Genomic DNA, 72,089 nt, shown 5'->3' on the forward strand with positions numbered 1-72,089 from the left:
TCAAGAACTGCTTTCTTGACTTCCTATTGCAGCAAAGATCCAATCTTCCAACAGGTAGTGGCGGCGGCTAAAGGAGGAGAAGTCCAGGGACGAAGAGGGCAGAACTGTCTCTTCTCTCTAGAGTCTGTGAGAGATCAAATCTCAGATTGCAGGATGTGTTTCTTGCTTACTCAAACCCCCTAGTTCGAAATCTGATATTTCTGCTAGGGTTTTCTCCTCTTTCTTCTTGATTAAGAAACCTCCCAATATTTTGGGAGTTATCCCAATCCAAATCAGTATTTGGATAGAGGTTAATCTTAATCCTATCTACAGATTAAGTTAGTTAACTCCTGATCTTACCAGATTCAAATCTAATTTGAATTTGGTCTCTTAGAGTGGATAAGGTCAATGACCCAATCCTTTTACTAACACTAATCTCAAATTCACCCTATGAACTGGTGATCATATCAGCCCAGTTCGAAATGGGCTTTTGGCCCATTAAGTGTTCAGTGTTTAACTAGTTTCCAACCTGCTGCCCAGTTGAGCTTCTTTGTATGGCGTGGGACTCAAGCATTGATCTACACACCAGCCACATGGGTTCGGCCCAGCCTTTATTACAAGGCCCAGTCGAATTCACTGAAAAACTCAGTGGCCCTCTTGAGCCCATCACATGGACCCTATGGGCCCAACACTTACATTAAGTGGTCCTTGGGCCAAGCCATCTTATAAAAACCCAGGGACTATGGGCAGGTGCAAGATTAGCCCATCAGGTATTATCCTAAATGGTCTTACACTTAACCTCTCAGCCCTTAATGATCAAACACTGCCCGGCAAGAGAAGACCTCTCTCTCGACTGCAAGGAACAGTGCCACACTCTCTACTCACATGGATCCTGTGAATTAAAACATTTTGCAAATCTTTTGAATCCGTACATATACAATATATATAAAAATATATATATATATATATATATATATATATATATATATATATATATATATATATATATATATATATATATATATATATATATATATCTTAATTTTGCAAAACAAAATTCCAACAATTGAAATCAACTGCCGACAGTTTGGTTTCCATCAGAGAGAATGCATTCCCGATCATTACCATTGTCCGACAAAGGGGCTGATCCTGTCACTACCACTCACTCAGATAAATTCTCAGACTGCCCCAACATGTCCAGGTTTTGACCCCCACTAAGGATCTCACTGATTGACACATCAAAGATAGCCCAATCCGACACCTAGTGATGTGTCATAATCGAGTCTAGGGGTCAGGTGTAACTTTCCAGTTTTGCCCATCTGTCTCTAAGGTCTAGGAAAATACTAGAAATCTGGTCCGGTTCAAGGGTTCAAGCAATCCCATACTGCATGTGCCTTGGGTCTTACCCTGATGGCCGAAACAAGCCATCCCAACACTTGGTGGCACACCAGTATCAACCTTGGTAGGATAAATCTCCCTAGACTAATCCAATGGCTGTGAACATTTAAAACTAACACAAGTTTCTATAAGTGTCCAGTTTTAGGGTCTTACACAGAATTATACCAAACAACATGAATCAAACATGCACTTTAATTTATTTCCACTAAATAACAAAAGTACATCAAATCTGATTGAAGCTAAGGGCATAAAAGATTGTCTAACAGCTCCCACTTGCACTTAGGTCCAATCTGATATAAGCCGGAGTCCCATACTTTCCATGTGTTTCTCAAACACCTTTTGTGTCAATGGCTTAGTCAATGGGTTTGCCACATTATCCGTTGATGCTACCTTCTAAATTAGGACGTCCCCTCTACCAACAATCTCCCACAGTACATGGAACTTCCTCTCGATATGCTTTGACTTCGAGTGGGCCCGAGGCTCTTTAGCTTGGGCGATCGCTCCATTGTTGTCACACAACAACGGGATGGGTGATGTGCTGGACGGAATCACTCCCAATTCGTGTATGAATTTGTTCATCCACACGGCTTCCTTGGCAGCTTCACTTGCGGCAATGTACTCGGCCTCGGTTGTGGAGTCTGCAGTGAACCCCTATTTGCTGCTTTTCCAGCAAACAACACATGATCCTATCATGAAAACATACCCAGATGTAGACTTTCTATCATCTGGATCCGATTGGAAATCGGCATCGGTATACCCCAGAACTTGTAGTGAACTACCATCGAATACCAGACAAAACTCTTTTGTCCTTCGAAGGTATTTAAGTATGTTCTTCACAGCAGTCCAATGCTCCTGCCCTGGGTTAGCCCGGAATCTGCTTACCACACTCACCACCTGAGCTATGTCCGGGCGAGTGCACAGCATGGCATACATGATGCTCCCTACGGCTGAGGCATAGGGGACGTCTCTCATGCCCTCAATCTCCTCAGAAGTCTTGGGAGACATCTTCTTGGAGAGAGCTAACCCATGTCTGAAATGAACATTTCCTTTCTTGGAGTTTTCCATGTTGTACCTTTTGACAATTTTGTCAATGTAAGCAGCCTGGGATAATCCAATTATCCGCTTCGATCTATCTCTATAGAGTCGAAGACCCAGTATGTATGAAGCTTCTCCAAAATCTTTCATGGAGAACTGCTGTGACATCCATACCTTGACCGAAGTCAACATTCCTACATCATTCTCAATGAGCAGGATACCGTCCACGTGCAATACTAAAAAAGTAATCTTATCCCCACTGGACTTCCTATAAACACAGGGCTCATCCGGATTCTGCTCAAAGTCAAACGTTTTGACGGTAGAATCAAAACGGATGTTCCAACTCCTATAAGCCTGCTTAAGTCCATATATGGATCTGTTGAGTTTACATACCATGTGTTTCTGACTAGCAGCAATAAAGCCTTGCGGCTGCTGCATGTAGATATCTTCACTAAGATCTCCATTCAGGAACGCGGTTTTGACATCCATTTGCCAAATCTCGTATTTATGGTATGCTGCTACAGCTAGCAGAATCCTAATAGATTTAAGCATGGCCACGGGCGAAAAGGTTTCCTCATAATCGATGCCTTCTTTCTGAGTATACCCTTTCGCCACCAAACGAGCTTTGTAGGTCTCAATCCTGCCATCGGGGCTCTTCTTTCTCTTGTAGATCCATTTGCAACCAATTGCTTTTACCCCGGAGGGCGGATCCACTAGAGTCCAGACTCCATTGGTCTCCATTGAGTCCATCTCAACTCTCATGGCCTCCACCCACTTCTGGGAATCTATATCTAGCATAGCTTCCGCGTAAGTCACGGGATCCTCTTCACTAATCAAGGCTTCCACCAGGTAGGAATCCTGGTCATAACCATATCGGACTGGTGGTTTGGATACCCGGGTGGACCTTCTAGGTTGATCACTACCTGGAACTTGTGGGACATCTCCCACTACTCGTGAGTTCTCATCATCAAGAACTATTTCCTGACGGTGAGTGTCCATGATGTATTCAGATTCTAAGAATTGGGCGTTTCAACTGCAGAACACTTTCTGCTCACTTGGGTCATAGAATAGATAACCCACTGAATCCTTTGGGTAGCCTATAAATAGGCAACAGCTGGTTTTGGATTCCAACTTGTCCACACTTGTTCTTTTAACGTGTGCAGGACAACCCCAAATCTTCAAGTGTCTTACACTTGGCTTCCTTCCAGTCCATAGTTCATATGGAGTTTTCAGAACTGATTTGGTTGGAACCCGATTCAGCATGTAGATAGTAGTCTCTAATGCATATCCCCAAAAGGATGTGGGTACTTCTGAGCGTACGAGGTGACCGGACCATGTCCAACAAGGTCTTATTCCTCCTCTCTGAAACACCGTTGAGTTGTGGTGTAGCAGGAGTAGCTAGTTGTGACACTATCCCATTGTCCTTTAAGTAGTCCCTGAATTCGTCAGAGAGATACTCGCCACCTCGATTCGATCAAAGGGCCTTAACTTCTCTCCCTAACTGTTTCTCGACTTCCTGTCTGAACTCTACTTTTCAAAGGATTCAGACTTGTGTCTCATTAGGTACACGTAATCATATCGTGAAAAATCATCTATAAAGGTGATGAAGTACACGTGTTGATTCCGTGTCCTAACACTCAGGGGACCACATATTAGTTTCTATGACACAAGTTTCGATGTTACCTTTATTAGATTCCAGGTAGGCAGGACAGTTCCTCTTCCAGTGGCCGGTCTGTTTGCAGAAGTGACAAACATCAGATGCCTTGTTTTTCTTCTACTTTTTGGGTTTGGCAGCTTTCTTCTGGGGCTTCTTTGCCTTTCTCTTTTTCTTACTCGATTTGTTAGCTTCAGCAAGCATAGCCACAGGCTCATCCTTCTTTAAAAGATCCTCACCCCTCTACAACATGTTGCTGAGTTCCTGGACGCTGACATTCAGCTTATTCATATTGTAGTTCATAGTGAACGCATTAAAGGAAGAGGGCAAAGAATTCAGGATGGCATCCACTTGCGTGCCAAGATCTAGCCCGAATCCAAGGGCTTCGAGTTCCCATCATCCGAAGACAATGGTCATGAACTTTCTGCCCCTCGGACATCTGCGCGATCATAAACAATTTCAAGACCTTCTGTCGAGTAGAACGGTTCTGCTCTTCATACATTGTTCTTAAACTGTCCAATATGTCATTGGCTAGTTCAATCTGATCGAACTGCCTCTGTATTGAATTGTCTAATGAGGCAATGACAAAGCAGTGGGCTAGGGAGTTCTTATCCTCCCAATCTTGGTAGTCCCTCCTACGGGCCTCAGAAGCCCTATCACCCGGATGTTCCGGGGCAGGATTTTTCACCACTTTATCTAACTTTTCAGAAGTTAGGACCAGCATAAGATTTCTGCACCAGTCAGCATAGTTTGGGGCCTTAAGCTTGTTATCGTCTAGGAGCTTTGCAAATTGACCGTTTGCCATTTTCTGATAAAACAGCAAAAACGTTAGTCCACAACCTTAGTTTGATTCATATTACCTACATAGATATGGCTTTTAATCTATGTTCCATTCCCATTTATTCATCTCTGAGATTTTCCCTCCCTTCTCAGTGACGGAGATGACGGAATGTCTCTGGAAATGTGGGAAATCACATAGGGTGCGTGAAGCCAACTGTTTCAGCTGCATAACCCCACCACCTTTCTGTGACGGATCATATCCACTCATCAGATGAGTTTCCCTTTGGCCTCTGTCAGACAAGGTTCAGAGCCATTTTCAGGTAAACCTTTCTGTCCAGTGAGTGCACACCCATCATATTCAGGTTACGCCAAGGTACCGTGAGAGAGTTCCCATTTTCTGGTGAAGCCCCTCCCACATCGGTCTATGACGCCCCTATCATCTAATGAAACACTCTAACAGATCCAACAGCAAATGGATAGCCCAATTTTATGGTGTGTTTCCTCATTACTGATGGACCCATCATTGTGCTAATGATGGAAGGCCTTTAGAGAGTCCATCAAATAAATCTCCCTATCACACGCACTCATATTTGCTGGAGGGAACAAAATTACGCCCTAGTTCTAATTTAGGTCAAACCAAAGTGGTTCCCACTGACTTTCATAAAGCCAGATTTCTGGTGGGCCTCAATCGGCTAGGGGTTCTGTACGCATCCCTTTTCAGGGTTGTGGGGCCCACCAAGCAAAGAGGGGTCATCCAATGACCTTAAGGGACACCATGGCAATGATGTGCATTCAGCCATGGTGTGCGCAAGAGCCACTAACGAATTAACATGGGCCAAGTGCTTATGGCCCATGGTCGCAACACATCATACATCCAAACATCACATGTAAAGGAAGAATTGATCCAATCAATTAACTGATGTAAAGCCCATCGAATAGCCCATTTAAAAACTTAAAGCAATAACAATTAATGTTTACTAGGTGTATGGGCTGAATAGCAATTAGCAGTTCGACCCATACAGCTTTTCTCACAATAATGGGCTTTTGCAGTTTTAACCCTTTAAAACTGGGCTTTACAGGTGGGCCAAATTAATCCCTGTAATTGAACATCAGATTTGGAATAACCAGTGTGAGAAATATGGATTGAAAAATAGCCCCTTTCGAATCTCAGATTCGGTCCATACAGCTTTGGTCCAATCTAGTCCGAAATTGTTCAAAACTGATTTTCAATTCAAGAATTAATTCATGAGAGATCTGAATTTAATAATTTTTTATTTTAGACAATCACAAATCAAAAATATGGGTTGTTCGTACCACTTGCAAAACAGAGGTTAATCACAAAAGTTATAGTTTCATAAACTGTAAATCGCAGTATGCGATTTCTCCATCTGCAAATCTCCAGCGCCACCATCTTCTTCCTTCTTCTTTAATCAAGAAAATAAATAAAAAACAGAAATCCTATTTCTATTAATTAATTACATTCTTGATCAACCCCTATACATTCAGTCTAGAAAAATTAAAAAATATATATTTACAGACCGAATAATAATAAAAGGAAGAAAAGGGTGTGCAGACTATCTGCGCCAAAATTGCACTGCGATCTCCAGGTTCGAACATTCCATAAATCAAAAATAAATAAAGAACAATTCTAAATAAATTTTTGGATTTAACAAAATTAATTTCAGATCAAACGCCCTTAACAAGAAACCATTTCTTGAAAAAAAAAACAAAGAAAGCAATCTACGTAGATCTTGGCAGAACATTTTCTGTTCATCTGCGCAGGGTCAGATCTGATTTTCTTTTGGTTCAAGATTCGAACATGTGGCTCTGATACCACTGAAAGAATGGTAGGATCCATCTAATGGACGCCAAGAAGGGTGCGAAATGGGGGGCCGAATTTCAAAAAAAAATTCCTACCTTCTTCCAACTGGGTATCATATTCCCTAAATTTCGAATACTTTATTCAAGGATCCTACTTGAACCATAAACAAACCAGATCTGAACCAAAAGGAAACAGGAAGGATTATACCTGATCCGGAGAAATAATATCTCACAAAGTTGGTGTTCACGCTCAAAGAAGTAACTAAGATCTGCTCCTGCTGAAGATGACACAGTTGTGGATGGAACGGAACCAGCAGGGTGCGTCCTACACACTGGATTCTTCACAAGAACCCTCTGAAAACCTTGAATACTGAATCCTTTTGTCTATCTTGCAAGACTATTGTCAAGAACTGCTTTCTTAACTTCCTGTTGCTGCAAAGATCCAATCTTCCAACAGGTAGTGGCGGCGGCTGAAGGAGGAGAAGTCCAGGGACGAAGAGGGCAGAATTGTCTCTTCTCTCTGGAGTCTGTGAGAGATCAAATCTCAGATTGCAGGATGTGTTTCTTGCTTACTCAAACCCCCTAGTTCAAAATCTGATATTTCTGCTAGGGTTTTCTCCTCTTTCTTCTTGATTAAGAAACCTCCCAATATTTTGGGAGTTATCCCAATCCAAATCAATATTTGGATAGAGGTTAATCTTAATCCTATTTGCAGATTAAGTTAGTTAACTCTTGATCTTATCAGGAGGTTACCATATTCAAATCTAATTTGAATTTGGTCTCTTAGAGTGGATAAGGTCAATGACCCAATCCTTTTACTAACACTAATCTCAGATTCGCCCTATGAACTGGTGATCATATCAGCCCAGTTCGAAATGGGCTTTTGGCCCATTAAGTGTTCAGTGTTTAACTAGTTCCCAACCTACTGCCCAGTTGGGCTTCTTTGTATGGCGTGGGATCCAAGCATTGATCTACACACCAGCCACATGGGTTCGGCCCAGCCTTTATTACAAGGCCCAGCCGAATTCACTAAAAGACTCAGTGACCCCCTTGAGCCCATCACATAGACCCTATGGGCCCAACACTTACATTAAGTGGTCCCTAGGCCAAGCCATCTTATAAAAACCCAGGGACTGTGGGCAGGTGCAAGATTAGCCCATCAGGTATTATCCTAAATGGTCTTACACTTAACCTCTCAGCCCTTTAATGATCAAGCACTGCCCGACAAGAGAAGACCTCTCTCTCGGCTGCAAGGAACAGTGTCGCACTCTCTCCACTGCAAGGATCTCACTGATTGACACATCAAAGATAGCCCAATCCGACACCTAGTGATGTGTCATAATCGAGTCTAGGGGTCAGGTGTAACTTTCCAGTTTTGCCCATCTGTCTCCAAGGTCTAGGGCAATACTGGAAATCTGGTCCGGTTCAAGGGTTCAAGCAATCCCATACTGCATGTGCCTTGGGTCTTATCCTGATGGCCGAAACAAACCATCCCAACACTTGGTGGCACACCAGTATCAGCCTTGGTAGGATAAATCTCCCCATACTTATCCAATGGTTGTGAACATTTAAAACTAACACAAGTTTCTATAAGTGTCCAGTTTTAGGGTCTTACACAGAATTATACCAAACAACATGAATCAAACATGCACTTTAATTTATTTCCACTAAATAACAAAAGTACATCAAATCCGATTGAAACTAAGGGCATAAAAGATTGTCTAACACGTCTTTCATCCAAATGTTTTTGCTCCGTTAGACAGAAATTATTCATTACTTTATTATTTTTGTCAAAATAATTAGAAATAATAAAATAATAAAAAAGAAAAATGTAAATGAATCCCAACTCCCAACACGTTTAGGTTTTTTTATTGTTTTTATTTTTAATTATTTTGACAAAGATAATAAAATAATGGATAACTTCCAATGGAGCAAAGACGTTTGGATGAAAGACACATTAACTGGGACATGTTTCACACAATTGTTACGTGCTCACTCATTGTGCTTACCTAACGTGCCTACTACATCCGGACCCCTTAGTTGATAGTAGGCCTAAAATGGGCCTGAACTTTTGTGCTTGATATGGGCCCAAATGGGCCCCTGTTAACATTGGAATGCACTCTTTTTTTTTCTTTTGTTTTTTTTTTTTTTTTTGGAAAGCCCTTAGTTGATACCAGGCCTAAAATGGGCCTGAATTTTTGTGCCTGATATGGGCTCCATTATTAAGCAAAATGGGCCTGAATTTTTTGTTTTTATGTAATGTCAAACTATGCCACTTGTCTAATGTTTCAAAGACCAGGAGAATGGAATTCCAACTAAACAAAAGTTCAGCATAAACTAAACAATAACATATATATTAGAAAACACCCCCTTTTTTATGGAAAGCCCTTAGTTAATACTATGGTTTTAAATATAGATGTGTTCTGAATATAAATGTATTCAAGGGTCAAAACCATCTATAATTAACATAGCTAGATTTTTTTTTTATATATTATTTAAATAATAACTTTAAAATAAATAAAATTAAAACAATAAAAATTTTTAAATATTTTATATATTATTTAAACATTTTAATAAGTAGATATTTTAACTACTGAAATGGTTAACATAGCTAGATTTTTTTTTAAATAGTTAAAATAAAGAAATTATGTAATAAATTAAAAAAAAATTCTTACAACTAGAAAATAATTAAAACATATTATTCAAATTAATAATAATTTAATATTTCACAAAATTAATAACTAAATTATGTTATAATAGTAGCAATTATAATTTTGTGGATTATTAAATTCAATAAATAATTAATATTTTAAAATTTAAATAACTAAATGATATTGTGAATAACTAATTTCACTTATATCAATTAATAATTCTATAAAATAACTTTCAAAAAATTAATGTTTATTAATAATAATTTTAAAATCTTAATTCATATTTATTTTATATTTATATGTACTAAAATTAATATGTGATGTATTTCAAGTAATTATTTATTGCATTTTGTGATTAATATATTTTCAATAATTATGTATAAATATATTTTTATTTTGTTATTTAACAAAAAATTTTATATAATTATTATAGATTAAACTACTATTATTTAAATTTTAAGTTTAATTTATTCTACTTAACGTATTTATTGTATTTTTTTATAATTTATTTATTAATTATTATTAGTGGCTAAACTATTATTTGATATTACACTATTTATTAACTAATTTAATATATTTTTTAGTATTTATTGTACTTTTGTAATTATTGTATCTATTGTATTTTATTGTTAGTCATTATATTTTTATTACCAATATATTATCAATAATTGTGTATTTTTGTATTGGAGATTTAACTTTTTTTATTTATTAGAGATTAGACTATTAATTTAGCTAAAATTAAGAGTATTCATGGGTTGGTTCGATTTGGTTGTAGGTTGTTTGGCCAACCAAATCAACCTAGGTAGGTTTGAGAGTTGGTCAGCTGAAACTAGAGATGCAAACAGATCAGATCGGATTCAAATTAGGACATATCCGAATTTGATACGATATTGGTAATTGCATATCCAATCAGATTTGAATTAGAGCATATCTAAATTCGATCTAATATTGGTAATTGCATATCCGGTTGGATATGATACACATGGATCTAGATTTGAATCCAATGAGGATGTTAGATTTTCTCAATTCTTATCTAATCCAATTTTATTTTAAAAAATAATAATAAATTATTAAAATGAAAATAAAATTTAACACTTTAAATAAAGAAAAACTAAAACTGCAAGTATCATTTCAACTATTTTCATCATATATATACATATTTTTATAAAATAAATAAATAATATAACATATTTACAAAAAATGCAATATAAATAATATATTTATAAATGAATAAACAAGTAATAAATATGTATTATACATATTTATATAAATAAATAAATAACATATATATATCAAATCAAATCTTATTGAATCAGATAGGGGTCGAGTGATCTGAATTTGATCCGATTTCTGATTGGATCCTATTATTTGATCCGATCCAATGATTCGAAATGGAGCTATCTAAATCCAAGAATACAGGATCAAATCATGATCCAATCCATTTGCACCCTACTTGGAACCAGCTAACCATTAGTGAAATCCACCCAACTCGAGTTGTATCAGTTTGAGTTGATTTTCAGTTTGGTTAGTCGATTCAAAAGATTTAAACTCAAAAATAAATTTAAAAATTAAATTCATGATATAAAATATTTTAGACTTAGAAATAAGGAAATTTTCCACTTTCTTGTATTAAAAAATTATATTAAAAATATAAAGTATAAATATAAATATATATATATGGACGATTTGTTAAATTTTGGTCAATTTACAAATAGCCAAAGTGAAACTGATCTAACCTGGTTAGGTTGGGAAATTGTTAAAGCAAAGCCGACTAGAAATGCTAAAACATCGACCAACTCGAGTTGAGTTAGTCGGTTTCATCAACATGGTGGACAATACTAGCTGAAATTAATTATTGTTATTTTCGCATTGTAAAAACAATATTAATAGTATAAGAAAAGATCTATGACAAGGGAAAGATATGGTATGGAAAGAGTTTTGACCAATGAAAATCCACCCATAAGATTTGATAAATAACACGTATTGGTTGCCTCGTTTGTGATAGTAGTTGATTAATCAAAAGTTTTTTAAATATCATATGTTTTCTATATTACTATCCAATTCAAAATATAAATAATTATTAATTATTTAAATTTTAAAATATAATAATATATATTGTTTAGCTTTGGCTTAATAATTCTCAATTACTACCGGAACCAACGTACGATAATGACTTTTAGTCAGGTATCAACGAGTCAGACCGTCTAAACTCAAAAGTCTCACGGGCCCACACCTATTATAATTGACAGCCCCAAAAGCAGGTGGAAATCGGAATTGAGATTTGAGAGGTAAAGCCAGCTAATTATTCTTTTTAAGAGGCCAGTGGGCTTGTCGGAGCATTTATTTGCACATTGATTGTATATTGTTTAGGTAGAGGGTTTTTCTTAAATTCATGGATCGGAGATGTTTGTTATGGCCCACGGGCTTTCAATTTATGCATGAAAATCGAATACCAAGCCAAAGAAAGTGGCTATTTATTAAGAGGTCCATGGTTCTTCAATGACCATGTATACAAGACTGAGCGGATCTAGTTTACACTTAATACTCATCTCATCTTACACCAACTGTCCCACTTCCTTGGTCCTCAATAACTTCCGCCCCGTTGAATTTGAAACCCCATTTTCTACCAAATAACTGTATATGGTTTTTCTCTTTGTGCCCATTTCAATACTGTTCGAACAGAGTTTACAGCCTTCTATCGGAAATGTCTCTGTACCTATCTACTTTATTTCATGGAGAGATATTCCCGGTGCAAGGCCATAAAGTATGTTCGTACGGGTCTTGCACTAATTGAAGCCGAGTTCAATTTCTTCCTTCATCCCCACCCTTCAAAGTAGGACAATGCCGTAATGCCGCGCTGAATAAGGGTGAGCAAATGGTTTATTTGGTTAAAATCCAAATCGAATAAATCAAAATTTTAAATGAAAAACCGAATCAAAACTGAAATAACCGAAATTTTCAGTTATTTCGGTTAAAACCGAATTTCAACATTATATATATTTTAATATATATTGTAGTGTATATTTTAATATATAATCTATATTATATATTAAAAATATATACTATACAATGTATATGATAAATTATATATTTTAATATAATATAATATATTTTATACATATTATATGTTAATATATATATATATTATAGATAATAAAGTTTGGCTAATTCGGTTTTTTTTGTTAACCAAATTTTTAAAACTGAAAATCAAAACCAAAACCGAAATTTTATAAAACCGAAAAAAACTGAATCGAAATAACCAAAAACCGAACAAAAAAATCTGAAACCGAAATTTTTGGTTTTAACCGAATAATGCTCACCCCTAGTGCTGAAATAACAAAATCAAAGTCTGAATAAAATGAACTGACATCGTGGTAGACTTACAATAATAAGGCCCCGTTTGGTTTGTAGGAATATGGCCCTAAATTAAAAGCTTTGATTTTTTTTTTTTTTTTAGCCCTGAGTTAAAGCTCCGTTTGGTTGGCAGGAATGGGGTCTGGAATTGGAACCAGAATGGACTATTCTGCTTCTAACTGTTTGATTGGGTGGAATTAAAATCTCATTCCCATTCTTGTTGGAATGGTATTCCCCCATTTGAGAGAATGGCCATTCTCTGCCCCTCCCTTCAGAATGAAATCTCATTCCTTTTAATTTCAATTCCCATTCTCATTCTTGTCTGAACTAAACAGACTATGAGAATAGACCATTCTAATTCTGATTCCGGTTACAAACCAAACAAACCCTAATGTAGTATGAGATTTTCAGTCTCTCCTAGTCCTATTAATGGGTCTTATTATCCCATGATGGAGATCCAACCACTCCAGAATTCAGCTTGAAACATTTTAGAGTACAAAATGTATAATCAATTATAGGGTTGTATTTAGCAAGTCTGGATTTGTTCCTTAGGTTCAGTTTGGAAGGAGTACAAATACAAATATGCACAGCATAAATACATACAAAATATAAGATTTTGCACTCTATATATTTGCATTTGTACTCCTTTCAAACTCAGCCTTAAACTTAATGAACGCATTTCACACTTACCTCACAGTGCATTGTAGCTGTAGTGGGACATATCCCATACACAGAATGCCCTTCACACCTTCACAGAACATTTCATCCAATACATTACAAACGTCTAACAACTATTAGGAAATAGTCAAGTTAGAACTGTGGCCATGAGTACTGTTTAGATAGTGTAGGGTTGCTAATGGACCAGTTTTCAGTTACACCTGTCCAAATCAAAATCAATTTAGACAAATTGGACAGACCAATAAGACATTGAATTGGTCCAATAAAAATACTTTAGACTTGGTCTATCCCTAATAGATTTATATTGGGTTGGATCAGATTAAACCAATATCTGATCTATTGATAAATTAAAAGATAAGAATACAGATGTCAATGGAACAGGTTTCGGTTTGGACCAATTTAAATTAAAGCGAATTTGAAGGAATTGAACGGTCCAAACATAGAATTAGACTGGTCCAAAATAGTCTAAAGTATTCATTAGATTGGATTAAACTTGGTCCATCTATAATGCACCCATATGGGACTGGATCGGATTGGACCAAACCTGATGTAATTGACACCCCTACAGCTAAGATACCAATTTTTAAAACAGAAATTAAAGAAATAGATCTTTTAACTCGATCCAGGAGATGTTCCACATATGTCAATTGCAATGTGCTGTGAAGGGGGTGTGAGCATCATGTGAGGAGTAAATCTGGATTTATATTTAGTGTCATTATTAATTATTGCGGATTTATCAATCCAAATTTATGATAAAAATGTATTTTTGATTAATTGAAATGTTTTAAAATATTCTTTGCTATACTTTTTCATTACCTGATGTTTTGGATTGATGAATACAAAACAATTGTCAATCCCATGATCCCATTCATGCATTTAATTGAGGTTACTCAAATGTGATGTACAACATATATATCGATATACCCACGTCACCAAAAGCAACTTCGGCTGCATTTGGCATTCCTCATACTTTTTAATGAGTTATCTCCTTTCTCAGTTAAAATGTTTCTATAAATGCCGAGACCCTGTTTGGTTCGGAATCGGAATGAGCTATTTTGATTCCAATTGTTTGGTTAGATGAAATCGAAGAATGGCCATTTTTTGTCCCTTTTTTAGAATGAAATTCCATTCCTATTGATTTTAATTCCCATTCTTATTATTATTGTACAAAACAAATAGAAAATAAACCATTTCAATTCCGATTTTAAAGAATTTTGATTCTGATTCAGATTTCAACTGCAAACCAAAAAAATGCTGAATTTTTAAATGTAAAAAAAAATAAATAAATAAATCCTTAAAATAATAAAGGAGATAGCTTGGCATTTGGCAAAGTCAAGCTTTACTCAACTCCAAAACCTCCTTGACCACAAGGCTTCTAGCTCTATTAATGGTCATGAAGCAGAGGTAAAGGTGCTCCTCTAACTCATCCAACTGTTCACTAAAGCTGAAGTTGTTCTTCCTCAGCTGACGCGCCACTTCCCGGATTGCATGGATCTGATCATCCCGTCGCTCCAGCCAGAACCGCACCATTGCGTGTACGTGCTCCAATTCACCGTCCAGCCGAACCACCAGCCGGCTTATGGTTTCCAAATCCCTATTCAGTATATACGTCCCTTTAGCCGCCGCATCCAGCTGAGCTGACATCCTGGCCAACCTCCTCGTCGACGCCAGCTTCAGCGAAGCCGTTACGAAGCCCGGAACTGCAACCAACATTGCAAAAGCATGTGTCGCTGCGATTATGACTACGGAGGCTGTTAACACCACCAGAAAGATAGCCGAGCCGCGTTTGAGTCCGTTGACGAGCCGGAGCTGGGCGCGGGCCTTCTCGCGTCTCAACTCGAGCCGCTTTAGCAACTCGTTGCAGCTGGCTTGGACGGCTTGAACCCGGCGGGGCGACGAGGCCGACGAGTCAAACGGGTTGAGTGAATTGGAGAACTCGGCCAGCCGATCCAAGAGTACCGGAAAACACTTGGTGGTATCAAGGGACTCGATGGTGGTTTTGAGAGGATGGTATCTGGTACGAGTTTGGTCAATGTCCTTGAGTAGAAGACCGCAGAGGAGAGATGCGTTGGCGGTCTCGGAGAAGTAGTCGGTGAGGAGAGATTGGTTTTCCGAGTGGTTTTGGGGTTGAGACAGGGCGAGGATTTTGGTGACGGCTGGTTGGTCGGGGTCTAAGAGGTGCTCGGCGAAGAGCCGGTAGGAGGGGAGCCTCGCAGCTGCGGTGGTGGATTCCATCGGTATTGACGTGGCAGCATCTCCGTGTGTCAAATCGAGTACACGTGTCCAGAACTCAATGTAGGATTCGGTTCGAAAGGCGTTGGCGTACTCCTCGCGAATGTCAAGGTTGACAGGGAAATTGGGATTATCACGCATGGACTCTGTAAGGCATTGGCCCAAGCCCAACTTTATTTCATAAATCATGATTCCAATCAGACGATGAAAAGATGAACATGAAAATTGCAAATGAATGGAACAACAAACAAGGATTTAGGGTCAATCAGGCAAAATTTTGATTTATATTTATTTGAATGCAGTATAAATGAATTTGGATGCAGTATAAATGAAGTAAAAAATTTGGATGCAAATTTTGATTTATATTTATTTGAATGCAGTATAAATGAAGTAAAATAAGATCTGAAGCGGAATAAAATAAAATCTAAAACAAAATCAAAGTAGAATTTGCATTACTTTCTTGTCCCAAGTAAAACAAACCCATCTTCATGTGCTAGAAGAAAATAGAAAAAAAAAAAAAAGTTGATAATAAATTCCCTCTCAAACCAGAAAAGAAAAAAGAGAACAAAAATATAGGTAGTAAATGAGAAAGGTGACAGTATGAAACTATGAATACCTTTGCCTGAAAGAAACTTTCCAAATCGAAGCAAACTAAGCTTTTGCAAAAACAAAAAACAAAAGAAAGAAAAGACAGCCCAAATAGAAACCGCAGGATTGATTCAAAACACTTTCAAGTTTCAACTGGGGAATTCAAAAATGAGGAATCACAAGGGAGACATTTATTTATAACACCCTAGAAAAAGGTCTTGTCTGTGCTAGTTCTGTGACTTAGATGTATAATATAAGCTTTAAGAGACACACTACTCCTTCCAAACCCTGAAGTCCAAGTGAAGTTTTTAGCTTTCTTGATTTAATAAGAGACGGAAGCCTTCACATTCTTTGAAGAAAAGACATCAGTTTTGCTTTGCAGTTTGCACAAAGAAAAGAAGGCAGAGGTGATAATGTGGATAATGTTGTTTTGTTTGTACTTGGCCCCACCGAATAGCACAATTGAGCCTTGCATTTAGAATTTGTTTCTCCTTTCCACTCTGAATTTCTTGAATACCATGTGGTCTAGACCTGTTCATGGCCGGGCTTGGGTTGAGTTTTGCCAAATTTTGAATGGGCCCAGTCCAAAGCCCAAGCCTGAAACAGTGTAAAACATTCATGGGCCAAACCAAAGCCCGGCCCATAAACAGGTCTATTGCCCTAAGCAACACATGACAAAGCTCATGGTGTTGTGATCTAAAGTCAAACAAGATTCAAAATATGCAACATATCAGTGTATTATAAGATGCACACTGGTTGTTGAACCCATCAAATATTAGGGTTTAAGAAGTTCAGTTGCCAATACCAAGGTTCAAAATATCGATACGCCCAATATGCCGGTAGTGGCATATCGAACGTTTCAATACTTGTTTTTTACTTTTTTTTTTTTTTTCAAAACGGATTCAGAGGAGCCAGTCTATGACCCCTCTATCCCCTGAACCAATCAGACCCCCGATACACCCACTGTAGGGGCCTATCGGAAGGGTCTCAGAACGATACGTATCGGCCGACCGGCCGATACCTAATGATACTTTGAACCTTGGCTAATACCACAACCACAGATGGCCTGAAACCTGAAACAATTTGTAAAGAGGGCTGTCATACTTTGAATCATGAAGTCGATATAGAATAGATAAATATTGGAGAGAAAAACCAAAAATACATATTTCCAGGCAAGGCAAGTAAAAGAGGGAGACAAAGAAACATCCTTTGTGAGTTTGTGCACTACAAAGAAACAAGCCAGACTTTATTTCTATATGATGGCACCTTTTACAACGCATGGTGCATCTATGATTTTTTAAGGCTATCGTCGAATCTTCTTAAAATACATCGGTTTCAACAATGGCAATAGCTTGGCAACACATTTATGCAGCTAAGCTTTTCGATGCAATCTCAAACACGTTCTCTGAAAGCCCATTAGTTGACAATATCATCTCTAGTTGTCCCTGTAAATACAATATGTATCAACGTTACGATGCTCATAGATAAAGCAAAATCAATGTTTTCTTCCATACCAGCAGCTACACAATACACGAGACAGAGAGAGAGAGATAGATTGCGATGGTTAGTTACCTTAGCAAGTTTTTGCCTGATCTCATCATAACGCCTCCATCTTGAGAAAGCAGACACCATCCGGGATGCCACCTGCAAACCATGCAAGTAAGGAGAAAACAAATACATATGGAGTTAATTACAACTACGTTGGATTGGATGTATGTATAGAAAAGAACAATCAGGTTTTCAAGAGGTATTTTTTGCTAAACTCACCTGTGGATTTAGCTTGTCTAGCTGAACCACTACTTCTCCCAAGAATTTGTAGCCAGAACCATCCTTTGCATGAAAATTCACAGGTGATCCACAAAATCCTCCAATGAGCGAGTATACCTAACACAGGACAAGAATAATACTTCAGTTGAAGCTCATACAAATTCAGATTAAACTTTCATCAACAGAGAGAGTATGCAGTCACCTTGTTTGGATTACGCAAGTCAAACGCAGGATGTTTCAAGAGGTTCCTAACATTCTCGACATTACCAGGAATGTCTGACATGGCTTGAAGAGCAAACCATTTGTTCACAACCTGAGTCAAAAAATAATAAGAATGTTGTCAGTGTCCAAGGCAATGACTAGACAGTGCCTAGACCACAAAGATGTATTCTAAATCGAAGATATTGATACAATCACATATATAAGTTAATACATACTGCGGATATGCAACAAAAGAATGATGTAAGGCATTTAGTTTATACTTTGCAAACATAAAGGAAGGTTGGGTAGGCTAATATAGGGAATTGTAGCCTTTGCTTCTCATAAAAAGAGTGCAACTTTGATTGTTTCAGTCTTGTCTCATTTGTAGTAACTCCATACCAACAGATTGCTACTCATTGAAGTATCAAAAAGAACTCCTCAACTGTCTTGATTTCTGCTTTGTTTCTATTGTACACACCATCACCAAACCATGTTTTACCACAAATGCATAAAGTAACTAACACTCATATGGCAAAATAAAGCACTTGTGACATCAATTTTATATGATCAAAAATAAATACAAACAAAATAGAAGTAACTTAGAAATAAATTTGTAAGTTCACTAGTCACCCTAGTCTATGTTTAGTGACCCCAGGCAACCACTATGATAAACAATGAACATCTAGTTGGTGGTGCAGTCAATATGGCCCTCAACTGAATAGAGAATGTTTTGTTAATACTGAAGAGAATGTTTTGTACAAAAGCCTTGCTCTTTTGTTAGCAACAAGTCAACAACCACACCAGACAAACAGGTTAAGGTTAAAATGCGAGAAGAAAATCAGTTTCTCTCTTCAAGTTGAAAGCTAACACCAAATCCATATGACAAGTATATATTCTATGAACTTGGATAAATACTGAAAAGCAAGATCGCTTATTCAACAGTTAATGAGATCAGACCAGTCTATATTGGTTCGTTAACAAACAAATGGCCATGATGTTTACGGTTTCAAGGCATATATGGGTAGTTTCAGATCTTATGAGACAATCAAGAGTAAGAGTATTCCCCATGCACTGCATGAAAAATTAACAGCAGATAAACTTTTTATGCATTCTTGTTAGAGGTGAGAATCGGACTGGGCCTGGCGGGGTCAAGTTGGATCTCACCCACTTATCCCAAGGTGCTGGATCCAAACCCATCCTGACTATGCAGGTTGGCAAGACATAAAAGATTAGCATCACAAAGCCCATAAACACAATAGGACAAAACAAATGGGTCCCATGCAAATACAGGGGCCTATGGGTGTAATGCCTTGTCCTGTTTGTGATTTAAAGGATGCATAATGGTCAAGCCTGGGATGCTAGAATTCACCATAATAAATGTGTGGTATCTTAAAAGAAACCTTACATAGTCAGGTCATTTAGTAAGCTCTCCTAAATTACCTAGGAACCTTCCATATAGTAACCTAGTCTGGGGTTCAAAAGGAGTCTCCATATGCCTCTCCCCAGTTCCCATCCTTCATTGAAAAAAAAATAACTGAAATATCTGAGATCCAACCTTGTTCCATACCCAAATTTAGTGATTTTTTTCAGTAAAAAACTTTCATTAATAACAGAGAAATTAAGATACAATAGATAAAGATTGCAGAGGAATAAACTGCAATCTCCAGCAATCAATTACTATTCTGCCCAATGCAATGAAGATCTATTTGACCCTTGTTTTAGTTGAACTTCCTTGCAAGTGTGTCAATTTCTCTGAAAATAAACTTGAGCTTCCAAGGTACTGATGTGATGTTTTTGGCCCAAGAGATGACCAATAGTAAGTCTCCTTCAATTTCGAAGTCTGTTGTTCCTATCTGCTCAGCCATCTTTAGACCTTGAAGTAGGGCTAGAGATTCAGCCTGTATTGAGTCACCATAACCTATTGGTCCCGAGTTGAGTGCCACCACTACACCCAGATAATTTAGTGATTTTGGATCACCAAAAAGATTGACATTTGGAAATAAACCTGGTCTAAACAACCAGAAAAAAGAAAGAAAGAAAGAGAAACCAAATGTATAAATAGACCAGGTATAGATCCACCCTGTGAGATCTGACCAGGATCCAAACCTGTGGACATGGACATGTATTTGGCTGGATCTGCTCTAGATCTGACTGTCTCATGACCCACTGCTATGTGATCAAAATAGATCCTCCCTTTAAGGACAACTTTTATATTGAGAGAGAGAGAGAGAGAGAGATGCTAATATCACTGGCCGAACAAGTTTGCATCAGACAAGGGCATTGGCATCAGGATCACATGGAGAATAAATTTACTCCAGGCCATGGTTGCAAATTGGAGCCAATTGTCTAACTCTATACCAAACAAATAAATCACAAAAAGTGTTTCACTAGGTGATGTACAGAAGGTATGATCAAAGGCTAGACTAGTAACAATTTTTAAAGAAAACTGAAAAAGATTTGGACTTATAAATTTTAATCCTAGGGTTTGGGTTTGTGGGGCTAGGAAAAAAATTATAGAAGATAGCAAGGATTTATTAGCATTGTGGAACCATGTGACTTCTAGATAGAAAATAGAGCTTTCAATATTTTGATATTTAGGTGGATTTTCTTCAAATTTTTTTGAAGGGTGCTTGGGACAGTATTGTGTGGACTCTCTTAAACAAATGGAGATTTTTTTTATAGTAAAATAAAAATTTATAAAAAAAGAGAGATTACAAGAAAGGTGACCAGAGGTCACCCAGGAGAAGAAAGAAAACAAACCTTCACCCGACCATAACCCAACTCCAATCTCACAGCATCACAACCAAAAAAACACCCCAACCAACAAATTTTCCAAACCAAAATAAAGAATGAAACACCCGACCAGGACAAACAAACAAATAACCATATTACCACAACAGGTTACAAACTCAACCCCCACCCCCCAGCTCAAAAGATAGACTACCAACTGAACCCAACAACAAAAATATCAAACCTCCAATAACTGACAAAAACTTACAACATGTGAACACTAAACTCCAACTTAACACTGCAGAATGGTTTTGCTTGGTTACTCGGCTTCTCCAGTAAACAGAAATCTCTTTTTATTAACTTTCTTTGTTTTCTTCAACATCTTAATGGGCCTGACCCCAAACCTTTGGATCTGAAACCCCATCTACACAATCTTGGATTCTTCTGCAAAAGTTGCTCTTTGGTTCCTGTCATTGGCTTAGAGATAGTCTTTAAGTTGCATGTGTCAATCCTCAATATAGATCATCAGATCTTAAATATCTGCTATAGGCTTATGTAATATAGATCATCAGATCTTAAATATCTGCTATAGGCTTATGTAATATAGATCATCAGATCTTAAATCTCATGGTGTAATTCCCCAAGTTGCATATGTCAACCCCCTGGACCCTCAGGGTGGCGGGTGCTGTCAGAGATCAGCATGGTAATATCCTTCTTAGTTTCACAGGCCCAGCAGGGGAGGGTAATTCTTTAGGCTCAGTTTGGAAAGAGCACAAAAACAAAAATGTACTGTACAAATACATACAAAATAATTCAAAATACAAGGTTTTGTACTCTACAAATTTGTATTTGCATTCCTTCCAAACTGAGCCTTAAGAGCAGAATTGCTTGCGGTAATTCAAGGTTGAGATTATTACAGCAGCAGGGGTGGAGAGATGCAATTGTTGAAGGGGATTCTCCAACTGTAATTTGTTGGATGAAAGCTGAAGATCAATTACCCTGGGAGTTTAGGCAGCTGGTGAGGGGGGGCAGTAGCAACTGGAACATCATTGAATGCCCCATTCAATTGGGTTCCTAGGTCTTCAAATGTGTTGACAGACTCCTTAGCAAGGGCAGGGGTGGGGAAAGAGTTTTTAGTTTGGGGTTGCCCAGGTCCGGCCTGTAATTTGTAAACTTTAATATGCTGGGTGTTGTTTTGTAGTGGTAACCATAATCCTTTGTATTATGTTTTTCGGGCTCTTCTCTTTCTGAGAAGTTGGAGCCTCTTTCAACATATATTCAGTTACTTATCAAAACAAATCCCCAAGAATATTTTCTGCAAAAATTAGCAACACACTGGTGGGGTCTTCTCCTCTAAAGGAACTATCTCCTTCACTCTTTGCACTCACTCATTTTAAAAATGAGCCAATTTCCAAATTCCTTGTTCCTTATACCTCAAACAATGGATTTAATTGGGATTTGGGATTCCAAAGGGGTATAAGAGATTGTGAACTTCAGAATGTACTCACTTTACTTCAAACCTTGGAATAAGTTTACCTTGACCCGTCCAAGTCTGATAGCCAAATTTGGACTTGGTACTCTCTCAAGTTCTTTTTCTTGTGCTTCCTTTTTTGCAGCCTTGTCTCAATCCTCCACAAGTTCTTTGCCTTCTTTTCCAGTTAAGGAGGTATGGGGTAAGGTTATTCCTCCTAGGATTGGAGTTTTTAGTTGGGAAATTGTTCGTGGAAAGATTAATACTTGTGATCTACTTTAGAAAAAGCAGCCAAAATGGTATTTATCTGCTCATTGGTGTATCTGTGCAAGCCCAATGGAAAGAGTTGCTTCCACTTACTAATCTGTTGTCCTTTTACTGCTTTTATTTGGGAATGGTTTTTCTCCTTGTTTGGATGTAACTGGAATCCTCCAGTGGATGCTCAAAGCCTCTTTGCTCCAACTACCTTTGTGTGGCCAAAGAAGAGGGGGAGACTCATGTGGAGATGTACAAGAGCAGCAATAATATGGACAGTTTGAGAAGAAAGGCATTCAAGATTATTCTTGGAGAAGGAGAGAAGTAAAGAGGACATTATTGAAACAATAACAATTAGCGTCAAACATTGGCTAAAATCCTTAGAAACATTTTCAAATGTTTCATTGGATCACTTCATCAGAAATTGGAGGGAAGTGGTAGGTTCTTGCTCAAGTAAGACTACCATCAATTGCTGTTGGTCTCCACCAGGAATAGGGGTCATCAAACTTAACTTTGATGGTAGTAGCAGAGGAAATCCAAGACCCTCAGGTATTAGTGGTGTATTTAGATATGAGGAAGGCAAGATAATGGGACTATGTTCAGGACCAGCTAGGGTGGGGGACGCCCTTAAAGCAGAAGTGTTGGCTATGATGGAGATATATGTTGTTAGAATGATTTGAGGATTGTTTCTGCTGTTATAGTTATTCCTGCTGCCAGTTCTAGAGTGTTGTCAGTTTGCTTATAGCTTTTGTTATTTTTTTATTAGGGTGTGCCACCAGGGGCAAATATGTATTTTCTTACTTTTTAATTTTAATCTCATTTTATGAAAATAGAGTTGGTTGCCGCCAGCAAGACTTTTGGCTCCCGAAACAGTCTTTCTCTCCCCTCCTCTTCTTTCTTCTCTCTTCTTCTCTTCTTCCTTGAAGAAAACATGGTATCAGAGCGACTTCCTGGGCAATAGGAGGATTCTCTGTTCTCAGAACCACATCCCTTCTCATTCAATTTCCTGGACTGTGAAGTGAAAGAACTCAATCAGACTGATCAGAATAGTTTGATTTTGTTTTCTCTGGACTCTTCCTTGGTCGTAACACCAAGGAAACCCTAGCTGGTGAGAGCCAATGCTGTGGAGACTTTGTTTTTGTTATGTTCAACCTCATACAGGTTCTGTACAGGAGTTGTGTGACTCCTTCATGACAGGTATGTGCTGTCCTTTCGCTCGTAGTGTTTCAGCAGTGGTGTTCCATTATAGGAGGCAGATTGGTGTGTGTTTTGTGCCCTACTTGTGTTGGGTGGTAGAAATAGGGTGAAGACATATTTCTGGGTACATCAGTGGTTCTTTTTTGACTTGAAGAACCTGCTTAATATGGCAGCTGAAGATTCAGCTTCATCTAGGGTTACATAACCTGTTGTACAGCTGGTATGGGTGCTGATAATATGTTTTTCCCAATGCCAATCACCCCTTTGAATGGTCTGAACTACCTAGAGTGGGCTAAAGGTGTGAAAGAACCCAAGAGTGGGACAGCTGAACATGATAGGTGGGACCAAGAGAATAGTATGGTGATGTCTTGGCTCCTTGTAGCCTTGGAACCAGGTGTAAAGAAGAATTTATATGGGCAGAGACTACAAATGAAATATGGCAACAAGCCAAAATAACCTATTTTGAGCAAAGATACTATGGTAAGAATTACTAGTTACAGGCCGAGGACCATAGTTTGTCAGCATATTATTCAGCTCTTACCTCTGTTTGGAGGGAGTTGGATCACTACTAAACTGTAGAATGGGAGAATGATGATGATGCCAAGGCTTATAAGAAGTTAGTATCTCAGCAGTGAGTCTTTGCCTTCCTGTTGGGATTGAACCCTGTGTATGAGCCTCTAAGGGTTCAGATTTTGGGAAGTCGTGAGTTGCCCTCAGTTCAAGAGGTGTATGCCTTGGTCCAATATGAGGAAAGTAGACGAAGTATAATGGTTACAAGTGGGGGAGCAGCAGGTTGCATTAGCTGCAACAAGTGGCACTAATGTAGGAAAGAAGAGTGATGCCAAGAAAGTTGATGAAAAGGACAAGTTATGGTGCACTCACTACTGGCATTCAAGACATACTCATGACACATGTTGGGAGCTCTTTGGGAAACCAAAGTGGGCTGTGAAAAAGGAAGAGGAAGGTAAGGTGCAGGGTCAGAAGAAGTACAAATGTACAATGCAGCAAATGTGGCAGCTCAAGATTCTCAGTCTACTGGTAATCCCGGTGCTACATGGGAACAATCCACAGGTTTTGACCCCGAGGTTATCATGAACTCCTATAATCATCTAGAATCATATGGTAGGGCTTTACGTTAGATGGACAACTCAATTACTAGTACCCCTTCTACTTCATTTGCGTCTACATCAGGTAACATAGCCTCTGCTTTCCCTGTTTCCACAATCACTGATTCCCCTTGGTTTATTGACCCAGGGGCCTCTAACCACATGACTAGTAAGCCAAATCTTTTCCAGTCTTACAACCTTTTGCCCAGAAGAGATAAAGTGAGATTTGCAGATGGATCATTCTCGTCCATTACGGGCCAGGGATCAATATCTCTTCCTCATGGCCTCAACCTTAATAATGTATTGCATCTTGCATATACCTAAACTCCCTATCAATTTGCTTTCCATTAGTAGTATCACAAATTCTTTAAATTGTGGTGCAACATTTTTTCCTAGTTCATGCATTTTTCAGGATCTTACTTTTGGGAGGACGTTGGTAGAGGAAGCTAAGTAGATGGTCTCTACACTCTCGACAACAATGTTGGTTTCTCAGTGTCATCTTCAGCTAGGTCATCTCCAAAGTCACACAGTCAGTTGGGCCAGTCCAATAAGAGTAGTTTTCTTGTGGCATAATCGTTTAGGTCATGTGTCCTTTGAAATATTAAAGTTCTTGTTTCCTTTTTTTTATTTAAGTCGTGTTTGGTGTCATACTTTCAGTGTCAAACATGTCAATTGAGTAAACAATATAGAACAACTTTTCATTCAAGTAATAAAAGAGCAAATTTCCCTTTCCGTATTGTGCATTCTGATGTCTGGAGACCTACTACTATAACTTCAGAGGGTAAACACAAGTACCTTATCACACTAATTGATTATTTTTCTCGATATACATGGATATTTCCCATGCGTACCAAAGACGAAGTCCCAAAGATTATAAAGGACTTCCAAAGGATGGTGTTCACACAATTTCATATTGTGATTCGGATTTTTCAATCAAACAATGCAAAAGAATATTTCCATGGTGAGCTTAATGAATTTTTTGCTTCCCATGGACCTCTTCATAGGAGCTCATGTGTGAGAATAGTGCAACAAAATGGTGTTGATGAAAGAAAGAACAAACGCCTTCTTGAAGTAGCATGAGGGATGATGTTGCATATGAATGCGTTGAAACCTTTCTGGTTAGATGTTGTACCTAGTGTTGTGTATGTCATCAATCGCATGCCTTCTAGAGTATTTAACTACAAGTCCCCCCATTAGCTGGTGTTCCTTCAATCTCCTCTATTTTACATTCCTATGAGAGTGTTTGGTTGTTGTGCCTTTGTCCATGATTTGACTCCTCGTGGCAAGTTGGATCATTGATCTATTCCATGTATCTTCCTTGGCTATCCCTCCTCTCAAAAGGGGTATCGGTGTTTTGATTCCATTGGTCTCAAGTACTTTGTCTCTAATAGATGTTTCCTTCTTCGAGTCTGACCCATTCTACCCTGCTTCTCAGGGGAAGAGTAGTATGGAGGAGGAAAAGCAAGTTTGCCGAGTTTCTCCTCTCTACTCCAGATCCAGCTTCGCTTTTTGTTTTTTTACGTACACATCGTAAAGGCCAGTAGTGTTCTAAAGATGTAGAGCTACCAGATACTGAGCAACTGATGTCATCAGATTCCCAAGAGGTAAGTCCAAATGAGCCAAGCACCCTTATCCCTATTGATTCCCCTATTCCCATTTAGGTTGTGGATGATCTTGATATCCCAATTGCTCATAGAAAGGGAGTCAAATCATGTACCACCAAACACCCCATTACCCACTGTGCCATATCATATTTCCCCCTCAGCATGCCTTCTTATCTGTTGTTGATAGTGCTCCCATACCCAAAAATGTGGCAAAGGCTTTGACTTATCCTAAATGGACAAATGCTATGAAGTAAGAGATTAATGCTCTGCATAAGAATCACACACACTTGGGAGTTGGTGGATCTTCCAAAAGGGAAAGACTCTGTGGGGTGTAAGTGGGTGTTTACAGTTAAACACAAGGCGGATGGAACAATAAAAAGATACAAAGCAAGGCTGGTAGCAAAAGGATACACTCAGGTTTATGGTGCTGACTATGATGAGACATTTGCCCCAGTTGCAAAGATGAATTCAATTCGGGTTTTGTTATCATTGGTTGAAAATCTTGACTGGGAATTGCATCAACTTGATGTAAAAAAACGCCTTCTTAAATGGTGATCTAGAGGAGGAGGAGGTTTATATGGTTCAACCACCAGGTTTCTATGCCAAAGGAAGTGAGAATAAGGTGTCCAAGTTGAGAAAGTCTCTATGGCCTAAAACAATCTCCTAGAGCATGGTTTCAGTAGGTTTCATATGGCAGTCCAACAGGTAGGATTCAAACAATGTCAGTCTGATCAAACACTTTTTGTTAAGAGGTGACAAGAACATGTTACAGTGTTGATAGTGTATGTGGATGATATCATCATTAGAGGAAACTAGAACTCTAAAATACAAAAGTTGAAGGAGTTCTTGGCCTCCCAATTTTAGGCAAAGGATCTAGGTCCTCTAAAGTACTTTCTTGAGATTGAGGTTGCCTGCTCGAAAAAGGTATCTTCATCTCTCAACGGAAGTACATCCTAGATCTGTTACAAGACACAAGCACGCTAGATGCAAAGCCAGCGGACACCCCCATGGATGTTGATCACAAATTGGGTGGTTGTGATGATGAACCTCTGAAAGATGTGAAACAATTTCAAAGACCAGTGGGAAGACTGGTTTATTTGTCTATGACACGTCCGGACATAGCTTATCCAGTTGGAGTTCTAAATCAGTTCATGCATTCCCCTAAGACACCACATATGGAGGCTGCAGAAAAAATTCTCAGGTACTTAAAGAAGTATTAGAACTGGCTTGCTTTTCAAAAAGCACAACCATCTAAAAGTGGAAGTCTATACAAATGTTGATTGGGTAGGTGCTATGGATGACAGGAAATCCACAAGTGAATACTACACATTTGTGGGAGGAAATCTAGTGACATGGAAGAGTAAAAACAAAATGTAGTTGCAATGTCTAGTGCTGAAGCTGAGTACAGGGCTATGGCACATGGGGTGGCTGAAGTTCTTTGGTTGAAGAATTTACTAGGGGAGCTTGGGTTCCCAATTAACAGCCCTATGTCTCTCTACTGTTATAACAAGGCAGCCATAAACATTGCTACTAACCCTGTCCTACACTCCTACACGACAGGACAAAACACATTGAAGTGGACAAGAACTTCATAAGAAAGAAATTGGAAAAGGGTGAAATATGCACTCCATATGTCAACTCCAAGGAGCAGCTGGCTGATGTTCTCACAAAGGGACTTCCATACTTGCGACATAATGAGCTATGCAACAAGTTGGGCATGATAGATATATTCAGCCCAACTTGAGGGGGAGTGTTGTTAGAATGATTTGAGGATTGTTTCTACTGTTACAATTATTCCTGCTGTCAATTCTAGAGTGCTGTCATCTTGTTTACAGCTTTTGTTATTGCTTTTTATTAGGGTGTGTCACCAGGGGCAAATATGTAACTTCTTACTTTTTAATTTTAATCTAATTGTTATGAATATAGAGCTGGTTGCCACCAACAAGAGTTTTGGCTTCTGAAACAGTCTGGCTTCTGAAACAGTCTATCTCCCCTCCTCTTCTTTCTTCTCTCTTCTTCCTCTCTTCTCTTCTTCCTAGAAGAAAACAATGTACAAAGGGTGAAAGCAAATGAACATAAGGAAGTTGATTGTTAATGGTGATTCAAAGTTGGTAATGAGTTGACTGCAGATAGAGAGGATGAAGTTCTGGAACTTCAACAATGAAAAGAAGAAATTTAGATGGTTAACAGGAAACATGGAAGTATCTTTCAGCTGGAATAAGAGAAGTGCCAATTCCCTAGCTGATGCTTTATCTAAACAAGGGGTGGGGAGAGAAAATATCTTCTGGGCACAATTGTAAAAGAGAGCATACCTGCTGTGTATTTACAGTCCTTGTACTCTAATTTTTTCTATTTAATGAATCTTTCAAGTTATTGATCAAAAAAAAAAAAAGAAGAAAGAAACAAAAGTTGAGTTTAAACTCCTTTCCAAAGCCCCGTTGTTAGGAAATTCCTCAAACACCTTCATCAAATCACTCTTAATAAAATTCTAGCACCTTTTCTAAAACTCCATTGTTAAACCATCTCATCCCAGTCCCTTATCTCCTTCAATCTTGCTTATTGCTTCTAGAACTATTTAGAAAAATCCATTTCCAGCCAATTTGCTTCCTGAGTTGGCAAATTCCTAAGATTTAACCTATCCAGCCTAGGCCATTGCATCCATCTCTCCTTACATAACTCTTGATAGTTAATTGTCATGCCCCTGATCCTCCTGTCCCCTTAAATCACCTCTAGAGATGCAAACGGATCGGACCGGATTTTAATTGGGGTATATTCAAATCCAATCCGACATTGTTCATGTCAGATCCAATCCGATCCAAAGATCCGATCAGATCTGATAGGACTCAATTTGAATTTGAATCCTACCGGTAAGTTGGATATTCAGATCTGATCCGATCCTACTTGTTTTCTTTAAAAATTAATAAATTATTAAAAGAAAAAATAAAATATACTAATTTAAATAAAGTAAAAACAAAAAATGCAAGTATTTTTTAATTATTTTCGTTATATATATATACATGTTTTTTTATAAAAAAATGAATAATATAACAAATTTATAAAAATATAATACAAAAATATATTTATAAATAAATAAATAACATATATATGTATTATATATTATTTATATTTATAAATATATAATATACATCAGATCGGGTCTTCTCAGATCCGATAGGGGGTGATCCAAATCTGACCTGATTTCTGATCGGATCATATTATCCAATCCGATCCGAAGATCCGAACAGGGGTGATCTGAATTCGACCAAATAGGATTGGATCTCGGATTGAACCGGATCATGATCCGATCCATTTGCACCCCTAATCACCTCCCCATCTTCCTCCAATCTTTTATTATGGTTTTGTCTTCTTCGCCCATTATCCATTCTATGAAAGAAGGATGTATTTATATCTCCCTGTTTCAACCACAAGCACCTTGACCTCTGCCCACACTTGATTTCTTGTTGATAACAAAACTTGTCAAGCTCCATCTTTGTCTTGGTTCTTTTTTGTTTCTCCTCATTTGAAATTTCCCTTCTTCGGCTCTATCCACATTCCCTATTGTTTCCAATTTTTCATTCCTTTTTGCTTCCCTCCTCCAAAGATCAGTTTGCTCCACCTCTTCAGTTCTGACCATAAGAATTAATTTCTGACTAAACACATGACTAGTAGACCCTCCTACATGACATTTTTCCACCATCTCTTTATCTGCTCCATTAAACCCTATTCTTCCAACCACGTGTTCAAACCTAAATGGAGGGTTTTAAATCACTAGTATTCCTCTACAATCCAATAAAATTAGTGAGTGGTCTGATAATGGTCAAGGCAAAGCTTCTTGAGACATATTTGGAAAACTTTCCTCCCAATCCAATGACACTATAAACCTATCCAATTTTTCCAAGACTGGGTCTTCTTGATTATTTGTCCAAGTGTATCAAGCACCCGTTAATGGTAAACTCACCATCTCCCATCTTCTGATGACTTATGAGAACCCTCTTATACACCCACAGCTTCTGTTACAACCCTCTTCTCATGTGTGAATCTAACTATATTGAAATCCTCCCTCAATAACCCATGGAAGCTCCCAGCTCTCCCTAATCCCATTCAGCTCTTCCCAGAAATATACTCTCCTGCTACTTTCATGTGGCTCATAAATTCCTTTCATCACCCAATTTAATTAATCCTCCACCAATTGAAACAGAACCAAGATTGAAAATTGCCCCTTTCTCAACTCCTTGAGTAGTTAAACAACTTGGATCCCAAACAATCACCATACCACCCGTTGTTCCTTCAGCTGCAATATCCTTAGGGCTACAACTTGGGTTGGGTCCCAAAGCCAGCCCAAAAAAGTCAGGTTGGGTTGGGTTAGGTTGAAGTTCAAGTTAGGGTTAGAGCTGAAAAGTATTAACCCAACTTAACTTTGGGTCGGTTAGGGTTCAGGCCTTGGCCAACCCAACTTAACTTCGTATTTGTATGTATAGATATTATATAAACATGTATTTATGTAAGTACTAATACAAACATGTATATAGATAGATAGATAGATAGATAGATCTATGTACGTAGGCATGTGTGTGTAAACAAAATGCATATATGTAACTATGCATCCATAAATGTATATTTATGCATCTAACTTTCTTTCTTTCTACATGTATGCATGTATATGTGTATGTCAACAATTTTCATTTTAAAGGCAATTTTTTCTTAGTATGATAGTTATGTCTTTTTATACATAATAATGCTACAACTGAACTGGCATCAACCCTTGAATCTAAGAAATAAGAACATTTGGCAAAAGGGAGAAATTGGGCCAACCTGAAATACAGGAGGGTGGTCAGGTGGAGAGGGACTTAATATTGGAGCTTAGGGAGAAGGGAGGGGACCTTTGGTTGAACTAGTAGGGGATCTGGGTTTGAAGGTGAAGAGTTGAAGGATGTCAAAGTTTATTCCAAAAGGAAGAGGAGATAAGAAAGCTCAAAGGAAGAAAAAATTGACTGAGGTAAAGAGATTGAAATATGATGTAGCAGAGGATTTAAGTTGGTTAGGGTGGTCTTGATATAAGTTGACATGAAAATAATTAGTTGGAATGTTAGGGGGGTTGGTAATGCTAGGAAGAGGCATGTAGTAAAGGATCTGCTTAGGAAGGAGAATACCAATATAGTGATGATACAGGAAACAAAAGTGGCAAAAATGGATACAAGATTGGTGAGAAGGGTTTGGGGCTCTAGAGTTATAGGTTGGTCCTTTATACCATCATGGGACGCTTCTGTAGGCTTAGTAAATGTGAAGGACTAAGGTTGTGGAGTCATTGGAAGAATTAATAGGTCAATTCTCGCTCTCCCTAAAATTCAAGAATCCGGGTGACGGCTTTACTTGGGTGCTGACAAACATCTATGGTCCCAATAGATATAGAGAGAGGGGTGAAATGTGGGAGGAGCATTTTGATATTAAGGGATTGTGGAATGGGCCTGGTGTTTAGGTGGAGACTTTAATGTTGTTATGTTTACTAATGAGACAAATAATCCCAATCAGGTAGTCTCTACTAGCATGAGGAAGTTTAATGAGTTCATAATGGAGTGCAAGCTAAAGGAGATTCTTACTCAGTAGAGTTTGTTCACTTGGTCCAACATGAAAATTCCACCCACCTGCTCAAAGTTGGATAGATTTATTTTCAATCTAGAATGGGAAGAACATTGGGTAGGCTTGGTGACAAGAGCTTTACCAAAACTAGTTCTGACCATTGCTCAATTAGTATTGGAACTAAAGATTATCTAAGTGGCCCCAAACCCTTCAGGTTTGAAAATATGTGGCTTACACTCCTTGACATCCATAAGGTAAAGGAACGGTGTGGTGGAAAGGTGTAAAGTTTCATAGGAAGTTACAAAGGCTTAAGTGTAAAATCGAAGAGTGAAATAGAGATCATTTTGGAAGAATTGAGGAGAGGAAATTACTTGTAACTTCTAAAATTGAGCAATTGGATGTTAAGGAGAGTCAAGGTTTGGTAAGAGAGGAAGATAAGGCTTTGAGATGGTGTTTGAAAAAAGAATTGGACAAAATTTTACTGAGGGAAAAGATAAGTTGGAGGCAGAAATCAAAGCACCAATGGATCAAAGAGGGGGAATGGTAATACTAAGTTTTTCCATGAACTTGCTAATGGTAGAAGAAGAAAAAACTTTGTGGAGAAATTGGAAGTGAATGGAGAAACTTTGGTTGATCAAGAAGAAATTGCTAATTTTTTTGTGGCTCACTTCAAAACAATTTTTAAAAGGCAAGAGGATGTGGGAGCTACTTTAGAAGGACTGGAATGGCCTTGGCTGAATCCTGATATGGCAAGAGCATTGGAAAGGGATTTTGATTTGGAGGAGATTAGGGGAGCAGTGTTCTTAATGAATAGATCAAAAGCTCCTAGACCGAATGGATTCACTATGGATTTTATTGGGATTGTTGGGAGATTATTAAATCAAACCTTTGGGCAGTCTTTGAGGAGTTTGCCAAGGAACACTTCATTAGTCTAGGGATTAACTCCACTTTCTTAGCCTTGATTCCTAAGAAGGGAAGTGCCATTCAATCAAGAGATTTCAAACCAATTAGCCTAGTGACTAGCATTTATAAAATTTTGGCCAAGTGTTGTCTCTAAGATTACTAGTTCTTCCTGTCTTAATAAGCTACGCCCAAGGGACGTTCATTTAAGGAAGAAAGATCATAGACCAAATCTTGATAGCTAAGGAATGTGTGGATGATTTTAAAAGAAATGGACAGAAGAAAGATTTGATGTGTAAGTTGGACTTGGAGAAAGCCTATGACTTGGTTGATTGGTCTTTCCTATTGGACACTTCGAGAAACTTTAGGTTTGGAGAGAATGGTGTAGCTGGATTGAAGGTGGTTTGAAAATTTGTCATTATTCATTCTTAGTTAATGGAGTGGTTAGAGATTTCTTTCTAACAACCAAGGGTTGAGGCAAGGGGATCCCCTTTCTCCTTTCTTATTTACCTTGGTAGCTGAGATGTTCAGTAGTCTTATCTCAAGAGCTAATAGCTTGGGCCTTTTTAAAGGTTGGAAGATTGGGGGAGAGAGCACGGTTGTTACACAATTGTAATTTTCCGGTGATACAATAATTTTTTGTGAGTGTTGATCCTCAAAAGGCAAGAAATTAGAAGCAAGTGATAAAATGTTTGAATTTGTTTCTAAATTGAAGATCAGTTTTGAAGAAAAAGCTATGTAGTGGGATTGAGCTTTGGGGAGGAGGAGATGGTTGGGATTGCATAGGCCTTAGGTTTTCCTACCACTAGTTGACCGTTGAAATATCTAGGTAAGCCTTTAGGAGCCAACCAACGGGAAGGAAGCTTTTAGAGTCCAAATCTTGAAAGATGTACCAAGAAGTTATCAGCTAGGAAGAGGAATTACGTGTCTTTGGGGGGCCGTATTACTCTGATTTAGTCTACTTTAGCAAACCATCTAGTTTTCTTCCTCTAGATCTTTAAGATGCCACAAAGGGATGTGCTGAACTGGGAATTGGGACAAGGCTCCTTTTGAGTTTAAATATACATGACATCCATATATGCTAGCTCCAAGCAATTATGCTGGGTAAGCTGGACCTTGAGCCAGCATGGCCCAATGTTCACACCTATTTCTCCACCATTTGCCAAGACTAGAAATCGGTAGCATCTTTAAGTTGAGACAACTAAGAAATAAAGGTCCACATATGGGTTTTAAAGAATATTTAGTTATTTACAAAACCACCAAGGTATCAGCAATTTGAATCAGTTTTGCTTTCATGTAGTAAATCTATTTGAGGAATACCCATTCATTCTTTTTTATTTAATAATGAAATTGTTTAGAGATGTTATTTAGGCAATTTAAATTAGCAAAAGTGCCTCAATCGAACACAAACAACTAGGAGATGAAAGAGAAAATCCAAAAAGAGAAAACAACGAAGGCCTCATAAAGGCAGTTTGTTATTGTGATTTTGGAATGAGGGTGGGACTCACCAGATAGTCATGTTCCCACTTGGAATAGAAGTCAACCAAAACATCATCACGAGTTTTACCAGGATTCTGGGCTATGGCTGCCAGAGCTGCAAACTGTTCTGTCATGTTTGTAGCAGATCTGTACTCGTGCAAGGCAAGCTCGGTGAATTCCATATCTTCAAGAGAAGCAAGATAAGCTATACACAAAGCAAAAAGGGAAAAAACGAAAAGAAAAAGGAAAAAGGAAAAAATCAGCAAAAGAGCAGTTAGCTTTGGTATAGGTGATAAGTAGAAATTATGCTCCGTAGAGACTCATACCAAGAGCAACATTTTTCAGAGCACGCCTGGCCATACTAGGATGATTAAACACATAGGCCTCCGAGCTTCTATTGTTTTGGACCTGTTATGTATAGAATTACAAACAAAAGTCCTGCAGAGATTCTAAGATAAAGGAAAAGGAACAAAAAAGAAAAGGAAATTCTCAGATTTTTATAACTCTAATCAATCCCTACCGTTTTGAGAAACTCTGCTTTTAATTCTGCAGCAAGCTGCTTCCTGATGAAAGATCGAACAGCATGAACAGCATCAGGATCTGCAACCTCCATCAGGTCCATGATCTCCCCTTCACCAGGCAGTGTTATTACCTTTGCAATGAATTCCTAGAAAAAGCAAAGGCAAACAAAACAGATTAGGAAATTATGTTGTAATTTCATTGAGATGTCCCATATCCTGACAGAAACTGAGAAAAGCTATAGTTTTTCTTACTTTATCCAAACTTGAGTCAGAAAGTATGCTTTTGATACCAAGCACAAACTTTGGATTCAAAACCAATGGTTTATTTTGCTGGTAATCAGCCACTAAGCTGAGCATCAGTTTCCTTGCCAATACCTGTCCTGCTTCCCAACTGGATGAAAGAATTATATATTATAAATCATAAGATGCCTTCCTATATAGAAATAACTAAATAAGAAAGAAAATGCAGCCTCTCTCTCCATCAAAAACTAGAAAAAGGGATAATATATGGGAAATACCTACCGGTTGAACTCATCTGAATCATGAGCAAGTAGGAAAAATAGATCACTGTCAGTGAGATCCGAATCAAGACGGACAGGAGCACTAAAACCCCTCAAGAGAGATGGTACTGGTCTCTCAGACAAATCAGAGAATACAAATTCTTCTTCTTTCTGCTTAATACCAATATACAAGTTAATCATATAGAATAGGGGATTTTCCATTTTGCATCACTAGATAAGTTACAAGGCACAGGTTCAATAACCATAAAAGAAACTACAAACATATCTAGTTATTTTTATCAGTTGGAAAACAGAAGCAATTTTTCCATATTCTATCATTTTGCTGTTTGATTTATAACAACAAAATTGCACTAACCACATGAAGAAAGATAGAAAGAACAAACCTATTAGCCCAAATGGAAGGAGATAGGTCAAATCATCGCATTCATTCCCATCAAACCAGTGTTTTAAAAGCCATGTGAAACTTGAGGCTCACCTTGAAGCAAGGCTTTAAGGAACGCAACCTGAGGCTCAAGCTTAATGCCGCAAAGATTGAGATGCCTTATGACAAGCACATGTTTTTCATGGACTAATTATACATGACAGCAACAATGCTGTTTCTTTTATCCTGCAGTACTGTTCTCTGCTGCAGGTATCTTCCTTTATGTCATCAATAAAACTTATCTCTGTTGCTTACCAAAATCAAATGCACTGATTAAAGGAGGGATCTCATCATAAAACGGACTAAAAGACAATTTTAAGTTTTCCATGTGATTTGTTTAAATATTTAGTATCTACAAAGCCCACCAAGCATTTGTTTTACATTAAGAGATTCTAACAATGCTAAAGGATTTGTATGAATAGAATTAGTTCTGTTTTTAAAGATCTTAATACTGTATAGTTCTTCAAATAAGATCCTGTGACATTTGAGCCTCATACTCAAAGTTCATGCCACATGCATCACAAGATCTTAGCACATTACCTCACACCTCCACCTTATGTGCTCATGATCTTTTATATCCCCCAAAAGATATCATGCCAACATGACACTATTACATATTCCACTACAAATTTTCGAGGAGACGAAGATCCCCACTTGAAGCAGGCATTACATTGAGAGAGAAATGAATCCATGTTGGACAAGACTAAACCAAACCTGAATTTTTATTTAATTACCAAAAAAAATATTTCATAGAAGCAAGCAATATTGAAAATATTGAAAATCATAAAAGAAGTAGAATGTTGATATGCAACATCCTCTCCAGAGATCAGAAGGTCAACCTAACTGAAACCAAGATCTTACAAAACCCAGGAAACCTAAGCACTTATTTTACACCAGGAAGAAAAACATATTAACTATAATAAGGAGATAAACAGATCACTTAGAGAACCAAAGCTGACCTTTTTTACTTGAAGAACTGTAGTATATATAGGTTCACCATTTTTTTCTATAGATTTCAGCATCCCGTCATGATATACTGAACTGAGAGGTATATCTTTCCCATTTGAGTCAAGAAGACCTAGTGCCACAGGAATGAACATTGGTTCTTTCACTGGCTGCCCTCGGGTTGGTGGCACCTCTTGACTGTAAAGAAGACCATCCACAAAGAAAAAATTAAAAAAAAAAAAAAAACTTATACTGGTATGGTGAGCAAAAGTACAAAGTACATATATTTGCACGAAAGCTTTAAATTTATACCTGAATTTCAAAGAATAACTCCGTGCTTCAGCATTATAAGATGAAGTAACTTTGACAAGGGGTGTCCCCGCTTGAGAGTACCTGAATTTTTTTATTAGTTCATCAGAAACATCAACAGATGAACCATTCATGACAAAGTGAAGGGATGGAGAATAGAAATACCATGATAAGAAATTAGAGAGATTTGCATCATTTGCATCACACATTGCAGTAAAAAAGTCTTCACAGGTCACTGCTTGGCCATCATGCCTCTTAAAATAAAGATCCATGCCCTGAAATGTGAGAAATATTCAGTATCAGATAAAAATTCTCTCCCTCTCCCCCCCCCCACCCCCTCTCTCTCTCTCTCCCTGTGTGTGTGCACCAACCCAAAGAAGAGAGATCCGGCACATGCTAAATAAATTGTAGCCCTGACAGAATACATCCCACGTCATATGTTTCTATCATTTAAACACTACTGTCTATTATAGTAACATCATAAGTCCTCTCTTCTATTATATGCTAACTTGGTTCACACCGTACCCAGGGGAAATCTGTTCATATTTTCTGACCAGAACATACATTATGTAAAGAACTGGATCTCCATACAAGGAGGAAGGCAAATATTGGCTTAGCCAAGTAGACTTGGTTGCTCAAGTTGAGCAGAGCTTATATACTTCAGGCTCAGTAACCTGGCCAGCTCAATGCTCCTTGTATCCTCTTTTTGGTTTGGCCTGGTTGATCACTAAGACTAATAGGTGCCTAAATACAAAAATGACTTTTTCCAAATATTTGAACAAAGGCAAACATAGATTGTCTATCTTACTTTACGGAACCCATGACTCCCCAGCAAGGTTTTATACATCCTGACAACTTCAGCACCCTGTGAAATAGGAGAACAAGAAGTCACCATCCATAGAACCCATAGATAGCTTACAAAATCCAGAGAAGAAAGAAGAAGAAAATTATTATCCAAAGTCCAAACCTTCTCGTAAACCTGCATCAAGAAGCCACCAGCAATAACAAAAATACCATTAGACATTTGCATATGGAGGAAATGAAGGGAAATAATGTTAGAATATAGACAAGAAATCTAAATCTAAAAGAGGAATATATTCATGTTGGTGAGACATACCGTTACTGCAGGTTAGAGTTGATAAAGGCGCCATACAGATTTGAATCACAATCAATCATAAGGTGCAACATCAGGCATAGTTTTCAAACAAGTGAAGAAAAGAAAAGGTTCAACTTATGAAAACTTCTGCATATAACCAGTATCCCCAGATTTAATATCAAGATTTCACAGACTTACCAGTGTAGAAATTGTCCATCTGTCAAAGAAAAAGGAAAATATATCGTTACATGTAACAGTTGATGGTTAGAAAAACTAGGATTTTAAAGGAAGAACTTATTCTTTGGGAGAAAGGGTGTTACAATGACCACGGACCTTGATATATGAATGTGGACGTACAGGATGAGCCATAGGACCAGCATCCTGGAGAATACCACCAAGTGCAAGCATTAATATAGCAAGTTAATTATCATTAATGTAGCAAAACACAAATACATGAAAGGAAAATTAACTATAAAATATTATTCTATTTATGAGGGTAGGCCTTGGCACAACAGTTGGGTTGCTCCATTGCGACCTGGGTGACCAGGGTTAAAATCTTGGAAACAGCCCCTCTGTATGTGCAGGGGAAAGGCTGCGTACATCTGTCCCTCCCCAGACCCCACATTGGTGGGAGCCTTATGCATTGAGCTGTCCTTTATATTATTCTTTTTATTTGGAAGTTAGACCATATAAAACATGGAGGGATCAAATATGTAAACAGGCATTCCTTCTGCAGGAAACAATACTTCAAACTCTTGAAACAAGCTAACACAATTATGACTGAACATATAATAAAATGAAGGAACATAATAAAGATATCATTACTAGAAAACAACGAGCATTAGTACCTGAGGGAACTGGTAGCTGCGGAGCTTTGAAACATCTGCTATACGCTTAACAGTACGGCTACCCATGTCGGATGAAAATTCCTAGCAAACGCAGCATGATTCAGAAGCTCATCTCAAAAAGAATTAGGTGCATATGATGACACTTCTTATAGAGGCTAATAGAAAAACCAACTAGAGCAGAAAATGTCTCAAACCTGATCACGAAAGACAGTCAAACCTTCCTTTAGGCTGAGTTGGAACCAGTCACGACATGTAACTCTGCCACAAGTTTTAGATTTTTAGAATAGCATTGCAGATGCAACAAGATAGTGTCATTTCCAGAAGTGAACATTTTAATTTGAAAATACATTATTAAATACTTATCTATCCACACTTACTAACTTATACAAGCACACGCATGTGCATGCATGTACATGGGTACATCCATACAGACATACACCGAATCTTGCTAGAGGGCATCCAAAAAAATTCTCAATTCAAATTCATAAAAAAAGATGGTTCATAGTATCAGTAAATTATCCTTCATTAAAATGAAACAAGCAGGACCAAAGCAACAAAGGTAAAAAAAGGAACCAATCAATATTAGATTAAATAATATTTTAAGAAATAATGAGTTTTAGTAACTTAGAAGGGAATATTAAAGATATGAGCAAACCTGTTACCAGTCCAATTATGGAAATACTGCAAGAAATAAAAAACATAAAGGACAGGAAGAAATCAGTATGAATTCAATTCATCTAAGATCATATTCCTAAATGGCAAGGATCGAAGAGTAAAAAATCCTAAATGCAATAGAACATACCTCATGGCCAATAACTCCTAAAATTGCAGCATAATCTGCATCTGAAGCAGTCTCAGGAGATGCCAAGACAAGCTTTGAATTGAATATCTGTTGAGAAGCATTCAAAATATAATTTTGAGACGGATAATTGGGAAAAAGAACAGGAAATGAGGTAGGTATTTTGAAGAATTAGCCATACATTTAAACTCTTGTTTTCCATGGCTCCCCTGTAAACAAAAGCAAGAAAAAGATATAGTATCAGTACAAAGGTGGTGATGACTGTGACGGTTATTTCATCCTAGAAAATAAATGAACAGTCCAAACAGGTAGAGATGCAATAGACCCAAGCAAACCTGCCCTGGCACTTACATGTTGAAATCTGGGACAGCCACAATATTGAAGAGATCCAGGTCATACTCAAGACCAAAAACCTGTTCCCAAGTAAAGAAGAATAAAAGGAAACATCATAGTATTGTTTTAGACTCTCATTCAACTAGTTCCCTAGGAAATTGCAGACAAAAACAAGGTAGAAGATGGAAACCAACATCCTCATCCCATTTCATGGCAGCCTTGAGTGAATACATGGCATGAGCTGTCTTTGTCAGATCCTGTGCAGGGGTCCAGATCCTTAAGGACACCTTCCGCCCTGAACAGGTAATAAATGTGTCATCTCTACTCTCCAACTGTCCAGCAACCAAGGCAAACAAATAGCATGGCTTCTTGAAAGGATCCTCCCAAACAGCATAATGTCTTCCACCCTGCAATGGCATGAAATTGTAACCACCAGGAGACAGTAGCATGAAAACTGAATTCACTAATTGCTGCAAAAAAAAGCATCACCTCAAGGTCTCCTTTCTCTATAAGATTCCCATTGGATAATAGTACAGGATACAGTGTTTTATCAGCTTCAATACGGCATGTGTATATTGCCATGATATCAGGACGATCCTAACAGCACAAAAGCATCCATTTAAGGAATTCTCTAAAAAATAATGTTCAATAAAAATCCATATAACCAATTCTTTGTTACTGAACTGACCTGATAAAATGTAATTTTCCGAAAGCCTTCTGCTTCACATTGTGTGCAGAAGTTTCCAGAGGACTTGTAAAGCCCCTGCAGAAAAGGAAGAACTATTATATGAGGACTAATAATAGACATAAGCAGTATAGAAACTCACAGATACTAATAAACATTCACCTCTAAAGATGTATTATTCTGTGGATATATCTCAGTAACAATTTCCAAAGTGAATTTGGTGCTCCTTGGCAGTGACAGGAGTGTCAGGTGGCGTGAGTCCAAATGATATTCTTCTACCTACAAAGAATAAACAAATAAACAAAATAATTATGACAAATAACATAAAATAAGTTAGCAAAGCTCCTTTTTTTTAAGCCTAGCAAAGCTCCGTATTCAAACAAATTACAAGATAAAAGATCATTTCTCCTCTAACTACCTGCCTCATCTCACTATTCCCCACCCCCACCAGGCCCACCTCCCTCCTGGGGCAGACTGGGTAAGGTTGGGGTTGGGAATAAATTGAGCAGGATCAGGGTGAAATTGACTATAACCCGTTGTCATCACAACCCTTAAGTAATATTTGATATTGTGTTTTGGGGGGGATAAATATTTGTTTGAGAGCATTCCCTAATAATGTATATATTGACATTGTCCTGGTATCACGATATAACAAGCCAAAAGGTTTCAGAATCAAGAGTTAAAAAGTAAAAGAAACATCAATATAAAAAATCAAAATATGGAAGAGCTTTTTTAACATTAAACTTCCAAAAAAAATTGAAAATAATGTCAATCACTAGGAAGGATAATATGAATAATTGCATACCTTCAATTCCTTTCCATTAACTTTAATTGATAGTAGCTTTAAATCTTGCCCATCCAAGACTAATGGAGATGCAATACCTGCTGCAGAAAACAAATGAATTGAAAAAAGCAAAGAATAGAAAAGAAGAACCATTTCTATGTGTTATATGGATGAAAAGCATCAAAGATGCAGAAGAAAATAGGTAATGAACACATGGCATATGATAGGCTACAAAGCAGGGCATCAAGTCTCATGATCGATGAGTCACAATGCCATCATCTCTAAATGCATTGATCTCAGCACACATTTGAAAGAATGTTAGGTTATCTATCTAATGAGCTCAAGTTGCACAATTCAAACATGATTTGAGCAAGCTACGTCTACAGACAAGTAAAGGTGCATTGATGGGAATATCTTGTTTTAGGGGTATTTTGCTCACTGTTTAGATCGTTCACATTAGTTACATACTTATGCTAGATGTATGATTGAGATTTTTTTTCAATCCATCACAGAATCTTACTTACAAGATTTTGACCATTTAACTGAAGAAAGCCAAATTAATTTCCATGTTTAGCAACCAAAACCTATTCTGAAGGGTGAAAATGTCTCCTGTATAGATGATGCAATAGAATATCATGACACTTGAAACAAAAAATTATTGCAAATTACCTTCCTCCCTGGGGAAAACAGTTATTTCTGAACAGACAATTGTTTTTTCCTCTCCCAGAGAAAAGTTCAATTTTACCTGAGTTACAAAGCAAATATGAAAGATCAATCTAGTGATAGAACTTGGGCAGGAGTAACTAGAACAGGATGCAGATCAAGAAGTTCTTGTATGATATATATATCACCAAGAAAGGAGACAGAAATGCATAAGAAAATGCCTCCATGAAATACAATTAACCTTTTCTTGCTGTAACTTGTCTTTCACTTATTAAGATATCTTTTCTTGCTGATCAAAAAAATGCCTCCATGAAGTACATAATCTAGGAGGAAATGCAACAACTGACATGCAGAGACAAGTAGAAATATCTAAATAATATGTTAACAAAACTCCAAACAGCCTACATACTGTCTGAAAATAGTAATCGGGCAACTTGTAATCTTTCAGAAATATCTCTTTTGGTGTATCCATTTTGGACTCCTCAGCCTGGTTTGGTGGTGTTTCTGTTGCAACTGAACAAATCAGCCTTCTGCCGGCTTGCTTAGTACTCTGGAACAAAGTTGAGGCATTCACACATTCAATAACGTTAACCACAAAGAGGAATAAATTCAATATATATGAGAAGTACAATAATGGCAGTTCCATGATACTGTGGTTTATTTAAATAATTAGTACTCTACTTATTAGAAACATCTTTATTTACTGGAGGGGCATCTGCAATGTCCTACTTCCTCAGCAAGTCCAATCAACTGATGATGACAAATATCATTTATGAATCAATTTGTCTAAGAACAAAAAGATTTCAAAACCAAAACTTACAGCTGATGAAGGAAATGAAGGTCTATTTCTCCGATGAGAAACCTACAAGCAAAAAAATAATAATAAGATGAGAACCAAATAACAAATTTTGTAATTCAGAAGTCCACTTATTGGACAAGATGCAAATCATAATTGCATTCTAGCAATCCAATGCAGAATTAGTTGCTAACCTCTGGTCTAAAATATTGCCTGGCTCTAGAGAAATTCTTCACTGGCAGCTGAAAAGAACTAGCATGGCGAGTGGCCTTAATCTGCAATAAGGAACTCAAATCATTACAAATGTGAATAAAGTATAATCAATTCCCAGGATTATTTTACATGCATGATGCATGTATTTAAGGGGAACCAGTGTTTCCAACACTTAAAATATGAGCAGGAAATAGATGTATTAAGAAGTGATATGATCCCTGGACTCATTTCAAACCAAAAAGAAAGGGTTGACATTTGTAAATTTTCAGGAAAGTAACAATGATAAGAATGTTTGAGGCAATCATGACTAAAATGTAAGCGAAGTAATAAAAAATAGATCAAAAATCAACAAACACTGAAAGCATGTTTGGATGTTATATGGAATCAAAGGAACTAATTCTGACCCTTTATTGCATCTAAGAGGCACAAGCTAGTTATCTATAATGCAGGTACTTCCAGTTACCAACCGAAAGATACAAAATAAGGTGAATTGAGGACCTCAATAAATAAACAAATCTGTGTTTCCTTGTAACCTATAAAGGCCACCATATGAATGATGGCATTGTGAGTTCAAGTTCCTTGAACGGAAATGAAAATCATTTCATTTTACGTGGCATGTGTAAGTGTTATAAGTAATCACCAAAAGAAGAAGAAAACTAGGCAACGATATTAGTTCTTAACAATCAAACAAGCAAGTACGCATCATCTTAATAGTAGAAGATGGCAAAAGAAATAAGCTGACAATGAGGATGAACCCATAAACAAGTTGTCACCAAAAAATGCAGAGAAGAATGGGCAAATGAGGTTCGGAGAATCACAGGATATGAGGTGATTAAGCCGAATAGACCCATCTTTGCAAAGCTCGAGCCTGTGTACGGCAGAACCAACCGAGCCATTTAATTGATGTTCCTGATTAATCTACTGCCAATCCTATCAGTGCAACATCAAACTATTTCCAACAAAGCCACCCAAGGAACATGAACGAGGAAAACCGACGCAAATTAAAACAACAACCAGATGAGCCAGATCGTAAAAACCTAATGAACCAGTAAGGAAAAAAAATGAACCCAAAAGGCCCAAACCCTCCTATAGGCAAACAAGGAAAATACACCCAGACCAGGGTAAAACACGTCAACCTTGTTCTTAAGACGATACGGATAATTGAAATTATGGACGAGGAAATTCTAAAAAGTAAGTGAAAATGTATCGAAATAATAAGACGACTCCCGTGTAAAAAAATATATATTATAACAAATGAAAGAGTTTCAATAATGATGAAAATGGAAGAAAATCGGGTATTGTTCTTACCTTGCTTTCTGATCGGATGAAGAACAGAAGAGAGAGAACAACAGATGATGCCTGGAAGGCCTAATAATTTTAAAACGGAGAGGGCCCCATCAGATATTTACACAATTTTGTTGGAGGAGAGAAAAAGTTGAGATTCTTCTCTAAAAAAAAAAAATTGTCAAGCGTGAAGATTAACCATTAATTAAAGGGTAAATATTTAAAGTTTTAAATCACCCCTAAGTTGTACGACATTTACTAATTCTACCCCTATTTTTGGTAAAATACGTTAAAGTATTCCTGAATTTTATAACAATTGACTAACTCTACCCTACCGTTAGTGTATCATCCCATTCTGTTCACACACATGACCGTTAATATCTTAAAAGCCCCATTTTGCCCCTTTTTTCTTCACCATCTCTTTCCACTGAAACCTTAGAAGCTCTTTCTCTATGAATATTTGGCTCTCACAAGAAAAACCCAAGTCCTAAACTTAGGCTCAGTTTGGTAAGAGTATGAATACAAATGTATATAGTGCAAATACATACAAAATAATACAAAATATAAGGTTTTGTGCTCTACGTTTTTGTATTTGTATTCTTTCCAAACTAAGCCTGAATTGCAGATAAAATTTGTCTCTCTACGTATAGAAACCCAATTTCCAAACCAAACCCAATTAGTTATGTCTTGTTGAAGAGACAATGGCCTACGAAAATCCAAAACCACAGTTGTTCCTTTTAATCTCTCTCTCTCTCTCACACACACATTTTCCCTCAGTTTTGTAATTAAGGCTCAGTTTGGAAAGAATACAAATACAAATATATACAGTATAAATATATGCAAAATATAAGATTTTACACTCTACAAATATGTATTTATATTCCTTCCAAACTGAGCCTAAAGCAAACTTGAGATGAACTTTTGTTCAAAATGTCTTCTTGCTTAATCATTTAAAGTTTCTTTTTGTAGCCTACATATATTGTGGTAAGATTGCTTTATAAATTGGAGTTGGTTTACATTCCTACAATATTGTACCACCATTAGTAGTGATCAAAACTCATTGAGGTCAACACAAATTTTTCACATAGCACCAAATCTCTTTGTTTGCAGCAACTGACCAGCACAAATCATTTGTCGTTAAGTCCATATTCACGTCATTGGCCGCTTAATCCCCCACCCCCACTGAAATATGAGTTTTTTGAATGGACAAGCCTTTGAAATGAGTAAGGTAGGTGGTGAGGGCAAATGTCATTGTAGATTATAAATACCATTTTGAAATTTTAAAAAAGAATGAAGGGTAAATTAGACATTTCCTTCTTTTTATCATGGCACTTGCCAATTGTTAGAAAATTTAGAGATACTTTAAAGAATTTTGTAGATAATTGATTGACATAATCAATTTTCTAAAACTTAGGATAATTTAAGTATTTTACCATTTTTTGATGCCCTATCATGTTTAAGTCTATTATCTATTACCCTTAATTAAAAGGTAATATATATGACGCAAAAAAGCTATGGTACCTAAAAAACATCTAACAACTCAACATGTATTAGAAAAGTGGCAACAAATCAACTACTATTTATCAAAATTTATGCGAGTTCTAATCAGTTAAAGTTATTCCAATATCATGCTTATCCGGCATGATAGGTATTGCCAAAAAAAAAAAATCAAAGGTTGGCATGGACTTATTATCTAGTCACCCTATTGCCATGTGTTTTCTAGCAAATGCATAAACCTCCCCTGTATTTTGTTTTCACCAAAAAATTCCTCTCCTTTACTTTTTTCTTTTTGATAAGACCCTTTCCTTTTAGGGGTGCAACTTGGGTGGGCCCAATCCGAGCATGAACCTGCACAGCCCGAAATTTTTTACAGGCTGGTCTGGATTTTTGGTCTTTGGGTTGGGTTCGGGCCAAAGAAATCAGGCTTTTCTATTTTTCGAGCTAGCCCCCGGCCCAACTATACACATATGTATGTATGTATGTATGTATATATGTTAATTTTGCATACATGCTTACATATATATACATATATACATGTGTATACATACATATTTTGCATACATATATAGATAAATATATGTATACATATTTTTGTAAATATATATATGTATAATTTTAGAATTAATTTACTGATCAACCCGAGCTCAATCCGAGTTCATCAAATTACAGTTTAGGCTGAGCTCGGGTTGAAAAAATCGAACTTGACCTCGAACTCAAACTTTAAGTCCAAAATTTATGGTTGGGTCCGAATTGATCATAACCCCGGCCCAACCCGCCCAACTTGCACCCCTATTTCCTTTACATTCACCTTTGCTAAAGCCTCTCTTCATGTTTCAAATAAATGTGGAAAATCACCCCTTTCATTAATTAATCATTATGGAGTGATGGAGATGTTAAAATTATTGTTATGTCATCATTATGAAAATACAGAGGGAGCACTGTAACTTTTAGAAAACAATTCAACCCTAACTTGACCTTTGTTGTTCGCTTATAAATATTTTCATAGTCAAAAATGAGATTTAAAAACTTAAAAGCATTGTGTCAATGTTTTCCATCATAAGTTTGTGTAGTAATCAAAATACAAGGGAGCCTAAGTATTTGTCATAAAACACTATATGTTTATTTATGTGAATCCTCGAAGGTGTAGTAAGAAAAAGGAGGTGAATGGGGAGTTGCAATAATAATTCTATCTTATTCTTTAGTGAAACACATTATTGAAATAATATAATTGGTTTTGCAAGAATTTGGATACTTTGATGGATAAGAGCTACTAGAAGAGGAAAATGTGGTTCTCGTGGAACTGTTTCTACTGAGCCAGTGATGGTTGCCGGAGCTGGTGATGAAGTTTTTACCTCTATTCCCATGGAACTGCCTTCGCCCTCCATGGAGCGAAGCAGAGGCGATGCAGTCGTTGAATAAGTTTGGAGGACTGAGGAATCGATTGGAGGGTTCTGCCTCTGTTCTCAAGTGAAGGAGGCCACTAAAACAACTCCGTCGTTCTCAAGAGATAGCAAGCAAAGGTTCTGCCTCTGTTCCCAAACAAGATTCCTTCCATGGTCATCTTGTGAGGATCTCCAACGATTTGGCACGGTTGCAACTGCCAGAAATCAGTCTTGAGTTCCTCCGCGATCGCGGACGTGGTGGCGTTGTCTCCTTCACCAGAAAGCTGGTTTCCATGGATAACATAGGTGGGTTTAGATTTGCCGCAACAGTGACGGAAAGAGAAAAAAAGGGAGAAAGAAGAAGAAGAGAAGAAGAAGTGAGAGAGAGAGAGAGCGCAAGCGAGCGAGAGAGAAGGAAAAGAGAGAGAGACAGAGAGCAAGTGAGCAAGCAAGCAAGAGAGAGATGTAATAAATACATCAAAAATTTCAATGTATTTATTACATAGATTATCGATGTAATTCAACGGTGTCAACCAATCCGTCTTTTAATATATGGTCCTTCGCAAAAACTTGTTAGATTTCATTAAGTCTAATAAAGAAATTATTTATAGATCATTTATCTTATATTTTAAATTTAATGCCCAGAATTAGGGGAGTGATAATTCAATTTGGCTCCAAGGCAAAACCTAGAACCAGCCCTTCCAGGATTTTAGAACTAAAACTTACCCTCCACAGGTTGGATCCAAGGCCAGTTTTGACCTTATTGGTTCTAGGGTCTTCTTGTGGAACTTTTTATTTAAAATTTTAATAACTTAGATTTGTTATTAAAAATTAATAATATGAACCTGGTAGAATTACTTATTTGGCAAGTTGTAGATCTCAAAACATCAAAACATTTTCTCCTTTATGTGGCAATCCAACACACATAATGATTGTTGGTCAGGCCCATTCTGTTTTCAAAAGGCAATAACTCAACAGTTCTACCAGGGTCTGGGGACACTAACTCATTTGATCAGATCCACCAGCCAATGGTGGATTGATATTGGCATATTGCTAGTTTGCTATTTAATTGGGATTTTGTTCCATGTTACCCCCACGATGGATTAGTTGATCGATAATTTGACACATATGTTTTGGGTAGTGCCCTAGCAGGCTGCCATGTCATGGCTGACATCTTTGGACCACATCAACATGCTGCCCACCTAAGCAGATATCTATGTCACCAAAAACCTTGTAGAGAAGCAAAGTCCTATGCAGACAATGAGAAACACCCTCACTAGGGAATGCGAAGCCTCTCGAAGACCTTAGTAGGCATCCTCATCCCAATAGTTTGGCCCAACTGACTTCATCATCCTGTTACTAACGAGGAACCTTTGGTTCCTTTTTGCTTGTAGATCTCCTCAATGCACGACTTCATCCTTCCATCTCGGCTTTATCCAATTGGTAGGATTATCTGTTACATGTTTGGTTTGGCACACCTCGAATTGTACATCATCAGATTGGCACCATCTATGGGAATTGACACAAAAGCCTCCGGTTTCCTATCTTCCTTCTTGTGCACTAATGGAGATCATGCAACCTAAGAACACTTACGACTGCTCCAGCGCTCACTCCCCATCTCGGGAATCTCGATGCAACACTTCCTCTTGTGAGGCTCAACCACAAAACCAAGTAAACCTTGAGGAATTCATCGCCCTACAAAAGAAGGTTGACCATCTCACTATGATGATTGAAGTGTTGAGGCAACAAGGACACACCCCTATGATAGTGCAACTAGCCCCATAGGTGCCTACAGTGGCTGATCCTCATGCTGAGGACCCCAAAAGATGCCTAATGGATCCTTTGAGGCCCAAGATCGAGTGTGAGTAGCCTCACTCATCTCGAAAGTCTAAGTCTTAGGCTCAGACCCTAGCCCATGATGCTCTAGCCCAAACTTTGTGAGTTGTAGATTTGGCAACATCAGCTCACAAAGTTCACATATTTGAAAGAATAAATAGTTTGTTCCTTTCTATGGTCCCTCACAAACCTTACTCAACAATCTGATCCACGAAAGCAACTTTAAAATCCTAAGAACCCAAGTAATCCTTTCAGCCTTCTCCACGATTATTGGTATTTTATAAGGATACTTCTCTCTTGTACAAGTAGCTTCTGCCTGCCTCTTCTCCAGTGGATGTTCCAACCTAAAGGAGCTTTTGACCATGGAAAGACTTCTAGTGCAACTATTATCAAGATGAACCAAGACAGAAAGGAAGGAACCGTTTGACTTTAGGATTTGAAATGGAGCAAAAAAATGATGTCAGAAAAGAGAAGTCTCGCCTTAATTGCCTATTAAAGAAGTAAGAGGAGGGTGGTCCCTCTCCCTCCCTTCTCTTCTTCTTCGTTGAATTTCCTTCTTAAAATAATAAAAAAAAAAGAGGTTGTACATATATGGAAAGCAACTTCGAACAACCACTGAAGTGTCACGGACGAGCTAGTCACGTTTCTAATCATACTCAGTTCATTTTGTACTACAGGCTCAGTTTGGAAGGAGTACAAATATAAAAATATACATTATAAATGCATACAAATAATACAAAATACAAGGTTTTGCACTCTATATATACTCCTTCCAAACTAAGCCATAGAGTGTGTGTGATTGGAGATGGAGTGGACTTAAACAATTTGTCAAAAAGGGTATTTTAGGAATTTTGGAAAATATATCAATCATGTGATGTCACGTGCGACGTGGTTGATGGAAAGTTAATGATAAGGGAGGTTTTAAACAATTATCAAAAAACATAAGGGTATTTTAAGACAGTATGTAAACAATAAGGTAGAATTAGTCAATTTTCTAAACCTTAGGGTACTTTAAGAAATTTGCCCTATTTAATATGGTAGTATATAATAATTATTAAATTGCATTAATAGAATATTAAGAAATATTAATATAAGGCACTTAAAATTATTAACGATTCAATATTACTCACTAATAATAATTGAATGGAAATTACCTTAAAACATTATATATGTTTTGGGCAGTGCCCTAGCTAGCTGCCATGTCGTGGCTGACGTCTTTGGACCACGTCAGCATGCTGCCCACCTAAGCGGACATTTATGTCACCGAAGGCCTCGTAGATAAGCAAAGTCCCATATGGACAAGGAGAATCACCCTCACCAGGGAAGGTGAAGCCTCCCAAAGACCTCAACAAGTGCCCTCATCCCAACAGCTCGGCCTAATTGACCTCATCATCCTATTACTAACTTAAGCATTGGAGTGCCTTCCCGGGGACATCATCCTTGGACCTCTGGTTCCTCTCTGCTTGTAGATCTCCTTAGTGCACGACTTCATCCAATTAATTGGCATGATTATCTACTATGTGTTTGATTTGGCACACCTCAGATTGTACATCATCAAATTGGCACCATCTATGGGAACCGACACAAAAGCCTTCGATTTCTTATCTTCCTTCTCCTCTTGAACTAACGGAGATCATGCATCCAAAGAACACTTTCGACCACTTTGGCACTCACTCCCCATCTCGGGGATCCCACTCTCAATGCAACACTTCCCCTCGTGAGGCTCAGTCATAAAACCGAGTAAACCTTGAGGAATTCAACGCCTTACAGAATAAGGTTGACCGCATCATCATCATGATTGAAGTGTTGAGGGAAAAAGGGCACGCCCCTATGATAGTGCAATTAGCCCCATAGGTGCCTACGGTGGCTGATCCTCATGCTAAGGACCCCAAAAGGTGCCTAACGGATCCTGCAAGGCCTAAGATCGAGTGTGAGTAGCCTCACTCATCTCGAAAGTCTGAGTCTTAGGCTCAAATCCTAGCCCATGATGCTCTAGCCCAATTGCACTACTCTAAAGGAGCTCGTCTCCTTGTCAAAGAACACCTCAACCTACATGTGTAGTACCAATAGTTGCAACTCTCCTACGTTGAGTCTAGCTCCGTCAGGGATCGACAAGCAGAACTGAAAATGACAAACCCACGGACCTCGACACCGAGATCAAAGGCATGTAGGAACGGTTGAACGAGTTAGAACGAAGCCATGCTAACCAAAGCATAGCCGCCACGGAAGCTCATCATCCAAAAGAATCACGCCCTTTGAAGGAAATGATCTTCACACAAGAGATCATGGACGAACCGTCCCCTATAAGATGACAACCCCCTCAATTCAAGAAGTACAATGAAATCTCTTACTCTACCGATCACCTAAAGGGATTTAAGGTCATTATGCTCCATCATGGCACCACCAAAGCCTGGATGTGCAAGGCCTTTGCATTCACGTTCCAGGGTGCAGCACGGTAGTGGTACACAACTCTCCCCCCTCGATCAATAGCCGCTTGGAACTAGTTCAAGGAATAGTTCTTGGCATAATTCACTAGCAACTGCCAACACTAGTAGATGTTGACTAGTCTTATACATATCTGGTAGAGGGAAGGTGAGTCCCTGCATGAGTACTTGACAAGATTTAATGCCAAGTCCACCCAGGTTCAGAACTTGAACCAATTTGTGGACATAAACACCATAATGAATGGGTTGCGGACGTCTCGGTTCAGTTTTTTGATGCAAAAGAAGGTCCCTGTTAAACTCACCGAGCTTATGGTGCACACCCAAAAATACATCAATGCCGAAGAGGATTGGGTGCAATGTAGGTATGAAGAAGAAGGTTGGCACGACCGGATATGCAGAGATAGGTACAACAGTAGGGCTGACCAAGACTAGAAAAGATCAAACCGTTGCAGAGAACGCTATCAGCACCCAAATTTTGCCCGGTCCCCTTTTCAACCCACTTCTCACACTTTGAATGCCTGATCAAACCCCACCAATCTCTTTAGAACTTGTAAAGACCCTAAACCAAACCTTAGCTCAAATACTCTTAAATCCATAAGATTCTATTCCGAGCCTTTTTAATGGTCGAACCACCTGTTCCCTAAATTCTCCTAATTTGAACACATTAGCATCAATCAAACCATGCAAATTTTTCAGGACACATCTATTTCAGATTTTGTTTGTGCGTTAGATTACTTGTACCACAAATCCCCTCAATCCAAACACATTTGAACCATTCAAAACTTGCCAAATCATCCGGGACATTTATAAATCTGGTCCTAGAAAATTTCACCTCAAAATTCCTCGATCTGCCCATCTATCGAATAAATATTCTATTTCAGGCTTTTTCATATATCGGCCTGCTCGTGCCACAAATTCCCTCGATCCAAACACATTTGAATCGATTAAACCATACCAAATAATCTAGGACATTCATAAACCCAATCCTACAATATTTCAACTTAAAATTTCTTGATTTGCCGATCTATTGAACGGAGATTGCATTTCGGGATTTCTTATGCATCAGATTATGCGTACCGCACATTCACTCGACCTAAACACATTTGAACATATCAAATATTGCACTAGGACATTCAAAAATCTAAACACATTTTGGACCAATCGAGCCTTCTCATTGGTCGAACCACTTATACCCTAAATTCCCCTAATTCAAATACATTTGAACCGATTAATCCCTCCAATTCATCCAAGACACTCAAAAATACCATCCTACAAAACTTTAACTCAAAATTCCTCCATTTACCTATCTAACAGAGGAGATTCCATTTTAGGCTTTCTCATTAGTTGGATTGCTTCTACCTCAAAATCCCTTGATCAGAGCACTGTTGGACCAATGTGACCCCACCAATCGATCCAAAATGCCCAAAAATCTATCCTATCAATTTTCACCCAAAAATACCTTGGTTTACACAGTCAACTAAAACCTCCATACACCCTCAAGTCCATCTTCACCCTTCTTTCTTTAACCCAAAATCTTCACCATTTAAGGGACACTTTTGTAATTTTAGGATACTTAGGAGGCATTATATAATGGGTTGTTCAAATTTTGACAGAGATAACCAACCCCTCAGACACGCGGAACTGTACAACAAATATTACATATTCATTAGCAGTTCTTTACAAATACGTGAAAAGTGGGAAGTTCCCGTTCTCAATCCATTCCTAAAAAAATGCAAAAACATTCACAACTACTTATCATTCTTTATCTAACAAAAGTATCATTTCCCTCTCAAGTGCACGAAACGGAAAATTTTCATCTCTCAATCTCCATCTATAGTGCTGCAACATTTCTCGGTCAGGTTAGCTGAGTTCGTAATACATGTTCCATTTTATAGTTTACTGTTCTTTTTCAATCTTCTCTTTCATTCCCTGTTCAATCTGGTTAAACATGCTATGTTTTGTTTAAATCTCTAACTCACTACTTCTAATGACTAACGACATCTAATCTGTAATTGCAACTATGCAAGACTGCAACTGAGAAACTGAGAAAAACAGAGCCTTTACAAGAACCGGACCTCCGCACTGAGAAACACGTATCCTTTGCAAGAACTAGAGACTACCTCCGCACTGAGAAACTTACAGTTTGTACAAGAACCAGAGCCATCCTTGATTAGGTTAGTTGAATTTGTAATACATGCTCTATTTTTTACAGTTTACTATTCTTTTTCAATTTTCTCTTTCATTCCCTATTGAATCCAGTTAAACATGCTATGTTTTTTACAATATAGTGTTTTGTTCTCTTGTTCATTCAATTAGTTTTCCGTTTCATTTCTCTATTATAGTAGTTCATGTAGCTTTATCTTCTATTGTATTAAAAGTTCAGGTAGATCAAAACCATGCTTGAGAAGAAGGTAGAATGCCATTGTCTATGAAGCTGAATACATGCGTTTTCTTTAAGACAGGCAACCACTGACTCTTCTTTAAGGTTAGATTAGATAGCCTATCACCTACGATCATTTTTGGGTTACCGCCAGTGACCGGGAATGTCATACAGTCGCTATTGATGAAGGCACCGGTGGTCGGGTTTCAGGCAACCACCGGCTCTTTTTTGAGCTTAGATGAGATTGCTAACCACCGGCGATCATTTTTGTATGGCTGTTGGTGGCTGGGACCGTCTTACCATCCACGTGGAGATAAAAGTTGCCAGTGGTCAAGTTTCAGCCAGACGGGATTTTTTTTTTTTTTTTAAAATACAGGCATCACCCGCACTTCATTAATCTCTAATGAGATCACTGACCACAAACGATCATTGACATATGGCTGACAGTGACCGGGAAGGTCATCCGATTGTGTTTATGAAGACGCCGGTGGTCGGGCTTCACACTCACCATTGTTTGCGAAGACAATGGTTCAACTGAGATGAGTGGACCCCATAATTCCTATTGTATACATTAATTAATAACGATGTTAATTATTAATTCAGATATAATTATTTAATATTAATAATAATTAATTGATAATTATAATATTAATATTATCAGTTAATAATTATTAATATATTATTAACATTGTCGATTTTATAATTAGTAATAATATAACTTTGTAAATAGAAAAATGCAATTACTAAAAATTACTTGCTGAAAATTATTGAGTTTGGTAATATAATTTTAGAAATTTTGTGAAAAATAATTATTGAAGTCAATCATTACTGAAAAATTAATAATTCATTAAAATATTAATAAATATAAAATTCATAATTAAAAAATATTAATAAATTTTCATTGGAAATTTTACTTCAATTATTATAATCTAACCTACACTTGAATTCTGTTAGAATAAGGATTGGAGAAGCAATAGAAAGACCAGAAGAAGAAGAGAAGAGAATAGAGAAGAAGAATTTTGGTTTGAGCAAGAGAGATAAATCACCTCTCTATTATGCCAGATTTAATTTATATGTTTCTACTTAAAAACAAAAAGACTACTTTGCCCCTACTTAAGTATGGTACACAACCACTAATAAAACATTACACATCAACAACTTTAAATATAAATATAAAGACCAAAATACCCCTACACAGTTGACATTAACACTTCCCCTCAAGCTGGTAAGTATATATCATATGGTCCCAACTTGTTACGTATGTAATCCATTCTCCCCCGACTCAACCCTTTGGTGAACAGGTCTACCTATTGGTTTCCTGTGTTAACATGTGCAGTATCTATCACTCCACTTAGCACTTTCTCTTTGACAAAGTGACAGTCAACTTCTATATGCTTGGTTCTCTCATGAAACACCAGATTAGAAGAGATGTGGATTGCAACATGATTTTCACAATAGAGCTTCATTGGAGTGTTAATAGAATATCCCAGCTCCTGTATAAGGTTTCTCAGCCACATTAATTCACAAGTAGTATGTGCCATATCTTTATATTCTGCCTCTGCACTACTTCTTGCTACAACTCTGTTTCTTACTTTTCCATGTCACTAGATTACCCCCAAGGAAAGTACAATAACCTATAGTGGATCTCTTATCAAATATAGAGCCAACCCAATCAGCATCAGTATATCCCTCTATATTTCAAGTTTTCCTCCACTTCTATATACAAAACCATGACCAGGAGCCCCTTTTAAATACCTTACAATCCTTAGAACTGCATCCCAATGTGGAACCTGAGGTTTTTGCATGAACTGACTCACCATACTAATTACAAATGAAATATCTAGCTGAGTAATGGTTAGGTAGTTTAGTTTACCCACCAACCGCCTATATCTTCTAGGATCTTCAAACTCTTCACCCATATCATTGCTCAGCTTAGCATTTGATTCCATAGGTGTTTTAGCTAATTTGGTGCCTAATAATCCTGTTTCTTCCAACAAATCAAGAACATATTTCCTCTAACACAAATTAATACCATGCTTAGACTTTGCTACTTCTATCCCCAAGAGGTACTTCAGTTTACCAATGTCCTTTGTCTGAAAGTGTTCATGCAAAAAGATCTTCAACCTATCAATTCCCAATCTATCACCACCAATAATGACAATATCATCTACATATATCACCAATAATATCTTTCCAGCCTGGGAGTCAAGACTGAAGACTAAGTAATTAACATGGCACTGTTTCATATCAAACTTCTTTATCACCTCACTGAACATACCAAACCATGTACGTGGAGACTGTTTAAGTCCATAAATGGCCTTCTTTAGTCTGCACACCTTACCATCCTCCCCCTGAGTAACAAACCCCGGTGGTTGGTCCTTCTTCTTCTTACTATCACCTTGAGTTGAGGACTTTATTTCCCTTTTTCTTTTCTCGAGGGCATGTTCACCTTTCTGGTTGATCTCCTCCTTTGTCCCAATAAACTGATCTGCGAGCTTGAGAAACTCGGTCATAATCTTGGGCTGGTTAACAACCACATGCCACTTAGCCTTACCTGTAATGTGCGGTTAGGACCTCAAACCGGTTTTCGGCGAGTGGAAGCTTGAATTGAGAGTGCTGAGGCGATGCGGGCATGACCGGCTGGGAGGCCCCCGACCTACCTGTAGGCTGCAAGGTGGGGGTGACTGGTCTCTCCTTCCTTCTATTGGACGAGGCTTGGCTCTTGGAAGGAATTTGGGTTTGAGAGGCCTCTCCTCAGCAAGGACGTTCACTCCGACGGGGGACTTGGTTTCCTTCGTGGCCGGATGCCGAGGGGGAAGCGGCTGTTGCGCCTGAGGCAGTGGAGGGAACTACTATTGATATTGGTACTGAGAAACTTGATGCAGCAAATGTTGCTGATAGAGTTGAAACAGCTGGAACTGTTGCATTTGAGCTTGCATAGCTCGCATGCACTGCACCAGGTCTTCAAGCTGGTTTTGGTTGGTCACTGGGGGAACAACAAAAGGTTCAGTGAAGGTTGTTCCAATCGTGGAAGGGAGCGGAGTGTTCACGGGTGCCACTATCTGAGGCACATTCAAGCTGGGAACTCCGTCCACTGAGAGGGGGACGGTGAACCATCTGATGCAGACAGTGAGTAGCTGAGGTCGCTCCCCAGAAGCGTTCTAGTCGGCACCTCGTCCGGCATTGCTGGAGGAAGCCATGGATGTTGAGTTCTTAGAGAAAGTTGCAGAGATTAGAGGAAGGCTTTTTGAAGCATTCCCACAAATGATGCCAAATGATGCAGCACGATCTGGGCACTCCTAGCTGGCGGACGTCTAGTTCCTAGCTGGCAATGGACGATAACTGAGAAGAGGAAGGTGAAGGATTCCCGGGGAGCTCGCCCGGTGGGAATACTCCGATGCTTAAGTTTGAACTCTAAGAGTTGTAGGAAATGCAAAGAGAGCTAAGAGTGCAGATAGCGCTAGATCAGTTCAATTACCCTTGCCCCTTAGAAATCAGGGTCCTTAAACACTGGTTGTTCTATCAAATCGGGCGTAACCGCCACTGGCCCTCTATCGCAGCCGTTATTCGTCAGGGCTGCACAGGTAACTGTTGTAGGGTACTGGCCCAATCGAATGAGAGATGTGATGTAGGAAGGATAGACGCGTTGTCGCTTGTCGAGAGACGTGGGCACAGCTCGCTGGGCTGGTAGGTACTGCGCCGTCAGTCAGGAGACGTGGGTGCAGTCTGATGGGTACGGTCTTGTTAGATAAGAAGCTTCTTGAGGACGCTGCATCGCTTAATAGCGAGCTACCTTGTAGCGAGCTGTTTTGGCGTCTCGAGGTGATTCCTCCTGAGGCCTTCGAGTGCGGCCTTACCAAAGGGTTGGAGCGAGCTAATTGTCCAAGCTCATGAGCTGAAATAACTTGGAGTGTTCCTCGTCTAGCACACTAGTGAGCTCGAGTTGTTTTTTAGCGAGTTGTTCCCCAGCGAACTGTTCCGTGGCGAGCTGTTTATGTAGTGGGCTGACCCATGAGGGTTTCAGCGAGCTTGTTACACCGGGTTGTAACCAAGCTGTCATGCTGAGTTGTTGCTTATGTTGAGTCATGTCCACGTGTCGCCTACTTAGGAGGTCGGGTCAAATCACCCTCCATCAACAGCCTTTGTTGGAACGAAGAATTTTAATGTGTACACCAAATTTGTTGCGAATTTCAGCATAAAATTTTTGGAAAATGGTAAACATATCACTCCTTTCTTTTATTAGGTAAAATTTGTTGCGAATTTCAGCATAAAATTTTTGGAAAATGGTAAACATATCACTCCTTTCTTTTATTAGGTAAAGCCACATCGTCCTTGAATAATCATCAACAAAAATAACAAAGTATCTATAACCATTGTATGGCATTACTTTATTTGGACCCCAAACATTTTAATGAACTAAAGAAAAAGGACTCGACATACGATTATCAACCCCAAGACTAAAGGGAACACGATGATGTTTCCCCAACTGACAAAACTCACAATCCAAAACAAAAATATGACATAACAACAGAACAAGAGACTTCAAAAATTTAAGTGATGGATGACCAAATCGATAGTGCCACTGGAGAGGAGAAAGAAATGTCTGAAGAGTTGTTGACGCGTTTCCACCACCATCAAGGTAATACAGTCCACCAGTTTCATGCCCTCCACTAATCTTCATTCCCATCTTGAGATCCTGAAAAACACATGAAGAAGGGTAAAAAGTGATAGAGCAATTAAGAGACTTGGTCAACTTACTAATAGACATAAGGTTAAAAGGAAACTTGGGGACAAACTGAGGATAAAGATAAAGGGTCTATGTTAACAGAGTGTGATGTTGGGTACTGAGAGAGGGAGGAAAACACACCTGGAGTTCTAGCCATGTGATCGAAGGCTCCAGAGTCAATAATCCAAGTATTGGGTTTGGATTTCAGACAAACCATACCTGAGTGTACAAGAGTGGTTGTATTTTGCTGAAATTTGGCTTGGACAGACCTCTCATACTCATCACATGGAACACTCATAATCTCCTTCCTGGGAACATTTGTGGGTATAGAGAGCATCTGATCAGCTGCTGGATGGCTACCCTGTCTGGAACTACTATCATTGGTCATTGCATGATTGGCCCAAGTTGAAGGTGAACCATGCAAATCATAGCAATAATTAATGGTATGTCCGTCCATACCACAATGTATACATCTTCTTGGACCAGAATTATGTCCTCTACCACGAGCTCCCCCTGAATCTCAACCTGCAGTACATCCACTACCACGACTATACATAGGTCCACCACCACTACTACGACCATACATTGGTACCACTACGGCCAAATTGAGCTCCCCGAGCTCCACTTCTAACACCATGGCCTTTTGATACTGTAAAGGTTGACCTATCAGAGATACTAGAATTCTCGGTAGATCCAATCAAAATCCTCCAAAGCCGAGCAAATACCTCTTCTAAGGAAGGAAAAGTTGATCCTCATATCTGTGCCCGTATTGGTTCATATTTACTCCTCAAGACTCTCATTGTAAAAGTTTCTCATGCTAGCATATTACTCCTCAAGACTCTGATTACCCTGTTATAGATTAAAGTATTCCTGATAAAGCTGATATACTCTAATTGTGTTGTCCTGCCCCGAATATAGCTTCTTAGCATGGTCCCAAACTTCCTTGGCTGTATCAAGAAACATGAAATTCATACTAATATTGGGTTCCATACTATTCCATAACCAAGTTATAATCTATGCGTCTTCTTGTTCCCAATCACCATACTCATGAGACTCAATAGAGGGTTTTTCTTCCCTTATATGCTTCACTTTCTTCTTTGCTTTAAGAAAGACTTCTACAGATTTCGCCCAAGGTACATAGTTTTCTCCATTCAACTTGATAGAAGTCATCTGAACATTCAGGTAGTCAGTGGGAACCATCACACTAGTTTTATTTCCATTGTTGTCTCCCATGGTTGTATAATTTTTTTTTCTTATTTCACCTCTCACCACATTGCACACTACACTTAGCACTACTTCCTGCTAAATTCTTCACTCTCCACACCACAACCCTACACGACAATCTGAATTTTCACCACATAACTTGGAACACATCAACCATTCGTTTCACATTGAAAAACTACACAAAATCACTTACCCAATCACTAGAAAATCAAGCTACACTCGACACTCCACTACATCACTCGAATTAGTCCTCTTCTCTCCATCGATTAGGGGGGAGCTTCCTACAAACCACTGCAAACACCCATGAACTTGTTGATCGAAGGCATAGAAACCTCCAAGGGAAGAGGGCGATCACTCCTTTTGAGCCGCTTTCCTTATCTCCAACTAATGATGGAGAAAAATTAAAAAAAAACCTTAGGTTGGATGCGTGAAGATCAAAATTCTGGGCAGATTCAAATTTGTCATTGTTACTCTAATACCATATTATAATCTAATATGCACTTGAGTTCTGTTCGAATAAGGATTGGAGAAGCAATAGAATGACTAGAAAAAGAAGGAGAAGAAGAGAATAGAGAAGAAGAAGAATTCTGGTTCGAACAAGAGAGATTAATCACTTCTCTAGTCAGCTAGATTTAATTTATATGTTTCTACTTAGAAACAAAAAGACTCCTTTGCCCCTACTTAAGTATGGAACACAACCACTAATAAAACATTACACATCAGTAGCTTTAAACATAAATATAATGACCAAAATACCCCTACATAGTCGACATTAACATCAATAAATATAAATTTATTTTTTTTACATTTACATTAATTTTGATATTATCAATAATTTTTTTATCAATTAGTAGTTATTGATATTTTTAGTAGTTTTGGTCAATTTATTAATAAAAAAATACTGCTTTTGGTAATTTAATTTAGTGAAAGTTAAATTATAAAACTTTTAATTATTTAAATAAGTCATTTTTTAGGGCATTCAAATAAATAATTGGAAAATTTTAATAATTCCCATAAGTATTGATACTACATTTATAATTACCATAATTATTGGAACTATATTTATGGGTTTAGGGGATGATCCCCTGGGTAGGAATGGCAATGGGTGGGTTTCGGGGGAGGAATTATACTCCCCATCCCGACCCTAAGTTTTAAATAATTAATAATAATAACAATTATTAAATACTTAATTAAGTAAAAAATTATTTACTTAATAAAAACAAATTAAGTAAATACTTAATCATAACAAATTAAATAAATACTTAATAATAATAATAATAATAATAATTAAATACTTAATTAAGTAAATAATAAAAATCAAAATAGTGAACGTCGTTATTTAGTTTGCAAACTAGCAATTGGTAAGGTTTTTAACTATATTGTAGTTGTTTTATCTACCTATTTTAATGTGGTTCCATACTACTAAAGTAGAATAATACCATTATCTAATAGCCAACAATTGTTTATAGGTATTTATCCCCCTTAATTTAATTTAATGAATAGCCATGAAATTTCACACTCTAGTCCTATGTAATATGAGAAATTAAAACTCTAGACATGACACTAGAATTTGTAATGATATTGTATATGATTACTAAGAAATAATTTGTATATGATATTATTAGTAATTTTTTAGCAATTAGTAGTTATTGATATTTTTAGTAATTTTGGTCAATTTATTAATATTTAATGATATCATTAGATAATAATTAAAAAAAATTAGTAATTTTTTAGGGGAAAAATAATTTCAAAAAATATAAATTTATTTTTTATGTTTTCAGTAATTTGGTGTGTACTATAGATTTTTAGCAATAATAAGTGATTTTGGTCATTTAATTACTAAAAATACCTCTTTTGGTAATTTAATTAAGTGAAAATTAAATTAAAAATTTCAATTATTCAAATAAATAATTTAGTAAAGTTAAATTTAATTTAGTGAAAGTTAAATTACCACTTTTAAAAATTCTCATAAGTATTGGATATTACATTTATAATTACCATAATTATTGGAATTGTATTTATGGGTTTGGGGGATGATCCCCTGGGTAGGAATGGCAATGGGCAGGTTTAGGGGGTAGGGATCATACTCATTGTCCTGACCCCAAATTTTAAATACTTAATAATAACAACAATTATTAAATACTTAATAAAGTAAAAAAGTTAATTATAACAAATTAAGTAAATACTTAATAATAATAACAATTATTAAATAATTAATTAAGTAAATAATAAAAACCAAAATAGTTATTGTCATTATTTAGTTTGCAAACTTGCAATTGGGTAAGGTTTTTAAACTGCATTGTAATTGTTTTGATGGTATCATTATATTTTAATTTAGAATAAAGTATTTTCACTCATTCATTGTTAATTATTAAATTTGTAGTGGACATGTGTACCCTCGAAGAGATTGAAAACTATAAGATGAAGTCAAAACACAACATGATAGAGCACATAGGAGCTATTAGTGACATGTGTTGACAATTAAGTTGTAACAACATAAGACTTCTCATTGAAAAGAGAATTATAATACTCTTAAAATCTTTACCTAATGAATGGAAGCCTGTTGCACAATCTATATGGGATAAGTATAAGAAAAAAGAAATATGAACATTCTTTCAAGCAGCTTGCAAAATTGAACCAGTTGAAGAGCGACGCATTTTACAAGGCATTAGGAGGACAACCATGCTTTCTCAAATCCCGAATCTTCGTAGCGGAATACATGTTGGTTATTATGGCAATGAAAGAGATGGCAGAGACAATTGGTTATGCAAAATTGGATATAGAATATTTGAAGATGAATGGGCACTTGAAATGTTTAAGGAATTATTGCACAATCTCTCTAGGATACTAAGCAAAAGCATGCTCGGTAAAAAGGAAAAATCAATTCTATAAATATTCTTCTTATTCAATAGGAGAATTTCTAATATTGTTTGTAAATATTTATTTCTATAAATAAATTAGATTGTTAACATTCTTCTTATTGAATAGAACCATGTTTTTTGTTCATTACTCATTCATAATCGATTTCTTTAATTAGAGCATCGTTGAATAAATTAAGCGGCCCCAGCCTGAGCCCAAACCGGCCCAACCCGGAATTTTACACTGGTTGGGCTTGGACTTTCGGTCTTTGGGAAGGGCTCGGGTCCAAGAAGTTAGGCTTTTTTTATTTTTCGGGTTGGGGTTAGGCCTAGCCCTTAGGTAGCCCAAACCCGACCTAATTATATATATTTATACATATATATGTGTATATATGTAAATGTTGCATACATATTTGCATTCATACATAAATATATGTATATATTTGCATAAATACATTTATATATGTATAATTTTAGAGTGGGTTCATTAATCAACCCGAGCCCGACTTGGGCCTGAGCCCAACCCGAGTGCATCAAATTACAGGGCGGGCTAGGCTCAGGTTGGGAAAATCGGGCTTGACCTGGAGCTCGGGCCGAGGTTAAGCCTTAAGCCAAAATTTTAGGACCAAGCCTATGTTGACCTTAAACCTGGCCCAACCCACTCGACTTACACCCCTACTAAACAATAGCTATTTATCTATTATTACAACTAATATTAACATTAAACCATTAACAATTAGTTAAATATTAAATGATTTTTAATAATTAATTAAATCAATAAGTAATTAAACATTTTTAGATAAATGTTGTAGAACAATTAAAAGTATTATTAAAGTAAGCACAAATTTGATATTAATATATTGTAATATATCAAAGTAATAATTATATGTAAAATAAATCATTATTTTAATATTTTACTAATTAATCATAATATTCTTAGTATCAATTATAGTACTTATATAAATAATTCGTAATAATTTGTTATATTAATCATATTATTATTGATGATATATCTTCATACTGAATAGAACCATGTTTTCTGTACATTACTCCTTAATCAACTAATATTAACATTAAATAAATTAAACATTATTTAATATTACCTAGCAACATTTAATATTACAAGTATTATTAAGCTAAGAGGAAAATTTATAAAAATATATTGTAATATATCCAAGTATTACATTATATGAAAAGTAAATAATTATTATAACAAATTAATAATTAATAATATTAATGGGTGAAATTAATATAACTCAAGCAACTTGAGTATTGAGATAAGATACTTAATGGCTGAAATTAATCATGCTTCCAAAAAAAAACTAAAATTAATCACCCAAAAAGTTAGTTAACTTAATTTCTATATTGTTTACTTCCAAAATTAATTGACTTTTCAAAGCTTACAACATAATTAGGTTGAACTAAAAAGACAAACTAATTTAATAATTCAGCCATTATCAAACTTGCCCCACATTTATACTTTACATCTTTGCCATCATGATTTATTAATCAAACAATGAAAAAAGGTCTCAGCATTAGTAACCCATAGATAAGGTTAAGATTGGCCTATTTGGTGTGGGCTCAAGTAGAAACTATAAAGGTTGAAGGGTAGCATGTTTGGTACAGGCTTATATTGAAACTTTAATATAGATTATTAAAAGAAAGAAGAAGAAAAGTTAAGAATTGTAAAAAATGTCAATCTAAGTAATTGTTATTAGTTCATAGTTCATTAGCAGTTTAAAACCAGCTCATATTGAAGTTATTCAACAAAGATTCTTTTGACAAGTTAGATGGGGAATTAGAAGTGAGCTGAAATCATTTTCTCTTCTTGTAGGTCATTTTTGCCTCTTGGGTTAAAGTGTTTTTGGGTTTTGCAAAGTAGCATTTAGGTAAAGTTTTTAGCTCCATTGCAATTGTTTTATTTACTGGTTTTAGTGTGATTTCCTACTACTAAAGTATAATAATACAATTGTCCAATTTGGCATTTTCTAGCCACGAATTTGTTTACAAGTATTTAGCTTCCCTATTTTAATTTATCAAAATAGATATTATTTGATGCAAATACTATTCAATAAGAAGTGCCAAAGGGTGAAACCCATTAAAATTACCAAGAAATATCTAACTGAAGTCCTATGTAATAACGAGCAGAAACTCTAGATGAAAAAACAATATAATCCCCATAACTAATTAGATCAATCATGCCCAAGGATGAAATAACCGAACTTGCAAAACATGGAAAACACAACATTAAAATAATTAAATAAACATTTATTATTACTCATCAACAACTAAATATTCAAATCTAAATTATTCGAATATTCAATAACTATATGAATTACTACTTAAAAAATAATATATTCATAATTAATCATATTAATCTTACTATTACTTATATTACATTTATAATTAATTATATTTTTTATATAATTAAATCGTATTAATATAGTAATAATTAATTATAATTATATTATTATTGATACTATTTCACTAGGAATAAATTATTATTGTATTAAAAGAAAATTAATAATTTTAATATTATAATAAAAATAATATTAATTTATTAAATATGATCAATTATAAGTAAATATTTTAACATTCACTACTTAATTATCATTAACTAAAAATAAAAATAAATCACTATTAAATATTACTAAAACTAACAAAGACTTAAGTTAATATTTTTGTACTATTGACTATAATATTTAATAAATCAGTAACATTATTAATATGTTTCTTGCTTATTTATTATTATTATTATTATTATTATTATTATTATTATTATTATTATTATTATTATTATTAGGGAAATTTTCTTAAAGTACCCCTATGGTTTAGGAAATTGACTAGCTCTACCCTTACTGTTTGCATGTTGTCTTAAAGTGCCCTCATGTTTTCTAACAATTGTCTAAAACCTCCCTTGCCCTTAACTTTTTGCACTCCATTCACATGTGACATCACATGACTAATATATTTTTCAAAAATTCCTAAAATACCCTTTCTTGGCATCTTCTTAAAAAACTTCGCATTACTCATAAGTGCATCGCTTTCCCCTAATTCTCCCCCAAGGTTTCTCTGCGTCTTTGTGGGAGAGGATGGCCAGTGTTTCCATTGTTGACTTAAAAAACTTTATAAGGTTGCTCTGCGTCTTAAAAAACTTCACATTACTCTATGCACAAACATGCATAGAAGAGAACATGTTGACTTATTTCAAGAATCACTAGTCAAATATTTGAGCTAAACTTTATAAGGATCTAAGGTGGCGTTTGATAAATTTGAAAATTAAAATCTGAAAAGTTAAAAAGATATTAAGGTGTCGTTTGCACTTTTTAGAGGCCTGAATCTTAAAATGCTACTTTTCAGACCTCACCCCTTGTTTGGTTGTACCTCTTAAACTGGGTCTGAAATTGATTTTCAGATGTAAAAATCATAGACCTTGGCCCAGCTCTTAACATGCTCAGACGCATTTCAGAGCCGGCCCAATGTCCAAAATATCCTTATAATTTTTTGTAAATGACCCGAGTTACCCCTAATACCCCCAAACTTAGAAAACCTAAGCATTCGACCTCTCTTTCTCTCTGGCTCTCTCTCTCTCTCCCTCCCTCTCTCTCTCTCTCTCTCTTGGCCCTGTCTCCTTACCACCGCTGTTGCAAGTTGCAACAACAGCTCTCTCTCTCTCTCTCTCCCCCTATCTTCTCTCTCTCTCTCTCTCTCTCTCTCTCTCTCTCTCTCTCTCTCTCTCTCTCTCTCTCTCTCTCTCTCTCTCTCGCTCTCTCTCTCTCTCTCTCTCGCTCGCTCTCGTTCTCTCTCTTTCTCTTAGCTCTATCTCCTCGCCATCGCTGCTACAAGTTGCAGCGGCTCTCTCTCTCTCTCCCCCTAGTCTTCTCTTGCCCTTCTCTCTCTCTCTCTCTTTCTCTCTCTCTTCGCCGTGTATTCCTGCCACTGTCGCTGCAACTTGCAATGGCAACTCTCTCATCCCTGTCTTTTCTCTCTCTCTCTCTCTCTCTCGCACTCTTCGCCCTGTATTCCTGCTACCGCCATTGCAACTTGCAACTGCGACTCTCTCTCTCTCCTACCCCTGTCTTCTCGCCACCACCGTTGTCTTCTCTCTCTCCCCCCACTGGCAACTCTCCCTCTCCCCATGTCTTCTTTCTCTCACCCTCTCTCTCTCTCTCTCCATCCCCTGTCTTCCCGCCACCGCAGCTACAACAAGTAGTAGTGGTGGTTCGATGAATAATAATAATGCTTTTATTAATTATAAATTATAAATTATTATTATTATTTATTATTTTAATATTTTTATAAATTTAATTATGTTATTTATTAATTATTAAATATTTTTATTAACTAATAAATTTTAATTATTTCGTTAATTTATAAAAATTATTTTAATTTTTATTATGTAAATTATTTATTATTTTAATAATTTTATAATCATTAATTATTTTTAAAATTTTAAACATTTCATTTATTAATTAGTAATTATTAATTTATTATTTATTATTTGTATTGTTTCAATATTATTTTGAGGTTGAAATTTATTTTTTATGAGATAATGTAAATTGAATTCAACATTTCCAAATTGTATGTTTAGGGGTAAAATAGTAAAATCCATATATTTCAAAATTGGTAAAAGGGTTGATTCAAAACAAATAAACTTATGGATTCAGACCCACTAAAAAGTAGAAAAGCAACTATGCATCTTTTCAAATTTTAGACACATTTAGAGATGTAGTTTTTGCAAGAGACATTAGTGCATCATTTGTAGGACAACGCATGGCATTACTATCAACTTTCACTAGAGGTCCAAGATATATAGTCCAGAATTATCAGGATGCAATGACAATTTGCAGATGGGTAGGATCATTTGATATCTTTCTTACATTCACATGTAATACAAAATGGAATGAAATAAAAATAAAACTACATCAAATATTGTTGCACGTCTCTTCAAGATAAACTAGACCAAATATTGTTGCTCGTGTATTTAAGATAAACAAGACCTAATATTGTTGCTCGTATATTCAAGATAAAACTAAACCAAATCATAAGATATTTGAAGAAGAATTCTTACATTTAGGAAGAGTCATTGCAGGTATTATAATGGGTTGTTATATATATTTATGTATATTTAAATTAAATAATTTTATTAATTTTTCAGCAATTTATACCATCAAATTAAAAAAAAAAAATGAGGGTTCTTATATGCACATATTTTGTTATTCATGCATCCAGATGATAAACCTTCAACACCAACAGAAGTTGATAGAATTATTTTAATAGACCTTCTAGATAAAGATAAAGATTCGGAGGCATATAAAATAGTGGTTTAATTTATGGTTCATGATCCATGTGGAGAATTAAACATAATTATTTTATGCATAATTAACGAAAACTGCTCTAAGCATTATCCTAAGGAATTTTGTAATGAGACCACATTTGATCGAAATTGTTATCTTATATATAGGAAAAGAAATAATAGATGGATTGCAATGAAGAATGGTTTTGTAGCGGATAATATATAGGTTATTCCATATAATATTGATTTAATTTATCGGCTTCAAATACATATCAATGTAGAATCGTGCAATCTCAAGATCTATAAAGTAATTATTTAAGTATATTAATAAAATACAAGATAAGGCCACTGTTGTTATTGAGAAAAATATTGTATAATGGAATTAAAGTGAAATTCGTAAGGTAAGAGAAGTTGATAAAATCAAAACTTATTTGGATTGCTGATATATTTTTGCATTGAAAACTTGCTATAGAATATTCATATTTGATATTAAATTCTAATTTCCAAGTGTTGAAAGACTATCATTTCACCACCAGGTGAGCAAAATATTACTTTTAAAGATAATGACAATTTAATTAGGGTTTTCAATAATTCCGACTTGGAACAAACCAAGTTTACTCAATACATGTATGCAAATACTATATATGATGATGCAAAGGAGTTAACATATGTTGATTTTCCTACAAAATGGATTACAATAAAAAAACAAAATTTGGACAAGAAGAAAGTTTGGTAAATTAATTGAGAGATTTACTATTTACAGCCAACTTTAGGTGAACGATTTTATCTTCGAATGCTTTTAAATATTATAAAAGATCCAAGAAGTTTGAGGAAATCGAAACTGTGAAGGGAATCACCTACCTTTCCTTTAAATCAACATGTTTAACGTTTGGATTAATAGATGATAATTATAAGTGGCATGAAACTATTGAACAAGCTAAATTGTGGTCTATAAGTCAATAGTTGCATACAATTTTTGTTGCAATATTATTTTTTTGTGAGGTTTTAGATCATTTAAAATTATTAAATAAACATTAGGAATTGCTTTTAAATGATATGTTACATCATCAAAAAAGAATACTACAGGATAACTCAATTGAGTTATTAGATGGGCAATTGAAGATTTATTTATTACATGAAATTGAAAATATATTAAACAAGTGTAGTAGTTTTCTTACAGATTTTCCAAAACATTATTTGCAAATGTCATTTCAATCTCGAGTTAAAAATTGAATAATTCGAGAAGAAATGAATTATGATGGAGTTTTGCAAAGAGTGCATACATACTCATTGAATACAGAGCAAAAATTTGTATTTGAACCAATCTTACAAGCATTGCATACAAATTCAGGAGGTTAATTTTTTGTTCATGGAAAAGGGGTATGAAAATAATTTATTTTTCAAAAGCAATAATTGTACAATTAAGGTCTAAATAAAGGATTTAAGATTGCCAATTCCAATAATCGTATGTGTTTCGTTAGGAATTGCAACACTTTTACTTCCAATAGGTAAAATTGTCCATCATAGATTAAAGATTTCACTTGAAATTGGTGACGATATATGTTGTCCAATAGCATAAAGATTACATTGGGCCAAGTTGATAAATAATTTGGGATAAATTTGTAATTACTTATAAAAATGCATTTAAGATTGTAGATAGAATTTTCAGAGATCTTATGCACGTAAATGATACATTTTATATTGAAAACGTTTTTCGAGGGAAACATGTTTTACTTGATGGGGATTTTAAACAAATTTTACCTATTGTTAATAAGAGAACACAATAAGTAATTTTCTCATTTGCGATTAATAAATCAAATATATGGCATCAATGTGTTATTTTCCATTTAACAAAAATTATGTAAGTAAGTATTAAAACTTGGAGATGGTAAATTGCATAAGTGTCTTTGGATGATCACCACAAACTAATTTAAATAAGAATAATATAAGTATTTATGATACCACCTGAGAATGGCCTTGCTAAGAATATTGTGTCAACAGTATATTCTAATTTGGAATGTAGATAAGTAGACTGCAATTATTTAACAAAAAAAAATCCATTTTAATACTTACCAATGAAAATGTGGATGAAGTGAATACTTATATCTTATCTACTTTATCTGGTGATACAACTACATATTTAAGTGCAAACACAATAAGCCCTATCTTTGAATCAATTGAAACCAATATGTTTTATTTCCCACAGAGTTCTTAAATACGTTAAATTTTTCTAGAATTTGAAATCATAAGTTCAATTTAAAACTAAAGTTCCAATAATTTTCCTTCAGAATTTAAATCAAAGTGACGGATTATATATTGGAACAAGACAAATTGTTATTCAATTAGCAAAAAGAGTGATAAAAGCAAAAATAATTATAAAAAATAATGTGGGTAAAAAGATGTTCATTCCAAATATAGTGATAACTAAATCAAATTGGCCATATATTCTTAAATGGAGGCAATTTTTATTGAATGTATGTTTTGCAATGATAATAAATAAAAGTCAAGGATAAACTTTAAATTATATTGGAATTGTCGCAACCTGTTTTTACTCATTAACAATTATATATAGCAATTTCCCATATAACATCAAATGAAGGTTTAAATATTTTGATTGGAAAAATGAACAATGAGCCTTGGACAATGAACTAGAAAGTTATAAACAAAGCATTGTCTACTATAAAGTGTTCAATAATTTGTATTCAAATATATTGATTGTAAAGAGTTATTTCTTAAAATTTTATATAAATTTTAGCTCTAAATTTTTTTCAATTTAAGCTGCGTTTGGAAATGATGCAAATAGAGTGTGAATACAAATATGCAGAGTACAAAATGGATCATGCAAATACAAAGTCGGGTTAGTTTTGCATTAACAAATTTAACTTTTTACCAAACAAACTTTTAGTTGTAATAGATGCAAACATGAATTCCAATAAAGTATATGCCTTTTTTTTTATCAAAAGCTCATTTGAATGCAAATTTACTTCTTTTTTATTGATGTACTTTTACATCTAATTATCGATGTAAACATCATTGGAAAATGTGTTTTCCCTCATTTGTCAATGCATAAACGCATTGTTACCAAACACAAGCAAAATTGAACTAGAGTGTAGATTTACCCTGAATCAGAATTTACACTTCATTTACATCATTTCCAAACGCAGACTTACTGAATAGGTGAGTGAAAATATGTCCTTAAGATATTATCATTATCTCAATGAATTAAAATCGGATACATGTGGAAAGCGTTGTATTTTAAAAATAATGATTAACTACGGAGCTTTGATGTATTATTAACTAATGAAAATGTAAGTATACATATTAGACATGTTATATTTTTCATGAATTTTAAATTTATTAATAAAATTTAATTTATTTATATCTTTTGTAAGGAGAACAAATAAATGTTATTATATGGAAGAGTTTGTATTATAAACTTGAAAATTTTTTGTGCGATGGTATTTTATATTTTTCAAAACATTTAATGTTATTCAAAGTAAAGAGTCTTATACATCTATAAAGCATGCATTTGTTATATATTTTAAATAGACTATTTACATTGAGCTGATTTCTAAAAGAATTGTAAAAATTTCGAGACACATATTTGAACTGATTGGTTTTGATAACATCACTATAAACAAAGATAATACATATTTTATTGGTCAGTAATTTTTACTTTCTTTTTCCACACATACACACGCATTTTGGAAATAATGAGTTGAAGAGTATTATTTTGGAAAACAATTCGTGATCTTAAATTATTTATCT

At 36.5% G+C, this 72,089-nt stretch overlaps 2 protein-coding genes across 2 annotated transcripts; both read right to left on the minus strand.

Moving 5' to 3' along the window:
* Positions 1 to 14,526: 14,526 nt before the first annotated feature.
* LOC148848713 (transmembrane protein, putative (DUF677)) lies at positions 14,527 to 16,993 on the minus strand. Its single transcript, XM_088951917.1, has 2 exons — positions 16,199 to 16,993; positions 14,527 to 15,728 (listed from the first exon to the last, which is right to left on the minus strand). The coding sequence occupies exon 2, from the start codon at positions 15,721 to 15,723 to the stop codon at positions 14,683 to 14,685; it is 1,041 nt and encodes a 346-aa protein (XP_088808043.1). The 5' UTR covers positions 15,724 to 15,728; positions 16,199 to 16,993; the 3' UTR covers positions 14,527 to 14,682.
* Positions 16,994 to 17,274: 281 nt separating this feature from the next.
* Positions 17,275 to 44,524, minus strand: LOC148848714 (puromycin-sensitive aminopeptidase-like). Its single transcript, XM_088949819.1, has 33 exons — positions 44,210 to 44,524; positions 43,373 to 43,453; positions 43,203 to 43,244; positions 42,792 to 42,932; positions 42,389 to 42,464; positions 41,741 to 41,817; positions 41,098 to 41,214; positions 40,939 to 41,013; positions 40,740 to 40,847; positions 40,445 to 40,657; positions 40,269 to 40,330; positions 40,099 to 40,126; positions 39,921 to 40,007; positions 39,774 to 39,799; positions 39,313 to 39,376; positions 39,119 to 39,199; positions 38,604 to 38,651; positions 38,469 to 38,487; positions 38,292 to 38,296; positions 38,142 to 38,153; positions 37,983 to 38,039; positions 37,340 to 37,449; positions 37,178 to 37,258; positions 36,880 to 37,063; positions 35,501 to 35,649; positions 35,231 to 35,369; positions 34,978 to 35,124; positions 34,784 to 34,865; positions 34,487 to 34,662; positions 18,140 to 18,250; positions 17,938 to 18,054; positions 17,743 to 17,814; positions 17,275 to 17,615 (listed from the first exon to the last, which is right to left on the minus strand). Exons 1-33 carry the CDS (start codon positions 44,285 to 44,287, stop codon positions 17,535 to 17,537), a joined length of 2,946 nt encoding a protein of 981 aa, XP_088805945.1. The 5' UTR covers positions 44,288 to 44,524; the 3' UTR covers positions 17,275 to 17,534.
* Positions 44,525 to 72,089: the final 27,565 nt, after the last annotated feature.

This window comes from Nelumbo lutea, chromosome 6 (assembly GCF_056320005.1).
Source record: "Nelumbo lutea isolate HS-2025 chromosome 6, American lotus-T2T, whole genome shotgun sequence".
NCBI lineage: Eukaryota > Viridiplantae > Streptophyta > Magnoliopsida > Proteales > Nelumbonaceae > Nelumbo > Nelumbo lutea.

Coding starts and splice junctions, on each gene's coding strand:
- LOC148848713 (XM_088951917.1), bottom strand. CDS start 15,723: ATGCGTGATAATCCCAATTTCCCTGTCAACCTTGACATTCGCGAGGAG.
- LOC148848714 (XM_088949819.1), bottom strand. CDS start 44,287: ATGGCTCGGTTGGTTCTGCCGTACACAGGCTCGAGCTTTGCAAAGATG. Junction 41,818..42,388: donor TGTTTTCCCCAGGGAGGAAG/GTAATTTGCAAT, acceptor TTTCTGCAGCAG/GTATTGCATCTCCATTAGTC. Junction 18,251..34,486: donor AGTGGGAACATGACTATCTG/GTGAGTCCCACC, acceptor TTTTTGACTCAG/GTTGTGAACAAATGGTTTGC.